The sequence below is a fragment of the Triticum urartu genome, chromosome 2A (genome assembly GCF_056163025.1).
Source record: "Triticum urartu cultivar PI428250 chromosome 2A, HENAU_Tu73, whole genome shotgun sequence".
NCBI lineage: Eukaryota > Viridiplantae > Streptophyta > Magnoliopsida > Poales > Poaceae > Triticum > Triticum urartu.
This window is the reverse complement of record NC_141874.1, coordinates 717,506,604-717,568,663: the sequence shown is the minus strand read 5'-3', so window position 1 is coordinate 717,568,663 and position 62,060 is coordinate 717,506,604. Positions and strand designations below refer to the sequence as shown.

At 42.0% G+C, this 62,060-nt stretch overlaps 3 protein-coding genes and 1 non-coding gene across 10 annotated transcripts; 3 read left to right on the top strand and 1 right to left on the bottom strand.

Annotated features, from left to right (window-relative positions):
* Window positions 1–15,973: 15,973 nt before the first annotated feature.
* Window positions 15,974–17,360, top strand: LOC147987100 (peroxidase P7-like). Its single transcript, XM_087545114.1, has 3 exons — window positions 15,974–16,279; window positions 16,361–16,543; window positions 16,630–17,360. Exons 1-3 carry the CDS (start codon window positions 16,061–16,063, stop codon window positions 17,197–17,199), a joined length of 972 nt encoding a protein of 323 aa, XP_087401240.1. The 5' UTR covers window positions 15,974–16,060; the 3' UTR covers window positions 17,200–17,360.
* A 349-nt stretch (window positions 17,361–17,709) lies between these two features.
* On the top strand, window positions 17,710–17,904 carry LOC147987099 (U2 spliceosomal RNA). Its single transcript, XR_015617827.1, has one exon. It is a non-coding gene; the product is annotated as a U2 spliceosomal RNA (small nuclear RNA).
* A 994-nt stretch (window positions 17,905–18,898) lies between these two features.
* On the bottom strand, window positions 18,899–32,760 carry LOC147987098 (wall-associated receptor kinase-like 8). The gene is made up of 3 exons (XM_087542277.1): window positions 31,821–32,760; window positions 20,536–20,643; window positions 18,899–20,100 (listed from the first exon to the last, which is right to left on the bottom strand). The coding sequence occupies exons 1-3, from the start codon at window positions 32,758–32,760 to the stop codon at window positions 18,899–18,901; spliced, it is 2,250 nt and encodes a 749-aa protein (XP_087398403.1).
* A 23,074-nt stretch (window positions 32,761–55,834) lies between these two features.
* Window positions 55,835–59,268, top strand: LOC147987097 (uncharacterized). Of its 7 annotated transcripts, none has more exons than XR_015617559.1 (5): window positions 55,835–56,307; window positions 56,461–56,678; window positions 57,431–57,495; window positions 57,678–57,759; window positions 58,422–59,268. XR_015617559.1 is itself a non-coding variant. In XM_087545116.1 (4 exons), the coding sequence occupies exons 1-3, from the start codon at window positions 56,050–56,052 to the stop codon at window positions 57,456–57,458; spliced, it is 504 nt and encodes a 167-aa protein (XP_087401242.1). In that variant the 5' UTR covers window positions 55,835–56,049; the 3' UTR covers window positions 57,459–57,495; window positions 57,678–59,268. The 7 variants fall into 7 exon arrangements, 3 of the variants coding, with proteins under 3 accessions (XP_087401242.1, XP_087401243.1, XP_087401241.1); XR_015617558.1 differs by having other exon boundaries at window positions 57,666–57,759; XR_015617557.1 differs by having other exon boundaries at window positions 57,431–57,759.
* The last annotated feature ends 2,792 nt before the right edge of the window (window positions 59,269–62,060 follow it).

The window sequence follows — 62,060 nt, the reverse complement described above, 5'->3', positions numbered from 1 at the left end:
ACTCCGCTACAGTATTATCGAGGACTATGGTGGCTGGGGGCACCGCACACGGCTAAGGAATAGATCACGTGGATCAACTTGTGTGTTCTAGGGTGCCTCTACCTCAGTATATAAAGGACCAAAGGGGGGGAGGCTGGCCGGCCACAAGGGGCGCGCCAGGAGAGTCCTACTCCCTCCGGGAGTAGGATTCCCCCCCAATCCTTGTTGGAATAGGATTCCTCGGGGGGGGGGGGGAGAGGGGGCCGGCCACCTCTCCTAGTCCTAATAGGACTAGGGGAGGGGGGAGGTGCGCAGCCCACCTTGGGCTGCCCCTTTCTCCTTTCCACTAAAGCCCACTAAGGCCCATATGGTTCCCGGGGGGTTCCGGTAACCTCCCGGTACTCCGGTAAAATCCCGATTTCACCCGAAACACTTCCGATATCCAAACATAGGCTTCCAATATATCAATCTTTATGTCTCGACCATTTCGAGACTCCTCGTCATGTCCGTGATCACATCCGGGACTCCGAACAACCTTCGGTACATCAAAATGCATAAACTCATAATATAACTGTCATCGTAACCTTAAGCGTGCGGACCCTACGGGTTCGAGAACAATGTAGACATGACCGAGACACGTCTCCGGTCAATAACCAATAGCGGGACCTGGATGCCCATATTGGCTCCTACATATTCTACGAAGATCTTTATCGGTCAGACCGCATAACAACATACGTCGTTCCCTTTGTCATCGGTATGTTACTTGCCCGAGATTCGATCGTCGGTATTCCAAATACCTAGTTCAATCTCGTTACCGGCAAGTCTCTTTACTCGTTCTGTAATACATCATCCCGCAACTAACTCATTTAGTTGCAATGCTTGCAAGGCTTAAGTGATGTGCATTACCGAGAGGGCCCAGAGATACCTCTCCGACAATCGGAGTGACAAAACCTAATCTCGAAATACGCCAACCCAACATGTACCTTTGGAGACACCTGTAGTACTCCTTTATAATCACCCAGTTACGTTGTGACGTTTGGTAGTACCCAAAGTGTTCCTCCGGTAAACGGGAGTTGCATAATCTCATAGTTATAGGACATGTATAAGTCATGAAGAAAGCAATAGCAACATACTAAACGATTGGGTGCTAAGCTAATGGAATGGGTCATGTCAATCAGATCATTCAACTAATGATGTGACCTCTTTAATCAAATAACAACTCTTTGTTCATGGTTAGGAAACATAACCATCTTTGATTAACGAGCTAGTCAAGTAGAGGCATACTAGTGACACTCTGTTTGTCTATGTATTCACACATGTTTTATGTTTCCGGTTAATACAATTCTAGCATGAATAATAAACATTTATCATGATATAAGGAAATAAATAATAACTTTATTATTGCCTCTAGGGCATATTTCCTTCATAAAGGTCCCATTTTCAAACTCTACCCCCCTCCCCCGTGGATCGCCTTTTTTGTTTTGAAAAAATCAAAAGAAAATGATAAAAACTTCAAAAAATAAAATCCTTCGAGAGGTAGTTATATTACTACATCTACTAGTTAGGAAAATTTAAAAGCTTAAATTTGGACATGTTTTGCAAAAAGTGCAGGGAAAACGTAAAACGGCTATAACTTTTGCATACGATGTCGGAAAAAAAATGTATAATATATCAAAATGTTCAGCACGAAAATCCGCATCCGATTTTGACAGCCTACGACCTGTTTGCAAATTTTTAGAATCCTAAAATTCTAAAAGGAAAAAAGTTATGCTCAAATTTCAGTTTTTTTTCTGAATTTTCATTAAATCTGGTCAAACTATGGTCAAACTACTTATTCAAGAAGTATTAATGTTACTAAATAATTATTCAAGAATATTAGTGTTACTAAATAATTATTTCAGTTTTTTTGAATTTTGGTCAAACTGTGGTCAAACAATGGTCAAACTACTTATTCGAGAAATATTTGTGTCCTAAACAGACCCTTAATATTATGATCAAATTTGGGCACGAAATACAAAAATATCAATAAACCAGGACGAATATAGTACTTGAGTGGCTGCTCTGGATGTCAAAAGTAAGCGGAAACTTAAGCAAAGTACTCCTACATCTCAAATTGTCATTAGCTCGTGTGAGCGCAACGGCGGCGAGGGATTTCGAGAGGAGACTCGCTACATCCACGTAAAGACTCATGTAGTTTACGGGCTGGTCTGATTTGGCCACGGAGGCCGGGTCATAAGTCTAGAGTAGGCGGCAGTTTGCAATTTGGATCGCTCAAGTGAAAATAACGACCCACTAGATGTTGTTGGATTATATGTCCCACTATAATTTATACCTCTTTACCGATATTGTTTCCCATAGTGGGCTAAGAGCAGTGGCGAAGCTAGCAGCGAGTTACGCCTAAGGCTGAGCAAGGTTGAACACCAAATTCTTCAAATTTTCAGTACTTTGTAGACAAAAGGGATTACAAGGAATCTTAGTACTAGGCCTAGGGCTATAGCCCTAGTTGCCCTAGGCTTGTCTCCGCCACTGGCTAAGAGAGTGAAGAAATAATATTGTTTGTGTAAAAGTCTATCTGACAGTGCTCCACTGAAGAATGAGAAAGGAAAAGAGACGAGAAAAATAATTCAGCAGCCTGTGGAGCATTCTCTAGCTTGTATAAAGTAAACATATGCAGATTCTATATATCTATAAGAAATAAGTTATTTGTGCACCCAATTTCAGTTAGCGATGGTTTTCCAGTGATTGTTTTTTTCTGAGTTTTTTTGGACTACTTTAGTTTTTCAGCTATTTTTTTCAGAAAACACGAACATATTTCATTAAATGCAAACAACTTACAGGAACATTGTTCAATAAGTGTGTGAATAAATTAAAATCACATGACCATTAATAAAGATCCATGAACATAAAAAACATTCATTGTGTATTTAACAAATGTTTATCATGGATTTATAAAAAAGTTTATATACAAATAAAAATAAAAATATTAATAATGAAAAAAAGTGCACTCTCTCCTTTCGTTTGTTCCGCACTTTGCGCCAGGGCTATTTCTCGTCTATTGTGAAACCTAGTCACCTCACCTCTGGCACTAGGCACTGGGCACCCTCGCATTTAGTGGGGCGGCCCATGTAAGAGGTTTAGGAAAGGATCAATAGACTGGTTTGGACTAGTGTTCAGAACCTTCCAATTTCCATGTAGTTTTTCCTGTTTCTGCTTCTCTGTGTTCCATCTTTGGGTTTCTTTTTTTCAAATACATGTCACAAATACACCTTGTACATTTCTATATACACGTATACTATTTCTTTTTGGTGCACAATAAAGATTTCTCGTATACATGATGATCATTTTTTAAATACAACTTTGAATTTGTTTTTCAAAATAATATCAAACATTTCCAAATGTGCATTGACCATTTTTTTTGAATGGTAGGAAATATTTCTTGAACTATGTGAACATGTTCAAAAATTGTGATAACAATTCTGATAATGTCACGATTATAATCATGAAATTCATGAACATTTCTTTAAATGTCACAAACATTTTTTGAATGGTATGAAACATTTCAAAAAAAATACATGGACATTTTAATATTTCATAAAATTGTTTTCTAAAATGTGAATAACATTTTTTTGAATCGATGAAACAATGTTTTAAAATTATGCAAATTTTCTATGACATTGTGTAAACAGTCTTTTTTAATGTCACAATTCTGAAACACGTGAACTTTTTTTTAAGTTGCATGAAAATTATTTTTACACTCCATGAATATATAGTTTTGATGTGCAACGAATGATTTTAAAATTTAAGTAAACTATTCTGAAATATATTTTTCGGAATGCAAACAAAAGTAAAAAAGGAAAAATATAAACATAAATAATGGATTAATGTTCGTAGCAACTAGCGGCCCATCCCTCTACAAACACTACTAGGAAAACGGTTTTTAACGATGGTATATGTGGTCGTTAAAGGTCGGATCGTGGTCGTTAAAGGTCATTAACAACCACAATCTGCTGGTCGTAGTAGGCTCCATCGTTAAAAGTATAACGACCACATACCTTTTGTGGTCGTTATTCTTGTAACGACGAGATGGTGTGCGGTCGTCAATCCCATGGAAATAACGACCACAATTGTGGTCGCCAATAATGTTATCATGCTGACCAAAGTATCATTAGCGACCACTCTCATCACACATTGATATCCTTCAAACCACTTGTATTTAGTATAATTTTGCGTTGAACGATCACTTTATGCAGCATCCAACATTTCAATATTAACATCCATATTAATATAAAAACAAGAGAATATGGTTTGAAAGGATCAAAGCCTCTTTTATTAATAAAAATACCAATACTCTGACATACATTAAAATATCCTTTAAGAAACTTCAAGTTGGCTTCCATGAGAACTATCACTTACTGATATACCAGATACAATACACTTAATTTCTAACACCTCTTGCACCATGCCATTGAACGTTCCTTCGAGCACTTGCCTCGCTTGCTCACAAGCTTGTAGTTTAGAAACCAATTCCGCCTTACTTAATGATGGTCCTCGCAATGTCTCTAATTCCCCACATACATATCTGGAGATAAAAAAACATTGCGAAATTACTAACCAAAAACACTATCCAGAACAACCAATATAGATGTTCATTTGTACCAAAAAAATCAAGTAACAACCAGTAAATATTTTCTCTTCACTCATGAGACACCATCACAAGTCCTTGTCATCCTTCACCAATGACTACAATGCCTCGTGATGTTACTTTTAAGGTGGACCATCCGTTATACAAAAAACATTAATGGTTTATATGTCAGTACATATAAAAGAACTAGCAAAGATGATAATATCATAAAGGAACAAGTTTCCACTTGAATTCTTCAATAGTCCTTATACTTGTGCGGCAAAAGCAAACTATTTTAAGCAAATATTAGTTGGAATGTTTCTTTTCTAATTCAAGCAAAACTGGAGTTATTTTATTTCTTAGGAAAAAAATGAAGTTTTTTTGGTTGTTGTTATATACACAACTAATTTTTTAACACATATACCCAACAAACTAAAACCAACTATTATTCTCATCTGCTTAAAAAAACTACCATTCTTCTCAAGAGTGGGTGATATACATACCTCAAAACGGCCTCCTGTCTTTTCTTTGTCACCCTGGAGGAGAAGAGGAGCTTCAAAGTGGTGAGCATATGAAAAACAGAGCACTCAAGGAGACATCAATTTTTAAGAAGTTTAAGCTTACAAGAAAAACTTACAGTTACCTTGGCCTGGAGCATGGGAACTGCACAATGGACCATGTACTGAGCGTCTACAATGGCAATCTGCTCTTCGGGATTGTAACAAATTGAATCAAAAGTGAAAAAAAGTATACATCAGGTATACACGACTATATATTGCACATGATATCTTTTTAGACGTTGTTGCTCAATAATTAGGCTATGCTTACATTGACACATCTCCGGATATAGGAGTCAATAGGCCATCGATTGACAAGGTCATTCTGAAAATCAAACTTGTTAACTCTTTTTTTCAGTTCACACAAGCCAAAATTATCAATCATGTACGTACAAGTTAAAAATAATCACCAGGCAAACACATTGTCCTCACTTTCAGATCAGGCAAGTAAAAAACGTCTTTGTTCTGAAAAGTGTATGCACGTACCTAGATCAGTGCCACACGCATCTCCAAGCATCCCTTCACAAGACTGGCGCCTTCACCTCCACAAACCTGCATCCAGGTTTACATCTTCACTTTCAAGTTGAAAAATCTCAAACAAAAATGGTCAGAGTGAAGAATTTAGCTAGTTAATTACCTGCTACACGGCAGCCTTTGCACATCCCGACAATGCTCGTCCCTAATATCTGTCCTGTTCATGCCATGCGAGAGACTAGAACCCGAATTCAACCTGTGTTTTCGCATTGAGCAGCAGCTGCACCCTTTCTCCGTCCTAGATGAGTCCTGCATCGTATCTGCCTCTGCCTTCCCCTCCCATCTAAAGACCTGAATAAGAACTGCTGGGAAACCATTAGCGATCCACTCCAAATATCCCCAGACCACTACGAGATACGGCCGATGCGGTAGCAAAACTGACCTCATCACCGAGCTAGATCCGACCAACACTTAGGAGTATTGACCTCATCACTGAACTACTAGATCCGATGGATGCGGAACTGACCTCGGCGTTGATCCTGTGGACCCCGTTGCGCTGCTCGTCAAGCACCCGACAAGGGATCCGGTCCACTCGGACGACCTCGGTAGCGAGAGTTGATCCTCTGCTCCACTCGGACGACCTCGGTAGCGAGCGCATCTGGGTCGGCGTCCTGCGACAAGGAGGCGAGGGGACGACGTGGGCATGCGGCGTTCATGGCGATGGCGGCTGCGGGGGCGAGCGGCTCAATCTGAGAGGGAAAGCGCCACCGTGGTTTACCTGGACGCGAGACTGTAGGGATAGTTAAGTGACTTTTATTTATCTTCCTTTTATCTCCCTCGTTTCACCAGATAAGGACGCTAATTACTCTAAAAAAATAAAAATATCAAATATATGGAGTATTAATCAACTACGGCCACCAAACTAACGACCGGCATATCCATCACTGTTGGGGAGGTTTCGTGGGGTTAGTTTAAACGTGGGACTAGCTCATCGTAAGAATAACAACCAAGACTTTTAGATGTTGGTCGTTATTGACTTAATTTATAGTAGTGAAAGTCGCGCAGAGGCGAGACGACGGGCGCCCTACTACAGTCAAGATATACCGAGGTTTAGAATCACAATTGGTTGATGAGGCCCTATGGTTGCATTGCGGCTGATCCACCTCGGTTCGTTTCAGAACTACTTGATCACACTACCGCCGAGTGGAATAGGGAGCGTGTTGAAGAGGTGTTCATCCCTATTGATACCAGTAATGTTGAGCATGCCATTGTGTGCAAGAAACATTGTAGAATGTTTGGCCTGGAGCTTTGAAAAGAATGGTGAATTCTCAGTCCATTCATCTTATAAAATGATGATTTCTACCAAATTCTCAAGGGAGATTTGGATTGATGGGGCAGCGGGAGCTTGAATCTCGGGGCAAGAGGAGGCTGCGTGGAAATACTTATGGAATATGCAAGTACTTGAGAAAATTAGAATGTTTTTATGGCAACTAGCAAAGCATTCGTTGACAAGAGAAGATGTCCACTGCCAACGCAACATGGCAACCTCCAGTGCATGTGGAATTTGCGGGATGCAGGAGTCGTTGAGACATTCATTTATCGAGCGCTCGATGTCCTGTCGCATCTGGGCTTTAGTTGATGAGGAAATAGCTGAGCATCTGATAGCTACCACCGAGCCTAGTGCAAAGCAGTGGTTGTTCCAAATGATGGAGTCAATGTCTCATAAATCCTTCATGAAGCTAGCAGTGACCGTACATGCGACGTGGTTGGCGCGCAGGAAGGCAATACATGAAGGGGTATTCGAAAGTCCGTTCACTACAAATCTTTGCCAAGAGTTTCATTGCTGAATTGAGGGAGGTGTCAAGGAGGACAGTAAGTACATGCCCTAGAGCCAGTACCGACGGTCTGAACCTGCATGCATGGGCGCACCAGTTTTGCAAACTTTCACATTAATGCAGGTCTAAGGAGAGATGGCAATGGTTGTTTGATTGCAGCGATTTGCAGGGACTCTGCGGGTAACTACCTAGGGTCTTCATCCCTAGTGATTCAAGGTATATGAGATGTGGCATCCCTCGAGGCCGTTGCATGCAGGGAGGCACTCGCATTAGCGGATGATCTACTTATTCATGACTTCGTGGCGGTCACAGATTCGAAACAAGCGGTGAATGACATTCAGAGAGGAATCATGGGACATATGACCAGACTATAGCCGAAATCAAACTTAGATCATTGAACTTTAATTGTTCTTTTCATTTTGAAGGCCGGGTATCGAATACCGAAGCCCATTTATTCGCCAATTTTCACTTTCTTTGAATGGGGAGTGCCATGTATGGTTAGGCCAACCCCATGATTTGAACTGTATCCCCCTAATGGCGAGCTTTGATTAATAAAGCTTGGCATTTCTAAAAAAAGGCAAGATTTATGGGCGCGACTATGTATCGCTTATAGTGATCTCGACCGCAACGTCGCCTGCATTGCTCTATAAATGGGCTGGCCCAATAAAATTAGCTGTGTGGGACACTGCTTCATTTGGCTCCTTTCAAACGTTCATTTGTTTCGATTGTTTTCCTTTTTCTTTATACATTGATTTACACTCTAAACTATCTTGAGGTATAAATATTTATATTTAAAATGTTTATGCAGTGTTTAAAACTATTTATCCAGTGTTAAAAAATCCGTGCACTTTCAAAAAAGTTAATGGCATTATAAAAATGCACATGAAAATAATGTCCATGCATATCAGAAAATGTTAACACGGTGTGAAAAATTGTTTGTGTAATTTTACGAAAATGTTGACAGAATTCAAAAAATAAATTTGTGAAATTCTAAAAATCTTCACGCATTTCAGAAAGAATATATGTGACATTTTTATAAATGTTTTTAGTTCAAAAAATATTTGTTCTATACTCCCATTCGGAAAATGTACTTTACATATTAAAAAATAGTTATGTGTTGAAAATATGTTCATGACATTTAAAAAAACAATCCTACGAAAATATCCATGAAGTAGTTTAAAAATTATTTTGTATCATTCAAAACAAAAAGTCAACATGTATTTGAAAACATTTAACACATATTCCAAAACATGTGTTTGAAAAACGTTAATCATGTCTTTGAAAATGTCAAACATGTATAAAAAAAAGTAATAGATGTATACAAAAATGTACAATGCATATAAAAATGTATATCAAAACATCTGCCTTAAAAAATGTTAATTATGTATTTGAAAATGTTAAACATGTATAGAAATGTTTTTAATGTATATGAAAAATGTAGATATGTGTTAAGAAAAACCCCGTGAAAACCTAGAAACAACAAAGGAAACCGAAAAAAGAGAATAAAAGTTGTACGTACGTAGTGGAGTGCCGTAGCCTAGCATTACGGTTGTTAATGCGCAGAATCAGAAGTGCATGCACTGCTAGCTGACCTGACCACTGCAAAGTCTAAACTCACACCAACCCACCCAATATCGCACAACCGAAAGCTCAGTTCTCTAGCTCATACTATGCCACAATTGTCCACGGATATATATCTGCGCACTGTCGTCTTTGACTTGCCGGTGCACTTGGGCTCGTTGTATCTACAACAGTGGGACGGGCCGTTATCTAGATCACTCGGTAGTGCACAACTTTGCTTCGGTAACTTCCAGCTCCTGCACTACTGGAAACTGTTTTATTTTTACCGCCCTTTGGTATTAATACAAAGTTGAGTCATCTATTTTAGAACGAAGAGAGTACTCTGTTTCACAACTTAGACACCTAGCTCTGAGCTAGATATAAGCTCCATGCACGGCTAGCCACTCTCCAAAGGAAGCCACAAAACAGCTTATTGATATCCTGATCTTCTTCTAATCTCTTATCCGAAGTTGGGCTCCAAACTCCAAAGTTTACCAGCACTGATGTGAGTGTGTGTGACCATGACGTCGTGCGCATGAGAACTGATTGAAGGGAGAAATTAGCCAGACTAATTCCCAAGTGGTTTGACTAATCCGGCAATCTGACTGGCTCCTTTTGCAACAAATACCATACGATCATCCACCACTGAAGTATAAAATAGCATAACATATACCGGAGCTTGTCGTGATCATGCACGCGCTACTAGCGTTCGCATGCACGACGACGTCCATAGCTGTGGTGGAGCTAAACCTCGTGTTGTTCAACTCTTGGAGCAGTATACTAAGGCTCTGTTCGGATTCTCTCCGCTCCCCCACTGCAGCTCCTGAAGTGGAGGGAGCGCAAAAGCAGGGAGTGGCTTGAAACCAGCTCTCGAGCGGAGCGGAGTTTAAGAGACGGGAAAGTTTTCGAACAAGCACTAAAAGGGCCAAAACGTTTGGCGAGCAAAGCATGTGTGCCACGGTAGACACCGCCGTGATCCGTGCTAGGACAGCTCTAGGTCAAGACTTTTCAACGGCCCAATCCTTCTTTGAAACTGCCCACCCAATCCAATAGTATTTTTTAAAAAAGGGTGCCTAATCCAAAATTTGATCACAAAAGCTTTACTATTCAACGTGGTGTGATTCCACCGATTGACAATGGAAATATACTTAAATCACAAGAGGTGGGGTGGAAGTGGAACAAACTAATAATATGGAAAACATACCGTTTGTATCCAAGCAACAAGATCCAACTTTTTCTGCGCATGGTGGACAAGTGAAGACTGAAGAATCGAATATAAAGAAACAACATTGACGAATGACGACGAGCAGGCCAGATAAAGCCACGAAGTTTGGGAGATCCGCAACCATGTATATGCATCCATTCACGGATTCCAAAAGCCAAATTAAGTACATGCTTTTCTTTTGCTTAGAGCGAAAGTTCAACATCACTACATAGAGTAGTAGTGCTGCTTAAGGCACACATGATGCCGGCCAATTTTTTTGACCTTGGTCAGGCTAGCTGGGTATGGACAGCTGTGGCTCTATTCACACCTGAAGTTGGGACTAAAGGGAGGTTTAGGTCCCTACAAATTGTATCATAATCTCATTGCAAAAAATATTTGTATCATAATCTACCTAGTGGCAAACACAACATGAATGTTCCATAAATAAATGTTAAATGACAAAATAAAATGTAACAGGGCGCAATTCGTAGATACACCTCCTCCCTCTCTCCCTCCGCGTTTCAAGTGCAGAATAGTGGATAAATTTGCAACTAAACTGGACACTCGGCTGGTCATAGTGGGAAGTAACTTAGACTAGTAACATGCAATTGTTGCTAGTCTATGTTACTACCATTATCGGGTAGTAACATATATGTGGTAACATGCAAGCCTTAATTTATTTAGACGCAGACTCATTTTGCCTCAAGGTGTGTTACGGTAACATATTATGTTACCACAAGTATCTCTCTCCTTATTAACTACATGCCACATAAGCAAATTTATATTGAGATGCGTTATGTTAGTGACTAAGTTACTTCCATTATGAGACTAGTCTCACGCACCTCAAAAATTAACATCGACGCATAATGGCACATACAAATATAAACTCATGCACTATAGGACATTAACTCAAGTTAGATATTCAAGGGTACTTAAAACAGTCAAAGTTGGGTGCTATATTTTGCGCTAGAGGATGTGACTTCATTTTTTGGGGCTTAAAATTCAAATTCATGGAAAAAATTAAGATATAATGACCTAGCTAGATACTAGTGCACGCTAGGTCTTTCACTAAAATATTTATCAAAAAAATAATCATGTCATAATTATACATTGCTTACATAGAATGGGAAACTGGTGATACTCTTTCTGTAGACCCTGTGAGCCTCCCCACTAAACTTGCCATAAAGGTAGGCATGTGAGGTCATGCTGTTGTCTCATCGAGATTTTTGTTTATACCTTGATTTCCACCTAACATAGGCAAAAATCAAAAATACAAAAAAGTGTGAAAATATAAACTACAAAATTGGTAATTCAAACTCTAAAATCTACAATATGTTGAAAATATAATATATGTAACATGCATCTTAATACAGATACAATTATACTAGAATTCATTAACAAATACAATTTTTTATTAGTTTTAAGATTTTCAACCTAGTGACTTAAGTATCAAGCTGCTCGACCTCAAACTTACTAAATAAATAGTAACACACACGAGACAATAGATAATCTAAAATTACTATGGATCAATCTAACAAATAATTGAAAAAGGAAAACTAAATAAAATTATTGCCTAATATTTAACACGTAGTAGTTAGTTGTGAACGATAGGAGTGAAATGGAATTTACAAACACTACATTTCGTCAGTAATTTTGGTTAAAAATATTTACTCTATTTTCTATATGATATATTAAGATGACTAAGCGACCAATTAGAACTTGCACAACATGACATGTATCATTTTACTGTCTTTCAAATAATTTAGTGAGAAATTGATTATAATATAACGAGTGAGACACACAATTAAGAAAAGAAATCAACGTTCTCTCTTTAAATAATTCATGAGTCATAAACTCAATATACATATATACAAAACTTATTTATATTGTATATGGTACATGGAATTATATTTATTATTTATTCATAAAGTTCTGAAAGTATATGTCAAGCAGTATTTCTTCCTTCCCCCCCCCCCTCTCGCAAGGCTACTAGGGAAAAGTCTTCCTTCCCTCTACATGCCGCTCCGGTGAACGGTGGCGGGGAGGGGGATCATGGTGCCTCGACTCTGACTAGTAGATAGAATAGGATTTTAGTCCTTGCAGGAGCAGCGCTGGGGCAGATGGCGGTGCTTCATCTTCGAGTCAGTCTTTCGGGCTCTGATCCTCCTCGACTTCGTCCATCAAGACAGAATAGACGGAGCTTCAGCGTAGCTTCCTTCCGGCTCCTCATGCGGTGAGGTTAGGGTTACTTGTCGTGCGTGCGCGACGGTGAGATTTTGGTTCAAGTTGTTCATATTGATTCAAGAGTTCAACAACGACGATTGCGGCTCCGGGGCGTTGCTCCTGAGGGGTGTGTGCACGAAGACTTCCCGGCTATCATTGAGAAGGTCAGATCGACTTCGGTATGGGAGCGGCGGTAACAGCGCGACGACGGCTTGTTCCAACGGCGACATTGGTCGTTCGTTAGTTCAAAGACATCAATGGGAGGAAGGGGGGGGGGTCTGCATATGTAGCTTGCTACATGGGTCCTTGTGCATCGTCTTACCATTGCACTACTGTTAGGGCCTGATGCACCCCAACCAAACAAAAGCTAAATTGTAGATATTTACCGAAACATCAAATATATTTTTGTAAATAAACATAATCAAATATATCACAAGTTGTAAATTAATCTTACATTTCCAATCTCGAGTAACTTAGTTTTCTATAATGACTAATGATAATGACCATTTCAAATTAATTTTATACTAAAATATATACTAATTTATGCAAGAGTTTTATAATAAAAATATGGACCTATTGAGTTCTTGACTCTTAGTTATTGGGTTAGGGGTATGTGGTATTTTTCTTTGGTTGCAACGCACGAACACTTTTGCTAGTTTATACTACAATATACTAATTTATGCAAGAGTTTTCACGTTGCTCAACATCCCAACTGGCATCTTGCCGCCGACTCCAAGCACGATCGGTGCTGCAGGAGGGTGGTCGCAGCTACGCCAGTGTTGCAGGTTGCCTATGGTCAGTGCTGCAACTACAGGGATCTCGCCGAGGTTGTTTTAGCATACGATCGGTGTTGCACCACAAAATCTCGTTGGCGGCTGTAACCTGTGGTGGGTGGGTGTTGCAACAACGATCATATCGCTGGAGACGCTGCAATATTGCTCGGTGAAATCGCTGGACACGCTGTACTGGAGTGCCCTAGCATTGCAGGTCGCCGGTCCAGATGTCAAAAGTGCATTGCATGCGCAGAAAAATGGATGGATGCAATGCCGACCTGACCACTCTAAACCCACACCAACCCACCTAATATTGCTCAGCCGATCAAAAACTCAGTTCTCCAGCTCGTATTATGGCACAATTGTCTAACTAGGATACCGGATCACTGGTAGTGCGCAACTTTGCCTCGGTAAGTTCAGCCTCAAGACGAAGCAGCATTAGTGCTTAGTTCTTTGGTTCTTCTCTAATGTTGAACTGCCTTTTTACCGCCCTTTATACTCCGCTTGACATCTTGATCCGGCGCCATCCGATAGCTAGCTATGAGCTAGCGAGCCGATCTGCGTTTCTTCCTAAAGTGAGTACTCCCTTCGTCCGAAAAAGCATGCTAGATATATCCATTTGAGGAACAAGCTTGGGACAAAAAATTTCGGACGGCGGGAGTATATAGCAGATTGGTATGTTAATCTTCTAGACTCTTATCCAAAGTTTACCATCACTGATCAAGAGACTTCTACACTAGAGTCCAAAGCCATGACGTTGTGTGGATGAGTGTTGAAGGGAGACGACTAATTAACTAGTAGTAATTTCCAAGTGGTTTGACTACTCCGGCAAACTGGCCTGCTCTTTACAATCATTCACTACTGGACTATAACCAAGCAGAGCTTGTCATGATCATGCGCGAGCCACTGGCGATGGCATGCGCGACAACCTTCCCTTGTGTTGTTTAACTCTTGGAGCAGTCGCAAAAACAGTAGTACAATAGAGGCAGAAGTTTGGCAAGCACTGTGTGTGTGCCACGCCAGACACCGCCGTGATCAGTGCTAGGACAGCTCTACGTCAAGACTTTTCACCCGCCTAATCCTTTCTTGGAACTGCCTAATCGAATATTTAATCACACAAGCTTTAGCATTAGTACTTGTTTTATTCCACAGATGGATGATGCAAGTTGTTAAATCACAAAAGGTAAGGAAGTGGAACAAATTAATATGAAAAACATACCCTTTATCTTCCGAGGAACAAGATGTAAATTATTGACGACGATGCTGAAAAAAGCCACATAGTTTGGGAGATACCCATCCATGCATGGATTCCAAAATCCAAATTAAGTACTTAGAGTTAAAGTTCACTATCACTAACAAAGTAGTAGTACTGCTTAAGGCAAACATGCCGCCGGCCTAATTTGTTGACCTAAGTCAGGCTAGCTAGGTATGGCCAGCTGCGGCGCTATTCACACCTGGGCTTAAGAGTAAATGAAGGTTTACATTTTATAATTTGTGGGGTTATTGCTTCTTTTATTTTTAATGTTGTCGCCAAGTTCAACGTTAACCTCCATAGTGCGAACCTGACCCACATGGCCACATGTTGATTGTGGCTTTTGAAATCGTGTCCCGAGTTGGAATGCCAATCCATTTTTTTTCAGCATAATTTTTTTTCGATATGGTAAAAGTGAAATTAGTATTATATGAGTGAAATGACTCATCTATATTGTAGACACCGGACAAAGCAATGGTTTATCAAAACTTCAAATGGCTGCTTCTCTATTGATTTTGATCTGGGACACCAATTAAGGAACAGAGTTATTAGGTTGCTCCCGATGTTTCTCGCAAAAAAAAAGGTTGCTCCCGATGTTCAATGTTGGTGTCATCTCTTAGTTCGACGAATCAGGTTGTTATCTACACCCGATGTTCAATGGTGTGGTATGTAGCAGATAATGAATGAAGAGAGATGATGAAACTGTCCCTCATCGTAGATATGGTCTCTATGTAATCAATCAATCAAACTCAAGCAATCTTAATAAAAGTGGAGACAGACATATAAGTGTCACCGTTCCTATTTTCTTTTTTTTACCAAAGAAATAGGTTATCGTGCATGCCATCGCCACTGGCTCGTGCATGGGTTTTCTATCATGCACATGATATATATCTGCGTCCGATGTTGTTTAAGGTTTATATTACGTTTCTGATTTTTTTACAATGGTTGTATCATGTATAAAATCATGTTTTTGTTGTTTTTTTTTGTTTTAAATGCATCATAGCGATTTGTTGGGTACCAGCAAATCCACACTGAAACAAGTTCACTCTTATTCGTTGGTACGCAACGAAACATTATGATGCACTTTAAAGCAAGAAGAGGTCATTGAAAAAAATAGCGCTGTAGCGTTTCGAGCAATGCCTCGCTAAACAAAATTAGTGTAAAATCATTCACTATAGCGTGATATAGCTTCGCTAAATTGAATTTTAAGGACTGCACTATTTTGTCATACCATGCTATTTTTTTCCTTAGAAAAACTAATGAAATATTAATTATGCAATACCGTAAAACAAACAAACATTGCAAAATTCCAGAAAACATAGTATGAATCCCAAAGCAACGAACCGCGAATGCATGCACGGTATGGTAGAACATCATTTGGCTGGCGGTGCCACCTCTGTTAATTTGTTTGGAAAAACAAAAGGATACAGCGAGTCAGCGACATAACCGGAAATATCCCCTATAAATACCTCGGTGCACGTAGCTAATTAGCTCTCGTAGCCGGCACACACTACACACTACACTTCATACTCAAGTCAGAAAATTCTCTTTGTGGGTAGATCTAGGCAAGTAGGCATTACCAATGACATCATCCAAGCATGCCTTCGGTTCCTACGGCATCATGGCCTTGCTCTTCTTCTCCGCGGCTATTGTTTCAGCCGAGCTTTCGGCTGAATTCTACGACGAAAGCTGCCCGGACGCTCTGGACATCATCGAGGACGCCGTGAGAGCCGCCGTCTCCAAAGAATCCCGCATGGGCGCGTCGCTGCTCCGCCTCCATTTCCACGACTGCTTCGTCAATGCAAGTGTCTTCGTACGCTCGTCACCTTCATACGATTTCTCTTTTCGGCAGGACTAACCATTGACCCGTGGACTTGTGCAGGGCTGTGACGGTTCGGTGCTGCTCGATGGCGCCACCGGCGAGAAGAATGCGGTGCCAAACAAGAACTCCCTTCGCGGCTTTGAGCTGGTCGACGACATCAAGGCGCAGCTCGAGAAAGCCTGCGCCAAGGTGGTGTCCTGCGCCGACATCCTCGCCGTCGCCGCCCGTGACTCCATTGTCGCGGTAAGCAGCACCATACAAGCTTCAGAATTCAGATCAAAAATCAAAACTACTTGCTTAATTCTGTTATGAACTCCGATCAACTGCAGTTGGGCGGGCCTACCTGGGACGTGGAGCTAGGCCGGAGGGACGGGATGACGACGAGCCAGGACGCCGCGAACAGCGACCTCCCGGCGCCGACCTCCGACCTCGGCGCCCTGACCAAGGCATTCTCGATCAAGGGCCTCACCCAGAAGGACATGGTGGCGCTCTCCGGCGCGCACACCATCGGCCAGGCCCGGTGCGTCAACTTCCGCGGCCGCCTCTACAACGAGACCGCACCCAGCCTGGACGCGACGCTCGCCACGTCGCTGAAGCCGAGGTGCCCGTCCACGGACGGCACCGGCGACGACAACACCTCGCCGCTGGACCCCTCCACGTCCTACGTGTTCGACAACTTCTACTACAAGAACCTCCTGCGGAACAAGGGCCTGCTGCACTCGGACCAGCAGCTGTTCAGCGGTGGCGGCTCGGCTGACGCGCAGACCACCGCGTACGCGTCCGGCATGGGCGCCGGCTTCTTCGACGACTTCCGCGACGCCATGGTGAAGATGGGCGGCATCGGCGTGCTCACTGGATCCAGCGGGCAGGTCAGGGTGAACTGCAGGAAGGCCAACTGAAATCGAGTCAACTGTGCCAGGATTCTCACTATGGTGATCATGTCAATTGTCATGTTGTGTGTGTGATGATGAGTTCTGCTTCCAACGGTTGCAGTACTACAACCACAATGATATCAAACAGGAATAATAAGATCACATGAAGCTGCTTGAGTGTGGATGCATGTTACTCGATTTTGTGCACCATATAAGTTTGATGATCTGATCTTTTAATTTTCTTCGAGACAAATCAGATCTTGCAATTTGTGTGCTGAAAGTTCGAAGAATTTGCAAACGAGCTGGGCCTAATTTGTGCCGTGCTACGCGTTACGCAATTGGGCGGTCTGACAAAAACTCAAAACTCAAAGTGGAAGCACGGCCCTGTCGACTTGCCTAGCACATAGGGATACGGCCAGCTCCTGGTAGTTTCTAAAATATAGTGTCTTCAGTTCTGATTAGTACCACATTGCCTGGCTACGAAAGAAGAGTCGGTGGGGAAGGATACAAAAGGAGGAGCAAGCCTTACTTCAAGTCATAACTTTCTTGGCCTTTCGACTAAGATCAAGTGTAGTATCTGTTCTTATCAGTTTAATATCTGATACGTGGATTTACATGTCAATATGATATTAAATTATTATTTTTGTGAAGGAGGATCCACATGTAGCTTGCTACATGGATCCTTGAGTATCACCCTGGTGTTGCACTACTGCTACGGTTTGTGCACCCCAACAAGATAAAACTCGAATTGTTCTGCTCTATAAAAGTTAAATTGTTCTTGAAATTATAATATTCATTTAGAGATATTTATTAAATCATCAATATTTTTTATGAACATAATTATCATAAAATTTTAAATTAACTTTTACACATCCAAACTTGAGATTACAGAAGGTTCATTTAGACACTTATTAAACCAGGGACAACATGGTGGATGAAGGCTCAGAGAACAGTAATTAACCGGCTCAATTGGTGAGATTTTAGTGCCCGCTGGTTGGCTAAATTTTCTCTTTCAAATTTTCCACACCCGGATGGAGTGGTGTTGTTGTCCATTTTTAAATACTTTTAGAATTCGATGTACTAATTTACACCCTATGCAATCTCCAACTATTTTTTTTGCGGGAAATCTCCAACTATTTTTACATGTACGCATTTGTAACCAAAATTGATGCCCTTTAAAAAATAAATCTAAAATTAGTATATATTAAATACAAATGGCATTCTCTCTTTATGATTTACATGTTTTTTGTTAGGGTTGTCAATCAAAATGCATGATATTATCTCAATGAGGCTGGTCACGTTTGATGTTGACCATGTATATTGTGTGTGCCTGGTGGATTTCTAGCCAAGTTATAATACAAGTATTTCGACAAAGCGTCAACGTAAATTTTTGCAACAAAGCATTGTCTTTTCATTTTCAGTGGTATCAGGTTAACATGCATGTTGCTAATTTGGTGCTTGAATGGGAGCTATTTACAGTGTGTACATTCATGGACCTGTCAACATATTTTTATTGCAAACTTCTAATATTCAGTGAGACAAACTACACGTCAGGTATAAATTTTAGCTGAATTAACTTTATTTACCTTCACATATTTGGTTCTACATCACCTACTAGCATTGGAAATACACATATGGTTATAGGCTTATAGCACATAACATACATTCCACATTATGGTACCAGAACTCTTAATAATAATTACAACAATTTGCCTTGCAAGTAAACTCATCTTGGAATTTCCAATGAATGGATGAACTCCTTTTCCAAGCTATATACTCTACTTCCTTCACCACCATTGTTCCCCTTCCATGGCTGGTCTTTTAGAGGACTCTGGCCCACTCTTATTGTTTGAGAATTGTGATGGATATTTGAGCTTTGGACATCTTCAAGTATTGTCTCAACTTCCCTCATTGTAGGTCTTTCTTCCCCTTTTAAGCTTAAGCATGCATGTGCAAGTCTTGCAACCACCTCAACATCTTCAACTCCTCCTTCAAGAACAATTTGTGTATCTAGAATAGCTAACAGACAATTGTCTCTCATTAGTGATACAAAGTGTGATGCTAGGCTTGTGGCTTCCGATGAATGAGAAGAAAAAACTGGTGTAACCCCCGTTAGTAGCTCTGCTAGGATCACACCAAAGCTGTAAACATCACTCTTCTCTGTCAGTCGACTAGTGTAGTAGTATTCAGGATCAAGGTAGCCATAGGTTCCTTGCACGACTGTAAGTATTCCTGTTTCGTCTATTGCAATTGACCTCGAAGCTCCAAAATCTGATACTTTTGCTGTTAAAGCATCGGTAAGTAGTATATTGGCGCATTTGATGTCTCTATGGTATACTGATATGGAAGCAGCCGAGTGTAGATATGCAATAGCCTTGGCAGTTTCCAATGCAATCCTCAATCGATCTTTCCATGACAAATGGTTCTCAAGTTGGCCATGGAGATAAGACGAGAGAGTTCCATTTGATATGAACTCATAAACTAGCAGAGGAACTTCTGTCTCGAGGCAGCAACCAAAGAGCTTCACCACATTCCTATGGTTTGTCTGTGAAAGTATAACAACCTCATTTATAAACTCGTCAATTTCCCTCTGCACAACATTTTTGGCCTTCTTGATGGCCACAACACGTTGATCAGATAAGATGCCTTTATACACCGTGCCATGCCCACCATCACCAAGGATCCGGTTATGGTCAAATTTGTTGGTTGCTTGCTCTAGCTCTTTTAAGCTGAAAATCTTCATCTTTTCGGCTATATCTTTGTTTGAAGAGATCAATTGTTGCAGAAGAAATCCATGGTTTTTCCTAAACAACTTTTGTCTAAACTTCTTGGCTCTTCGTTTCTTGAGTTTTTTTGTGACTTGGGCAACACCCAGGAGTGAAAATAGTAGGCCAAAACCAACAACAATTGCTGTTATGGTAAATGGACCTGCAGAAAACAAACATAAGATTTGAGAACAATATTTGTTGTGTTCACTTCAAGAAATCAAGTTGCTACATTAAATCTATTTCGGACTTCTCAACTATGCCATGAAAAAGTTTTCTTGTAATAAGAATATCTACTAGACCATTGATATTGGAAGTACTTTACATTCGTTCTTTTTATTTCCTTTATTATCCATGTCTAAATGATCTACAATACTACTAATGCTTTGAGTTAGCATTAGAGATAACTGTAAACTGAAGGATCAAGTAGCTAGGTCCTAGCAGTAGTAGTATTAAAAAATGTAACTTTCTAGTAACACTTATCTGTATTTTATTTCAGGGAGAAAATCTAAACTCACAATAATTGATGAACAAAACATGAAATTTTCCTTTTGCACTTATCACCAATGAAGCCTTGTATTGAGTGTATTTTCTGTACCTGCTAAGTTAATGATGTTTTTCTTTGCTGAGCAACGGTATGTCCCTTGCATATTGACACAGGTACCGTTGCAGGGATAAACTTCTGGTTGTAGGCACTCGTCGATATCTGAAGGAAAAAATACATTGTTGGAACGCAGGAGGCTTTATATATCAAATGGAAAAATAAACAAAGATAGGACACACATGTTCTCTTGTAATGATATAACTACTGCAAATATGTAAGAAACTACCTACTAACATATAACTTGGCACCCATCAGTGATGTATGCGTTGCCATCGTATCCTAGAGAACAGCTACACCATCCTTTTTCATATAGTCTCCGAAAAAGTAATAGCTATCATTGTTCAAGCTTAAACATCCAAATTTAGAAGATTTGGATCCGACAGACGATGTCAACATGTCCTCTTTGCCAATCAATCCAACCACTCTAACATTGCTGGTACACTCAGCCTGGCGAGGGAAAACATCCAAATTTAGAAGATTCAACGCAGCCGCCAAAATTTGTCTATTCCATTTAATGAAACTTGACGAGGCATGCACCATTATTTTCGCCTGTTCTAGCTCGGATGACACAAGCATTTAATTTTGTTTTCGGCAAGTGACTAGGCAAATTTCCTGTATTTTCCCTCCCAACTCCGGCGAGGCTGCACAACAGATTTTCTCTATTTCTACCCGACCAGGCAATGAATCTTTGATTGTATGGCGCCTTTGCGCCATTGGTGTTCCGAACAAAATCCTTGAAGAACTTTAGTTAATAAGGATTTCCGCCGTTGCTGCTGAGTTCTATAGCGAGGCGTTTGGCTTGGAAACGCCTTCTAATACGGGCAGGGCGTTCAGCAAAATGCCATGAAAAAGGTCTAATTCACGGTGTTTATGCTAATTCGCCTATGTATGTAGAACTAAACTATGCGGCATTTTGAAATTTCGCCGCCGATGCACCTGGGTTTCGAGGCGAATCCTCAAAACACCCAAATGCTCTGCCCTTGTGAGGCGATCCCCCAAAATGCCTCAAAACAACAAGTAATAAGGCATTTTAGAAAATGCCCCTACCATAACGCCTCGGATCAACTGACGTGTTGTAGTGGATCGACGGAAAGAAGTGACCGACCTCTGGTCTTGACGAGGACTCCCTTGAGCATTTTGTCAACAACTCATCTTCACATCAAGTCTTTAACCATTTGCTCGTGGTTCACCATTGGTTAAGCCCCCGGGAAGAAGTTAAAACAAGTGAGCTTCCCTCCGGTGCACGAGCCTCTACAGAGGTGCGCCGCCTACCGGACATTTGAGTGCCCACACCCTACCGCACCACCAGTCCCCACTCCTGAGGCGCCTTGCCACCGACAAGGCCCTAAGCGGTAAGCTGCTGGACCCGTGGTGTTTTCTGGTCGTATTACATGAGCCATCACACCTCTGCCTTTTTTAGCACACACATATACTTAGGGCATTATAATGGTGCTACCCACATAGGATAAATACTGAGATGGAGAAGAGAGAATCCATAAGAAATGGCTCGTCTTTTCTTATATCTCACCATGTTTTTAGAAATATCTAGTAATATTAAGCAAGACTAAGATATAACTCATTATAGACATGTTTTATTGTCATCTCTAAATTACATGCAACGTTTAAGATAAGACTTCTTATCAACCATTATACATGATCTTACCATTTCGGTTTGGTTAAGAGGCCACAACCCATTTACTTAATCGAGAATAGAATTCCAGATGACTCAAAAGCCTAGCCCACTTAAGTTAAAATGTTTTTAAAAAATATTAGAAATTTCTACAAAGAGGCGCGATCACCAGCGTAATCACTAATTAAGAAGTACTTATCGCAAAGGTCACTCCCACATCTCCAAGTTGCGACAAGTAGCGCACTGCATATGCACCATTTGTCACAGCTTGGAGTTTTTCCTTTTTCATAGATTCATTTATTCAAAATGTTTTATCTTAAACTACATGTCCAAATCCCAAACCATTTTCACCATTGGATTCCTCGCATCGAGATCTTCAAAACTAGATCTCATGTTGATAGGTTACAATGAACTTTTTCACGAAAAAAATGGACGAAAAAATGTTTATTTTTTTACTTTCCAAAGAGGCACAACTATATCTCTTATGGAAGCAAATCTGTGCCTCCACGAGAAGAAAATCTGGGCCTCTTGCAGAAGGAAAAAAATAAATATACATTTTTTATTTTGCGAGATGCACGACGAAGCAAATTCGTGCCTCCACGAAAAGTAAATCTACGCCTCTCACAGAAGAAAAAAAGAAAATGCATTTTTTCGCGCAAAAAATTGACTTTTTCCTAAACCTAAAAAACCCGGAGGGAAACCAAAAAGCTGAAAAAACATCTAAAAGTCGAAACCACGTACAGAAAAAAATCTAAAGAAAGCACACAAAGCACGACACGTGGCGGCGACTGAGAACACGCCAATTGATGCGTTCCCAACCCACTAAAAGTGACCCTTGCGGAGGCTCCCGAAGGAGAGAGCATTTGCTGATTAGTTGCTCCCGATCACCAGGGACCTCCTATTGCATCAAATAGGAGGGCTTCTGCACAGCGAGACCTCAATTGGGCCGACACATTTGATAGTAGCGACAAAGCTACCGTGCAACAATTTTTTCCCTATTTGTTTTGTTTTCTAGCGTGGTTTTCCTAATTGGTTGTTTTTTAATCAATTTTCTAATTCTGATCTTTAAAAACATTGATGTTTTTCAATATTTTTAGAAGTAAAGATATTTCTAAAAAACACAAAAAAATCAAAACATTTTTGAACATGTTTTGTAGAACATGAACATTTTTAATATTTTCGTACATTTTATGATTTTTTTAATGTGAGCAGTTTTTAACACAAATTTATAAAAATGTAATTTTTTTGAAAGCATGAATTTTGTGAAAACATGATTTTTTTAATTGGGAAGCATTTTGTAAAATTCCAAACATCTTTTGAAATGTTTTGAACAACTTTAAAAAAATGATTTTTTTTGTACTTTATGACATTCTTATAGAAGGAAGTTTTTAAAATGAATTCTAGAAAAGGAAGAAACCTTAAAAGAAAACAACAAAAATAGAAAAGGGAAAAATGGACCGCAAAATTCTATAAAGTTGTGTACAGTAGCTACTGCTAAATGGGTCAGACCAGTCTGCTCGTTCGCTTGATTTCCCATATGCATATTGCTCAATACAATGTTGGAGAGAGCGACAGATAGAATGCGCTATGGCCCTTCTAAAAAAAGGATACACGAGGGTGGGCGCGGGTGCAGTTTTGGGAACAAGTGCAAATTATAGTAACCTTCGGATCAATGGTTTTCAACCTGGCAAAAATACTACCATAAAAATATATTATGCCTTTCTTTTGATCAAATATAAAGTCTGCTGTTATGTTCAGCCCCAACACTTGTGATACTGTCACAAATTCTGTCATGAGTACGTTGGGAATACTTAGTGAAAATTGGAAGGAGAAATACCTGGGCCAGCCTATCCATGTGGGTCGCTCTAAAAGGACGGCTTTCAACTATATCAAACGCAACATGTGTCGCCGTGTGTATGGTTGGCAGGAGAAACTTCTTGGTAAGGAGAGTAAGGAGGTTTTGGTGAAAGCTGTGGCATAGGTCATTCCCACATTTGCTATGTCATGCTTCGACCTAACAAAAACATTTTGTGCGGAACTGAACACTCTCCTTGGTAAGTTTTTGTGGAGCCAACAAGACAAGCAAAATGCAATGCATTGGATTAGCTGGGAGAAGTTGTGGCAACACAAGGAGATGGGTGGATTGGGCTTTCGGGATATGCATAAGTTTAACCTGGACATGTTGTCGAGGCAAGGATGGAGGCTCCTTCAAAATCCAACCAGCCTGTGTGCAAGAGTTCCGAAGGCTCGATACTTTCCTAACTATAGTGTTTTTGAGGCTGAAGCTCGCGATGGAATTTCGTACTCATGGCGAAGCATTCTGAATGGGCTGGATCTTGTGAAGCAAGGTTACATGTGGAGAATTGGCGATGGCACAAGAGTGAAAATTTGGTTGGACCCATGGATGCCAAGACCCTGGTCAAGACATGTCATGAAACCAAAAGGAACCAGTTTGCTAACTCATGTTTCTGAACTGATATGCCCAATTACAGGCGGCTGGGATGAAGGTCTTGTCAAGGATACTTTATGTGCAAAAGATGCTCGCCATGTACTAAGCATGTCGCCGAGGGAGGGGGTGGATGACTTCATAGCGTGGCATTTTGATAGCAAGGGTAACCACTCGGTGAAGAGTGCATACATACTTCAGGTCGAGTTAACTAAACATGAATAGAATGGAGCACTGGTTTCAAGCTCTTCGCGAGCCGGCCAACTAGAAAGAACTAAAGATCATACTTAGAAGCGCATATGGAAGCTACCATGCCCGCCGAAATTCCAGATGTTTGTATGGAGAATCTGGCATGAGTCCCTGGTCCTATGTGCTAACCTAGTGAGAAGGGGTATACCACAGGAGAAATCAAGTTGTTTCCTAGGCGGCAGAGGAGAGGAGGATGGCGGGCACCACTTTATAAAATGCAAGTGGGTTAAAGAAGTGTGGCGGCAGCTGGGCTTGGAGCTGGAACGTAGCCAACTCGAATGCATCAAGGGCGTGCATGCAATGCTGGACACTTTGTGGGGATTAGATGAGAAGAAATGGGTGCTCATTATTACCCTCTGGTGGCAGTGGTGGAACCCGAGAAAAAAAAGTATGTGAAGGTGAGCTGCCAGTGCAAGTGGCAGAACTAGTCAGATGCATCCGATGCAATGCACTGGAGTACAAGGAAGACTTTAGAGGAATCTACCCTCTAGGGCATGGAAGCCGCCCGACATAGAGATGCTCAAGTTCAGCCTCGATCGACGGAGCTTTCGTCCCTGGCAGTTCGATTGGTGGATGGGGTGTGATAGCTCGTGATAACACTGGAGAAGTAATAGTTGCTCGAGATGGACGCTAGGATCACAGCCAGGATGTCTTCGTGTGGAGATCAATGTGATGGCAGCAACAGTGACAACAGCGGCTGAGCTTGGAGCCACCCGGGTTGCTTTTGAAACAAATTCACAGTTGCTTGCGGATGCTATGAATATCCGCACAGTTGACTCCTCACCATACGCAGCGATTATTGAAGACCTCAAATATCAGCTCAAGATGTGATTTTCAAAACATAGTGTGAGCGCATGTAGGCGCACAATGAACTCAGCAGCACATGAACTAGGACAAGATAGGTCTAGTCGAATGTGTACATTGTATGGAGTGGAACTCTAGTGTACCGCCCACTGTGGTTGTTTTGTGTCTCGGGCGGGTGATATGCCCGAGTACCGTTAATAACTTCAAATTCAAATATCCAAGGCATTATGTTATGATGATACGTCTCCAACGTATCTATAATTTTTGATTGTTCCATGCTACATTATATCCTGTTTTGGACATTATTGGGCTTTATTATACACTTTTATATTATTTTTGGGACTAACCTATTAACCGGAGGCCCAGCCCAGAATTGCTGTTTTTTTGCCTATTTCAGAGTTTCGCAGAAAAAGAATATCAAACGGAGTCCAAATGGAATGAAACCTTCGGGAACGTGATTTTCGGAACGAACATGATCCAGAGGATTTGGACCCTACGTCAAGCAATCAACCAGGAAGGCACGAGGTAGGGGGCGCGCCTACCCCCCAGGCGCGCCCTCCACCCTTGTGGGGCCCACGTTGCTCCACCGACATACTCCTTCCTCCTATATATACCTATGTACCCCCAAACTACCAGATACGGAGCCATAACCCTAATTCCACCACCGTAACTTTCTGTATCCACAAGATCCCATCTTGGGGCCTTTTCCGGAGCTCCGCCGGAGGGGGTATCAATCACGGAGGGCTTCTACATCAACACCATAGCCTCTCCGATGAAGTGTGAGTAGTTTGCTTCAGACCTACGGGTCCATAGTTATTAGCTAGATGGATTCTTCTCTCTTTTTGGATCTCAATACAAAGTTCTGCCCCTCTCTTGCGGAGATCTATTCGATGTAATCTTCTTTTGCGGTGTGTTTTTTGAGACCGATGAATTGTGGGTTTATGATCAAGTTTATCTATGAACAATATTTGAATCTTCTCCGAATTCTTTTATGTATGATTGGTTATCTTTGCAAGTCTCTTCGAATTATCAGTTTGATTTGGCATACTAGATTGATCTTTCTTGCAATGGGAGAAGTGCTTAGCTTTGGGTTCAATCTTGCGGTGTCCTTTCCCAGTGACGGTAGGGGCAGCAAGGGACGTATTGTATTGTTGCCATCGAGGATAACAAGATGGAGTTTATATCATATTGCATCAGTTTATCCCTCTACATCATGTCATCTTGCTTAAAGCGTTACTCTGTTCTCTTGAACTTAATACTCTAGACGCATGCTGGATAGTGGTCGATGTGTGGAGTAATAGTAGTAGATGCATGCAGGAGTCGGTCTACTTGTCTTGGACGTGATGCCTATATACATGATCATACCTAGATATTCTCATAACTATGCTCAATTCTGTCAATTGCTCAACAATAATTTGTTCACCCACCGTAATACTTATGCTCTCGAGAGAAGCCTCTAGTGAAACCTATGGCCCCCGGGTCTATTTTCCATCATATTAATCTTCCAATACTTAGTTATTTCCTTTGCCATTTATTTTACTTGCATCTTTATTTCTCTTTATCATAAAAATACCAAAAATATTATCTTATCATATCTATCAGATCTCACTCTCATAGGTGATCGTGAAGGGATTGAAAACCCCTTTATCGCGTTGGTTGCGAGGAGTTTATTTGTTTGTGTAGGTGCGAGGGACTCGTGTGTCGCCTCCTACTGGATTGATACCTTGGTTCTCAAAAACCGAGGGAAATACTTACGCTGCTCTGCTGCATCACCCTTTCCTCTTCAAGTGAAAACAAACGCAGTGCTCAAGAGGTAGCATATGACCATGATTCAGTTAAGCAACGCCCCTTAACCATAATTACATGATATCATATGATGGTTTCATGTGCCTAGCGTCTAAAGAAACCGTAGCCATTCGAGGACAACTTGGGAGGTCAGGAAACCACTGGTCAACATTGGAGTATAGTTATATTTCTTCCATGTTAGATTTCTGTGTGGTTCGCAGGAATATGTCAGCAATGGAGGTGAAGTCTTCCCTGGAAAAAATTGAGAGTGAACTTCATTTTTACCCCCTAATTTCCTGTTTGTGACAGATTTACCCCATCTAGCAGAAATTCTTAAGTTTTACTCATTTTAAGCGAACTTGCACAAATTTTTACCCCTCTTAATTATTTTTATGATCAGATCAATTGGACCTACATTTCAGCGCTGTCCATCAAGGTTCATGTGCGGGGAGGAGGACCAAACTTCTTTGAGTTCCACCGAGCTTTGTGAAGTTCCTTGCGTGAATCCTTGAAGGGATTGATCTCGGTCCATGTTCTTGTCTCCCATTCTCATTGCTTCTCGCTTTCATTTTTCCTTGCATGTGAGATATGGCAGCTCTCTCTATGGATGGCTCCTTCTCGGTGACGGACGGCACGTCATCAGCCGGTATGATCCTTAGATGGCATGACAAAAGAGTTAACTATATTGCCTACAGGTACTAGTTTCACCGCAATGATGTATTCGAAACGGAAATCCATGCGATGATGCAAGGTATGGCTTTGGTTATACAACATCCAGAAGTTCCAGTATTGGTGCAATCAAATTCGTCAATGGCGTTATCAATCTTTCTAGACATTCGTTGGATTAATCTGCATATGGTCAGCTAGCTTGGAAGAATAAGGCCTTGATGGGTGAGTGGGACTTTAAAACACATAAGCTTCATTCTGAACAAAAAAAAGAGTAGGAGATTGTTTAGCAAGTTATAGCCATACCGAATGTTGCACTACAGTGTTTGACTACAAAGAGGGCCCCAGTGTATCGATAATCTCTTGCCTCTTGATTGTAAGTCCATAATTATGGGGGGGAAATCCTTTTACCCCCGCAAACAAAAAAATAGGGATCAATCTTGATCTGTGTTGTTCTGTATCCAATTGATTTTCTTTTCTTTTTCTACCATGTCGAACAGCAGGAGAATCAAGCCTCTTGATTGGAAATGTGCTCTCGTTTGTATTAGGAATGATTATGTGTTATGCATATTGTGAACATTTACAAGGTATAGAGGAAGAGCCCTCGATCTTCCCTCGATATGGAAGCTCCTGAGAGGGAGGAGAGGAAGAGGCCGGTGAGGCCGAGCTAGTGGAGCACATCCGACGGACTGCTATTTGGTGCGGTTTGTGCTACAAAAAAGTAAACTAAGCGGGAAACACCGAAGTAATTAACCCTTTTACACGGCAAGCCAAATTGGCGCTAAAACATGGGGATGACTTGTCAAATCAAGAAAAATAGATGGGGTAAAAAATTGCACAAGTTTGCTTAGATTGAGTAAAAATTAAGAATTTCGGTTGCATGGGGTAAAAGTTGTCACAAACGTGAAACTAGGGAGTAAAAATGGAATTAACAGAAAATTTAAGGTGAAATCATGTAGAATAAAAGTCTAGTGTGTTTATTCTTACTACTGCCTCTGTTCCTAAATATAAGGAGACATTTTACTGTACATCAGATCTATTTGGGCCGTCCATTTATGTGGTTGAAGGGTCCAGATGAGCCAATACTACAACAGATTTTCGGTAGTATATATTGTTAGTTAGGGGCATTATAGGCAGTTCACTGTTATCTATCTGTTTATATCAATCTCGTGGATTCAGGCATGCAGGTCTGCTTCCCGCCATCGTCAAGCACCCATCTCATCCAAGTGCCCTCCCGTAACGAGCAGTAGTATTACTCCCCGTGAATCTTATCGGGAGGAACTAAACACCGCTGCTTGCCGCGTTCTTGTATGGTGTGGCCTGAGGTGAGCCGTAGTCGAAGTCGATTCGAGCATATCGCCGTGACATCACGGACTCCTGGTTTAAGGCCACACACTAGCATGGCATCGATCTCTAGCTTGACTCACCCTGTCGTCTATTCGTCCATCAGCTCGATGAGGCCCAACGCCTTCATATAAAACGATTCCTCCTCGTTACCGTCGTCCATGTCCGGCCGGCCAAGAAGCGTCTCCATGTCAACAGAGAACACCATGAGTCATCCGGGCTGAAGCTTAGTACGTTGCCGGGGAAGAACTGAGTGTTAGCGCAGGCCCCGGCTCACATCACAGGTCTCGTTGAGGAAATTTATGTCTGCCAAAGAACGCACGAACGAAGCGCGACACGAATACACAAGGACAAGCTGGTTGATTGAGATCTTCGAGAAACTAGCACGCATGCACATAGAAAGCTAACCTCTCCAGCGAGCTGGCTGCTGGATGGATTCTTTCGAAGGACAAGCAGGTAAACACTACACGTACGAATCGATTCCGCCCGCCGGAGATGCAAGAGAAACGTACGCGAACCCGCTGATCTGATCTGAACATACGCACACAGCGTCGGGTCTGATGGGATTAATTTAGTTAATTAGATTATCATCATTAAAAAACAAATCTCCCTCTAATAAGTAATTACTAATATATCCTAAAGAAAAAATTTAACCGATCAATACTGACCATTGGATCCACTAAATACTACCCACTATTTTGGGTAGTATGATGCACCGTAAAAAATCTTAATATAAGACCTTTTAGAAATTCCACTATGGATACATACGGAGTAAAATGAGTAAATCTACATACAGAGTAAAATGAGTGAATCTACACTCTAAAATATGTCTATATACATTTTGTATGTAATCCATAGTGGAATCTCTAAAATGTCTTATATTTAGGAACGGAGAGAGTAGTATAAATACGTACGTGCAATACTTGTTGATATTACAAAAATAGGAAGGACATTAATTACTGATTGATATTAGGCAGAATATCAATTATAAATAATTATATGATTAGTACAACCATTGATAATTGGTATGATATTAATTGCACGCTAAACATGTTGAGCGCTCACCATTGAAGCAATATAAATCATCGGATTAACATGGCTTGATGGCTGAGATCAATAGGATCTGGCTCTTTGGGTCTTTTTAAATCCGTAGGGTATAGATATAGATTCTATTGTGGTCATCATGGGTGATCATAGATGGAGTCGGGAGTCTATGGTGTTTTGGTCTCCTGGGATTGTCGGTTCTTCATACGGCAAATTGCCGCCCCGTGTTCTAGATTTTCTTGCCAACGGTTGTGTCTAAGGGCCTCTTTGGTTTGAAAGATTTTTTTATAAATATTGGATGATTTGTATCCTAAGAACCTGTTCCTATGGAAGCCCTTTGGACCATTGGATTGGGGCCTCCAAATTCCCATGTAATCCACTCATATGCCTCTCATTTCCTGGGAATTTAATTTCAACCATTGGGTGTCCAATGAACCGCAATGAACGGTTTGATTGTCTGCTTCGTTTAACAAGATCTTAGTTCACATATAGGGATGGCTAGATTATGTGGAATTAAAGAAAGTAGAGTTAGCCCAGCTTGTGCACATTTGGCTGATAGCTTAAAAATATACATTTTTCCTATATATATATATATATATATATATATATATATATATATATATGAGAGATGCTCCCACATTTATTTCATATTTTTTGATAACTTTTAAATCGTTAAAAGTTTAGTGACCCTTAACTAATTCTGTGGCAAGCTATGATAGACATAGTGTATTTTGATATTATATAGGTAAAATATATGTCATGATGAATCTAATGGTGTTGTTATGGTATTCTGGATGTTAATAAGTTCTCCACAAATTTGGTCAAAGTTCAGAAGGTTTGATTTGAAAATCTAATACGCACTATATTTCAGACATATATGGAGTATTCAATTATACAAGAACCTTGTTCTTTTCCTGAATCTATCAAAGAGTGGCGGACCTAGGCTTGACCAAGGGGGTGCCAACCTCATCTCTCACAATAGAAATGCCATGCATATAACCCTAAAACATTGTCAGTGCCATTCTAACCCTATAATACACACGTGATTAGACTAACTACTACGAGATAAAAAAAATAGTGTTGCATTTTTTGAGAGGGCACGGCACACTGGATTCACCCATAATGTTGGCGTAAATTTTAGTTTTATAACCGACCATTATTGTTTCAGTTTTTTTATCCGATGTTAATTTCTAACTAGTCAATTAAGTATGATATTTTTGTCTTCACTTTTTTATTTATGGGGAAAAGGTACCATGATTTTTTTCTTCAATTTTTAGCATTTACTGTAATATTGGTAGAAAAACAGGGCACCTTGGCATCCATCGGCGATGTAGGGGTTCCCCTCGTAACCTCTTGAGCAGTTGCACCGTGCTCTGTCGAAAACATTTCCATTGACGGCATCAACAATGACGCTGTTAACGCTGATGCATCTCTTCCACTGGGAGACACCGGGATCATACAGGAACATATCCTGATCGGCGTCCACGTGGAGCGACCATTCCAACACCGTCAGAACCACCGTCGAATCGACCAGCTTCCGCGGATCGTCGAGGAACTTCTTCTTCAGCGCGTCCTGCTGGCCCCTGAACCACCTCTGGTCAGCGATGAACGCTGCCGCGTGCACTAGTAGTGGAGAGGCAGCGGCAGCGGCAGGTCGCTGGGCTAGGTCGTTGAGCTGGATGGTGTAGGACGAGAGGCCCCGCGCGACGGGCGTCTGGCAGCAGCCGACGCCGGAGCAGGAGGCGGAGGAGGCGTCCCTCGGCGGCGGCAGCGCGGAGCGGGACACGCAGAGCGCCGCGCAGACGTCGATGCGGTCGCTGGCGGAGTATAACGTGTCGTGCGCCACGAGGTTGGCGAGGAGGTTGCATCCCATGGCGACGAAGCGGTTGTGCCTGGCCGACAGCGCCAGGGGCCCGCCGGGCCGCAGGCCGGCGGACCATGTGCCGTTGAGCTGCTGGAGGGAGCTCGTGTCGAGAATCCTGGTGCGGATCCGCACCGTGCCGTCCGGCAACGAGATGCCGACCACCTCCGCGCCATGGTCACCGCCCAGGGACAGCTTTGGTGGATGGCGCGTCCCGTCGCAGGTGAGGTCGAAGCCCTGGCGGAAGCAGCCCTTGCGGGTGCCGAATGGGTAGGGCACGGTGACGTCGCCGCAGGTCTCCGGGCAGCCAGGCAAGGCGATCGGAGCGGCCAGTGCTGTCACTAGGAGCTGAAGAAACATGAGCGACACGATCACGACAGTGGTGTCCATTGGATTGGTGGCCAGGTACAAGCCAGGGCTAGGCGCATAGCAACTCATCTGAGACCTTGTGAGCATATATACAAGCTGTCCATTTTATGCAATGATTGTAAGCAATCATGGACGAGGTTAATTACAAGGTGACATTTGGAATCTCGTGGAAGTCATGAGTTGACGTCGTGTTTAGATTAGACTCGCAGCTCATTTGGATGCCTTTTTTGTTTTCTTTGGAGATGGATGGATGGCACGATCGACGAGATGCTCTTCATAGGATACATTAGCTTGTTTCGAGAGGATATATACACTAATTAATCGTGTCAACCGTCGAATATGTGAACGAAATAAATTGCTCTGCAAAGAGTTGACTTGATGTGGTATTGCCACGTACTAGCATTGTATTTACAAACTAGGGAGATATTGCGAATTGAGCATAACTCAGTTGGTTAGTTTTTTTTGTTCGAACCAATCCATTAGAATTCAAGTTCTAGACTTGACACAGGTGTTTACATTTTTGTTCAAAACAAAGAACCAAAGAGATATTATTATAGTTTATTGAGAAAAGTTTATTTTTGATCCCTCAGCTATTCGACCTCCCTAACAAGACATCTTGCAGCCTCAACCATTCACACAAGACATCTTTCTTCCCTCGACGAATATGACGTGGTTCCGCATGGGTAAGCATGGTTTTGACTAGTCGTTGCTCTCCCCCCCCTCCCCCCCCCCCTCTCTCTCTTTCTCTCTTTGTGTGTGTGTGTAGCCGCTCGAGGGAACATGGTTTCCCCACCGTCGCCACCACAGCTCTACCCGCCTCCCCTCGCCGTCATTGTTGACGCCTGACTCGTGGTTCCAAGGCACTCCTTGCTCTTCCTTCCTCCATCTTTCCTCGTTCATCCGGCTCCTCTTCCCGCGCCTTTACATTTTTGTTCAAAACAAAGAACCAAAGAGATATTATTATAGCTTGTTGAGAAGAGTTTATTTTTGATCCCTTGGCTATTCGAGCTCCCTAACAAGACATCTTGCAGCCTCAACCATTCACACAAGACATCTTTCTTCCCTCGACGAATATGACGTGGTTCTGCATGGCTAAGCACGGGTTTGACCAGTCGTTGCTCTCTCTCTCTCTCTCTCTCTCTCTCTCTCCGTGTGTGTGTGTAGCCGCTCGAGGGAACATGGTTTCCCCACCGCCGCCACCACAGCTCTACCCGCCTCCCCTCACCGTCATTGTCGACGCCTGACTCGTGGTTGCAAGGCACTCCTTCCTCTTCCTTCCTCCATCTTTCCTCGTTCATCCGCTCCTCTTCCCGCGCCTTTACATAAGTGCAAGATGTTGCTGCGGTCGGTCTGACTCTGAGGGCTGCCATGGAGGGCTGACTCGGTGTGGGGGTGACATACTGCATGTCAGCAGTACACCTTCCGGTAGGAAGCAGGTAAGGGTGGTTTCGAACGTCAGGTTGGTGGCCCTGGACATCAGGTTGCATGACCGGCTCTCCTGCGAGCATCGTGGCGGCGGATGTGGCTATTTTCCTTAGTTGTGCAGGTGGCGGGGTAGTGGCGGCGAGTGGTCCTGTCCAGGTCACTGCTGACGATAGTGGTGTAGCTAAGAACTGGATTTGGAGGTCTTGACTTTGCCATTGCAGGCCTTCCCTCGGGGTGGACTCGGTGGCCTAGGTGCCTCGTTGTGGTGCGTGCGAGTTAGCGAGAGAAAGCTCCGCGCTTTGATGTCGATCATGGTGATTCTCGCAGGTGTCGCGTCCCTCTTTGAGGTCCTCCTCCTCGTCCTAGGGCTCTGAGATACTGTTGTAAGCAAGCTCAACCTATGTTGGGCCAACCAGGGGCCTAGGCCCCAGTGAATTTCTACATTTCTAGCTTAATAGCGCAATGTTTTACTAGATAGGTCCTAGTTAGCCCGACAATTGTGCCCCCACTTACTTTTTTAGCTGAGTTTTCCCCTATGCAAGAGCCTTATATTCTACCCCTATACTAGATCTTTGATAGTGTTGCATGTTTCCTAGCACTCTAGGATATTAAGTTAGCTTCAAAATAAAAGAAAAATGATTTTTTTTTTGAAGTGGAACGCAGCGGCCGCACACGCAGTTGGTCGGTCGTTCATTTCCCTCACGATTCGAAAAGGTGGCTAGTCTCCTACATGTGTTTTAGGCATTGATTACTTTCACGGTGGGGGCGGGGGGCATATTGCATGCTTTTGCTACAATTTGCATGCTCAGCCACCCCAGCTACTATGCTTTTTCCTCTGGCTTCGATTTTAGATCTAGTATATTTTTTGAACTGAAAGTTTAATATTATGTTTCGTTTGCATATTCGTGTTTGTTGCTACGACCATTCTTGTGGCAGTGTTCTTCTACTTTTAAAAAACTGTTTGGCTAGTTTTAAAAGTGTTCACACCTGTTCGTGTAATTTTCAAAAGAATTCACCTATTTAACGAAATTTGACAATTAAAAAGTGCTCACCTACTTAAAATAAAGTTCACTTTTTTAAAAATGTTTGGCCTAGCTTAAAAAGTGTTCACTCCTTTAAAAAACCATGCAATTTCAAAAAAAAAATTGTTCTCGCATTGTAAAAAATGTCATGTAATTTTAAAACGTGTTCATGTCTTTTAAAAATGGTCATGTAGTTTTTTAATATTTTCATGCATTTTTATAAATGTTCACGAGTTTATGCAGAAATGTTTTAACATGAAAATTGGAGAAAAGGGAAAAAATGAAACCGAAAAAAGCTGAATGGCAAAAAGTTGGCAAATTATAAAGTAGAAAACGAAAAAAGAAATAAAAGAAAAAAAGGAAAAAATAGAAGCTTGAACATGAACATGAAAGGGAAAGGCAATTGGGACCAGCCCATATGGAGTGCTGATGACCAATTAATCGGCTATATCTCCCAATAACCTGATTATGGTATTTTAGTAGGATCACCGAACGGGCCCTTAGTCTCTTTAAACAATGTACTTGTATATAAAATCATGTGCTCCCTCCGTTTTTAAATATAATACCTTTTAGAGATTTCAATATGAACTACATATGAAGCAAAATTAATGAATAGACACTTTAAAATACGTCTATATAGATCAGTATGTTGAAAACTCTAAAAATTCTTTTAGCATGGTCTGCCGGCTCCTGACTGGTCCTAGGGGAAGCAACAACAGGCAACCCCACGGCGCGGCGACTATATCTCACTACACGCGAGTGTTTGTTCGGGCTTGCTGAAGGATTCCCTCCCATATGTAGCTATTGGTCCAGCCCATATGCAATGTTTTTCCTGTTCGCTAGATTTCGTTGTGTTCGTTCGCTGGGATTGTCTTCCCAATATTTTTTTCTTCCTTTCTTTTTTCTTTTCTTTTGTTTCCTTTACAGCTTTCTTTGGTTCTCTGTTTTTCTTTGGTTTTCATCGTTTTTTTTACATTTTCATGGTTCTTGCCGATTCTCTTTGTTTCATCACAGTTTTTCTTTGGGTTACTTTTTGTTTATTTTTTGGTTTTCTTCGCTTTTCTTAGTTTTTCTGCTTTCTTTCCTTTTTCCTTTGTTTTAATTTGGTTTTGTTTGTTTCTTTCTTGGTTTTATTAGTTTTTTTGTTTTCTCTCATCTTTCACTGTTTTTATACACATTTTTGGTATATATATCTAGTATATTTTTCTAACAAATATTAACACTTTTTAAATACATGATCAACATTTTCTGAATACATGGCCAAAAAAATTGTATACACATTTAACATTCCCTAAATGCTTGATTACATTTTCTGGACGCTGATACGCATCGGTCGGCAGATCTTTATAAAAGATACGCCGCCTTGCAAGCCATCGGATCTGGTTGATTGAGCCGCCGATCGGCACCTTCTATCATTGCAACACAGGGCGTGTTGCAAGTAGACTCCACAACAGAAGTCATGTTGCAGAAAATTTTACAAGAGAGGTCAAGTTGTAGATTTTTTTTTTCAACAGAGGTCTTGTTACAATTTTTTTTGCAACAGAGGTCTTATTACAATTTTTTTTGCAACAGATGTATTGTTGCAATCTATTATTATTTTTACAATAGAGATCTGGTTGCAATTTATTTGTAACAAAGGTCTTGTTACACCTCTTTTTGCAACAAAGACATTCCTGCAGAAACTCGCTATAGCGGATCGGTGACACGCGTCACATGGAAGAGACGTCGGATGCTTGCATACGATTCACCGGTTGAAGCCAAGCATTTTCCTGGGAAACGATTACAACCTGCCGTCCGATCACGCCTTGAGTTCCGCCGCACGCGCAACCGCCAAATACGAATTTGATCTGACAATACATAACCTCTAATCAGCTGGCCAAGATTGCCACTTGGACAATTTTCCTGCAACATCATCCGTGTTACAAAAGCCTTTCTACAACAATATTCATGTTGCAAAAAAAGCTAAGATGAAAAAATTTCTGCAACATCATCTGTGTTGCAGAAGTCCTTACGCAAGAACACTCATGTTCCAAAAAAGTTAAGACGAAAAGCTTTGCAGTAGAACCTCTATTGCAATGTTTCTGGAACAAAAGGTCAGTTGTAAAGTGTTCCACAACATTGCCTTTGTTGCATTAGTGGGGAAAAGGGACACAACAATGTCTACACACCGGTCGGCAGATCCTTTTTAAAGATCCATCGCCTTGACAGTTGTTAGATCTAGTGTCCAACACTGTCCTCGTCATTGCAACAATGATTGTGTTGCATAATTCTTTGCAACAAAGCTTATGTTGCAAAAGCCTTTTACAACATAGGTGACGTTGCCGATTTTTTTCACTATTTTTGCAACATGGGTATTGTTGTGAAAAAAGTTGCAACATAAATGATTGAAAGATCGTGGATGTCGCCTAGAGGGGGGGGGGGGTGAATAGGCATTTTAAAATAATTACGATTTAGGCTTGAACAAATGCGGAATAAACCTAGCGGTTAATTTGTCAAGCACAAAACCTAAAACAACTAGGCTCACCCATGTGCACCAACAACTTATGCTAAGCAAGATAAGCAACTATGTGATAGCAAGATATATGACAAGAAACAATATGGCTATCACAAAGTAAAGTGCATAAGTAAAGAGCTCGGGTAAGAGATAACCGAGGTACGCGGAGACGATGATGTATCCCGAAGTTCACACCCTTGCGGATGCTAATCTCCGTTTGAAGCGGTGTGGAGGCACAATGCTCCCCAAGAAGCCACTAGGGCCACCATAATCTCCTCACGCCCTCGCACAATGCAAGATGCCGTGATTCCACTAAGGGACCCTTGAGGGCGGTCACCGAACCCGTACAAATGGCAACCCTTGGGGGCGGTCACCGAACCCGTACACTTTGGCAACCCTTGGGGGCGGTCACCGGTACCCGTCAAATTGCTCGGGGCGATCTCCACAACCTAATTGGAGACCCCGACGCTTGCCCGGAGCTTTACACCACAATGATTGAGCTCCGAACAACACCAACCGTCTAGGGCGCCAAGGCACCCAAGAGGAACAAGCTCTAGGGTGCCCAAACACCCAAGAGTAATAAGCTTCTCAAACTTCACTTCCACGTATCACCGTGGAGAACTCAAACCGATGCACCAAATGCAATGGCAAGGGCACACGGAGTGCCCAAGTCCTTCCCTCTCAAATCCCACCGGAGCAACTAATGCTAGGGAGGAAAATGAGAGGAAGAACAAGAAGGAGAACACCAAGAACTCCAAGATCTAGATCCAAGGGGTTCCCCTCACATAGAGGAGAAAGTGATTGGTGGAAATGTGGATCTAGATCTCCTCTCTCTTTTCCCTCAAAAACTAGTAAGAATTCATGGAGGGATTGAGAGTTAGCAAGCTCAAAGAAGGTCAACAATGGGGGCAAAAACGAGCTCAAGAGATGGGGAACCATTGGGGAAGAAGACCCCCTTAAATAGGTCCCCACGAATCTGCCTGTTATGTACAGAAAAACATAGGAGCGGTACAACCTCTATGAGCACCGGTACAACCGGTAACAGGCAATAAGCGGTACAACCGGCCCACAACCGCCCAACAACCGCACCACAACAGAGACCAGTCCGGTGGTAGAGCGGTACATGACCGGTACAACCTCCGGACCAATTCTGGAATGGTACAACCGCTCCAAACACCGGTTGTACCGGTCAAGCGGTACAACCTCTCCATGGAGCGGTACAACCTCTCTGTGAAAACAGGCAATATCAAAACAGCCACAACTTTCGCATACGAGCTCCGAATTCAATGAAACCAAGTTTGTTGGAAAGCTAATGACAAGGGCTAACACAATCTTGAGAGAAATATCAATAAGAAGCAAATGAGAAAAGGACCATAATAAAATGGTGAGAACCCTTCCTCGGATAAGACCGGTAAAACCTCCAACACCGAAAACATCATAGAAGATGCATGCGAACTCCGTTTTCGATGAACTCAAGCTTGTCATCAAGATGACCATAAGCTCTAAGACTCATAAATGGAACCAAACAAGAACCAAGAAAGATGATGCAAGGATGCAATGGTTTGAGCTCTCGACTAATGATACGATCAAGCTACTCCCTAGAGAGCCCCCCTTGATAGTACGGCAATCGATCCTACAACCTGGTCTCCCAACTACCACTATGAGACCGGTAAAATAGAAAACCTATCAAGGGCAAACCTTTGCCTTGCACATAGTCCACTTGAGCTAGATGATGACGATCTTGACTTCCTCAAGTCGGACCACCTTTCTTGATTGTGTTGGCTCGATGAAGACTAGTTGATTGCTCCCCCATACTCCACTATGGGTGAGCCACTCTTTGGCACATCTTCAAAATTCCATTGACACCATAATGGACGGCAAGCTTCAAGCTTGATTGCTCCCCCATACTCCATTATGGGTGAGCCACTCTTCGAGTTGCTCCACTTGAACTTGCACACTGCAAACTTGATGACGATCACCACTTGATGTCATCCTCCATGGGTTGTATAAGATCTTCCTCTTGACGCAAGACCATGGAAACATACCTAACCCCACAAAGAACTCTCACGTAGACCATGGGTTAGTACACAAAGCGTAATGGACAATGCTTACCATACCATGGGATCACTTCATCCCTCTCGGTACTTCTTCTACGCTTTGTGAGTTGATCAATTTGATTCACTCTTGACTTAGTCTTGATCAACATTGAATCTTTCCAACTCTCTTCATTTGGATGATGTCTTGAAGGTAAACATGAATGATCACACAATCTTCTTCTTCAAGACATGCTTGCAATAAGCTCAACTCACACATGACCAATCTTTGGATAATTCCTTGAAAAGCACTTTGGCCATCTCAACTCACACATGACCAATCTTTGGATAATTCCTTGAAAAGCACTTTGGCCATCTCAACTCACACATGGCCAATCTTTGGATAATTCCTTGAAAAGCACTTTGGCCATCTCATAAACTCCTTGAAACCAACACATGGACTTCAAGACAATCCTATGGACAAATGCTTCAAATATAACTCAAGGCAACCGTTAGTCCATAGAGATTGTCATCAATTACCAAAACCACACATGGGGGCACCGCATGTCCTTTCAATAATGTTGTAGAAAATATTTACAATTTTTCCCGTCTTCAGTTTTTTGCAACATGGGTGTTGTTGCGAAAAACAATTTGCAGCACACATGATGTTGTAGGAAAAAATACAAAAGAGGAAACACAAAGGACACGCGTCATACAGAGGAGGCGGCGGATCGCTCGCGTTTGATCCACCGGCTGAAGGTATGCTTTTCCCCATTTTTTTCAATTACAAGTTTAACATTTTTTTAATACATGGTCAACATTTTTATATAAATACATTTAACATTTCTCAAATGCTGGATTAACATTTTTCAGGTACAAGTTTAACATTTTTATATAAATACATTTAACATTTCTCAAATGCTGGATTAACATTTTTCAGGTACAAGTTTAACATTTTTTGAATGCATGGTCAACAATTTTTCTATATACATTTAACATTTTTCAAATACTTTTTTTGATTTTTTTTGGATCGCTTACCACATGTGTCATGTGGTAATTTTTCAAATACTGGATTAACGCTTTTTAAAGTACTTGATTAAGATATTTTTCAATATGGTCCTTTTGATTCGCACAACCCTCGGAATGAGCGGTACCTGCGCAACTTTTTTCACACATAATGTATATTTTTTGTATACATCAGAAGTATTTTCTATATACATTTAACATGTAAAGTGTTTTTTGTAATATATTTATGTATAACATTTGAAAGTATAAGAAAGTAAAAAAGGGACAAAAACAAAAAAAACATGAAAAAAGAGAGGTTGTGGCCTCCTGCGCCTCACCAATCACCCGGGACTGACTAGTATAGAATCTGAGCTTCCAGTGCAAAAATAGAAATACCTGCAGCAGTGGTGTAATGCTTAAAAAGTATTTATAATACAAATTTCTAGGCTTGAACAACAGTTCATGTCCTAATCATGTGTGTGTTCCACAATTAAGAATGGATGCTAAGTTCTTTTGCTAACTCGTAGATGAGGAAAAAGTAGCATCTCACCATAAATGATAGGAGCCTGGTTAGAGTGCTGCATCACAAAAACGTATGGCAAACTAGTGAAGAGAAAAGCACAAGAATACCATATGGCAAAATATATTCGCAGCTCATACATCGCAATAAGACTAATTGTTTGTCAGAATTAGAACATCAACGACAGTTTTCACCAGAGTAATAACATTAATTGTACTTGACCAAGATCAAGACTTGACTAATAAAAGTGGATGAGTATCTATTATGTGAAGTATTGGTAGTTGATACATATTAGCTTTCTGCATAGAAAATCAAGAGTTTGAGAATTATTTAAGATGGTTATGATGGTCAATTTTACTTTGTGTAATCTTCAGACCGGTGTGTTTTTTGATACAATATCACAGCTTCTTTTTGAAGAAAAAGAGAGCTCCCCTCTCTGATTTCCTTTGTATGAAACCAATGTCTTGCTACGGAGAAGGGAAAAAACACCAAAAGAACTCTATAAGTGTCTCAGTTTATTTAGCCCCTAGACTGGGCAAGTTCGCCAAGCTTGTCAACAGCCAGTAGCAATATACATTACCACAACTAAGTCATGCACTAATCAACGTGCTATTGCTGGATCCGGAGCGTATAGATCAAGCATAGACACCCAGATAGCAAGTTAACAATTAAAACTCCAAAAATGTTGATAAAATAGGAATCCAACGAACATAAGCTTCGTCTCAGAACGAATCTCTCACCGTCGGGGTTGAGGAAGAAGACCTGGCACGTGCGGCCGTCGAGCCGTCGAGCTGAGTCATCTCGAACACGTCCGTGCTGCGGGTCTCCGCCCAGTCACCAACCCGCCGTAGTCCAGCACGGTGAAGGTCGGGTAGTGCTCCAGTGGAGGACTAGGAGACCATGGCGGAGGTGGCTAGGCCCTGGACGATGATGTGGAGCGTGACGTCGGGTGCCTAGGATGTGGATCCAGATGGCTAGGTGGCGGAGTAGTTGGGGGAGGGGCCACGCACGTCGGCGGCCTCCCGCCGGATCTGGATCACCGCCGCAGTCGGCAAATAGAAGGGAGATGTGCGAGAGGGTTCAGATGTTTGCACAGAATTAATCAGAATCGTGGGACCTTTTTGAACAAAATTTTATGACCGTGAGTACAGATCCCACACCCAGAATATGTGCCATCGATTTCTGATCCGATGGCCCATGTTACTTTTTTCTATTTTTGCAATGGAAGCTCAGATTCTATACTAGTCCCTCCCGGTTTAGGTAGACATCTTGGAGAAGGGGGCTGGGTATCCGTGATCAGAGCACCAAACTGAACCTGGAGTACCCTAGCAAGGGCCAACCTGAGCCTTCCTCTTTCTCCTTCGACTTGCTCCCATAACCAGGTCCATATCCTATGTCACAATTATCTTCTTTTTAGGAGTATGTCACAATTATCTAATCTAAACTAGAATACCAGACATATCTGTCATTGTCATGTGGACTCTTTTTTATCTACATATTACATCGCTGGGCCTCTACATTCTGAGCACTAGTCAGTCTAGTGCGCGATGAAATGGTAAGCACTTCACACAACGCAGCCTGCAGTGCAATGCAGCGCAGCAATGCTTACGTTCCCTCCGTGTTTTTTTTTCCTACGGCTTTTTTCTTCTTCTGAGAAGTCCTACGGCCTTTAATTCTTTGAAATTACTAATTGAAAAGTACTTATTGCAAAGATCACTCCAACCTTCTCAGGTTGCGACAAGTGGCGCGCTGGAAGTTTTCCCTTTTTTCGTACATCTGTTTATTCAAAACGTTTTATCTCTTTAACCGTGCGTCCAAATTTCGAACCGCTTTCACCGTTGTATTCCCCATGCCGTGTTCTTTAAAACTAGATCCTATGTTGATAGATTTTGACGAACTGTTTTCACGAAAAAACCAGACAAAAAAACTGAATCGGGAGTACGGATTTTTTTCCCTTTTCGAAAGAGGCACGTCTGTGCCTCTCACGAAATCACAACCGTGCCTCTCGCTGAAGCAAAACCGTGACTCTCGCGAAAGAAAAAAAAAGAAAACACTTTTTTCCGTTTCCGAGTGGCACGACCGTGACTCTCGCGAAAGTACAACCGTGCCTCTCGCGGAAGCAAACCCGTGACTCATGAAAAGAAAAAAAAAAGAAAATGTGTGTTTTTCCGTTTCCGAGAGGCACGGCCATGACTCCCGCGAAAGCACAACCATGCCTCTCCCGAAAGGAAAAAACAGAAAACACATTTTTTTTTCTGTTTCCGAGAGGCACGGCCGTGACTCTCGCGAATGCAAAACCGTGCCTCTCACGGAAGCAAAACCGTGACTCTCGCGAAAGAAAAAAAGAACAGAAAACGTGTTTTCTTTTTCATTTCCGAGAGGCATGGCCGTGACTCTCACGAAAGCAAAACTATGCCCTCGCGAAAGCAAAGCCGTGACTCTCGCAAAAGAAAAGGGAAAGAAAATGCGTTTCATCACGTAAAAAAATCAAATATTTTTTTATCCAAAAGCTAAGGAAGACCGCTGGAAAACCGAAATGTCAAAGAACCCGGAAAAAACTGTTTAAAAAGTTGAAAACGCGTGCAAAAAAAAATCCAGAGGGAACGTCCAGAGCGCGACACGTGATGAACGGCTGAGAACACGCCAAGTGACGTTGATCGTTGTGAGGCTTCCGAAGGAGCGCTCGTCAACTAGTTGCTCTCCTGATTCTCCGTTAATTAAGTTGGGCCGTGCTGAGAGCTGGTCGAACAACAAGCCCATTAAGTTGGGCCGTGCTGAGAGCTTGCCGAGTGCGTAACGTTCCTTCTAAACTGAAGAACTTTTTGTGAAGATTAGCGCAGCATTCTATACCGACGACGGCCCTCTTTAATCGGCGTAATATGTCCACGACCAGCTCATGCTGCTTGTGTGGGGCTGAAGATACTTGGAGACATGCGCTTCTGAGCTGTTCTATGTCAAAGAGTACATGGGCTCTATCTTTTGAGGAAGTTTTAGATCAGCTGAGCCTAAATGTCAATGACAATGCAAAGTCATGGCTTTTTTCTATGCACAAGTCTCTGCCACAAGAGGAATTTACCAGGTTTGTGGTCACCCTATGGACTCTGTGGGGGGCACGAAAGAAAGGCTATCCATGGACAGATTTTTTTTTAAAGGAAAAGGGCTCGAAGCCCCGGCTCCATTTGTATTGAACAAACGAAACCACACAGGTCCACCATCAAGTTACAAGTACGCGAGGGGATATACAGCACACACGCTGCCCCAGCAAAGAACAGCCTGAGCCTCAAATGAAACTACGGCAGCTACTTTAAAGAGAAATAAACTAGACCCGAAGATACTACAGCCAGCAAAGAAGAGATCGGAGATGAAGTGAGGATACATCATGTATAGCTCAAGGACATCTGATCTCAATCAGTGCCACCTTTCGCCATTTCACCAAGTGAACAGATTTACGAGAGCCCTTTCGCCATTCAGGTTTTTGTTCAGTCCTACATACGAGACCTCAATGCTATCCGACCACAAACATCCCATTGGGCGAGTTCACCTGCTATCCGGCCTACGCACTGGATTGCGCCTCCACCAGATACAGCGAAGATTAATGTTGACGCTGCGGCCGGAAGAGGAGGAAACTACGGAGCCGTGGGAGCTATTTGCCGAGATCGAGCAGGCCTTTTTCTTGGAGCCTCGGTGGTTGTTTATCAAAAGGTTTCTGATCCAACGACACTTGAGTGTATGGCGATCAGAGAAGTATTAGCACTTGCTGATGACCTTTATGAGAGGAAGATACAAATCTCTTCTGTGGTGGTCCAGGACATCCAAGACAGGAGTGCCACAACATATGGAGCAATAATACATAAAATCACGGACCATAGGTCTGCTTTTCAGTCTTGTAATATTAGTCACGAGTTTAGAAGCTTGAATGTCGAAGCTCACAAGCTCGCGAATCATGCTTTATCCCTACCAGCTGACCGAAATGTATGGCTAGGCCAGCCGGATGGATTTTCTTTCGTTTGTGTAAACATTGTGACGACACAATAAAAAGCTTCGGAGTTTGTCTAAAAAAACCCACACAATTACCATTTAGTACCCGGTCCGTATTATTAGTACCACATTGCCTGACGACGGCATACGAACCGGTAGAGGAGGATACAAAAGGAGGGGCAGGCTTCAAAATAAATCATATTTTTCTTGACCTTTTGGCTAAAATCAAGTGTAGTATTTATTTTTATCAGTGTAATATTTTTTTTGAACAAGTACAGAACCAAACACTCATACATACGCGCATACACTCACCCCTATCCCTATGAACGCACACACTTACACCTTACCTCTATGAGCAGAGAGACTGAGCCGACATATTATCTTGAGATTTACGAAGTCGCAGTAGGCGCCTCATCATCGACGAAAATCAGTTTAATATTTAATATGTGAATTCTCATGTCCACACAATGTTGAATTATTTTTTGTGGGGGAGGACTGCACATGTAGCTTTCTACATGGCTCCTCGTGTATCGCCCTAGCGTTGCCCTAGGGCCTGGTGCACCCCAACCAATTCAAAACGAATATCTGTTGAATAATCATGAATAAAAAATATTGTGCACATTTTTCATATCATTAAAATATGTTCAGAACTTGATCAAATTTATCACTAAAATACTTCATTTTTTAAAATACAACTTGTAAGACTTTTTGAAAATCAAACTGTGTAACAGTACCATGTATATATTCATTTCATATTATACAATAAGTATGATATTTTCCTTCAGGACTTGCACATATTGTGTGAAGGCCCTCATGCAAACTTTACAAATAAATGTGCTTAATCTGGTGCAAAGTAATGGAAAACTCGTGCGAAAATTTATACACAATGTTTTTACAATTCGTCGTTGCTTCTATCCATATAGTTGTGATGGCCGGTGGCCGTACCAACTACGACCATAAACATCGGCGAACGAATCGCGTAAGATACATACTGGGAGCACCCCAGCCTCCTCAGCGATTTGGAGCTCCTGGCCGTTGGATCTCTTGCTTGATTGGATTTCGGCCGTCGGATCTCGCTTCGGGATGACAGCGGCCGTTGGATAAAAGCGCGACACTGTGGATCGAAACAGTGTCCAAACCACGCTGCCACCGCCTGTAAAATCGGTGCCCCCACAAGGGCATTTTCGTCATTTCACGTCCTATGGTATAAAAGGGGGCCGCTCTTGTGGAGAGGAGACCTAGCCGTCGCTCCTCCCGCACAGCCGCACTCGCGCCGCCCCCTTCCTCTTCCTCCCGCCTCACCTCTCTCTCTCCTTCCAAACCCTAGGCCCGAGCCCGCTCCCGCTGCTTCCTCCTTCCCTGTTGGCGCCCGGCCTCCTCCCCTCACGTCCTCCTCCTTCTGCCCCCCTCCGACCTGGTGCCGCCCAAACCCTAACCCCCCCTCCCCCCCGCCCCGTCCCCGGCTCACGCGGGAGGGAAGCAGGAATGGCGAGGCGAGGCAAAGGCGATGGCGTATGGGACGCGGCGCGGGCGGCGTGGCCCAGGGGGTCGGCGCGGCCGCGGCTTCTCGTCGTCTCCGCCGTCGCCTGGGCGCTGGTCCTCCTCGCCTTCCACCTCTGGTCCTGCGACGCGTGGTTGCTCGATGCCACCATGGCGGTGTTCTTCGGCAGTCGGGGTCAACAGAGTAGGTATAAAATCGCCCTCTCTTGCACTACCGAATTCCCCTCTCCATCATTCCTTGATTTTTTCTGTTGGACAATTAACCAGGGTCGTTTTCTTGGCTTTCTCGGCTGCACATTGTGGTGGCTAGGGTTTCATGCCAGGGTCATTTCTTGGTACGTGGATGTTGTTCCTCGGATGTGGAAAAAGAATGGAACAGGAGGAAAAGAGGAAGGAGAAGCTCTGCCACCTCCATGCCCGTGCACTGCTTCTTGTTCGCCTGCAGTAGGTATGAATCAAGTTCCTAATTAATTCTACAAGCCATGGGGCAAGTAGCAGCTTGATGTTATTGTTTTTGGTAAAAAAATCCCCTATTGTTTCACTGCTGGCCTATGTTGAAGTTTGTTATAACTTGTTGTTGATTTGATCCATGTGCTGAAAGCAGTTGATCTTATCTTTCATATGTAGATGCAATATTTCTTTTCGTGTATGGGAAAAAGCAATAACTAGAACTGACATATCTCTCTCATGAGGTGTGCTTGTGTTATGTCCAAGCAGCATCATCCCCTTTTAGATGTTCAGTTTACTGTACGAGTCAATATGGCTTTGATTTTTAAATCAGCTTCAAAGGTTGCTTTCACAATCCTTTGATGTTCAGTTTACTGCACGAGTCACTGAGGGATTGCTGTTAATTTGCCCCACGGTTCTGTTGCTAGGTACAGTTCAATTTTCTTGAATTTTGCTGTCATGTATGTGTTACTTGGAAATTTAGCCCTAGAGCATGTGCTTGGGCATTGTTCAGCATTGCAGAATAATTGTTTGATGTATGTGACGTTCTCTATTTTGTGGACAGAAGGGAAGAGTAATATGCATATGGGCAGTTGTTGAATCGAGATCCAATCCAACGACAAGGAGAGTTGACACAGCAGCGAAGCCCAACCCCCGAGAAAATAAGATGTGAGCAAGAACAGAAGAGAGATGTAGTGCTTTTGTACTAATATTGGTTTGCATCTGTACTGACTAGAAAATGAGAGAGAGAGAGAGCTTTGGTACTGATATTGGGTGAGAGAGTATAGAATTCAGGTCTGGGTTATTAACTAGAGTGAACAGAATAACAACAGAAGTTTGGTATACAACTACAGTACATTATAACAGACAAGTTTTTGAATCTATCAAGCATCAAGGTAAGCTTTCATGATCACAGAAATGTAGGTGTTTGTATTAGCGCAATGCTTTAATCAGTAGGGTCTTTCCCATCTATGATCAAGGTTGATTGCGTCAGCTCTGTTGTGGCGTTCATGTATATGACAATGGAATGATGTGAAATTATGGTATCGAGGCTTATTTTTGAAGCATGCCTAGGGTTTTGTTCCTGTTTGTGTTGATCTGAACATGTGCTCTGTTCATGTAGAAGAACTCATATGAATCTGCCTTAGGGCAATAATTGAGAACATGTGATCAGTATGTTAGCCAAAACTGAACATTTGATCTCTATTGAACTGAAAGGATTGTATATTTGATCTCTGTTTAACTGAAAAGATTGAACCTTTACTTTTGATCTCTGTTTAAGTTTAAAAATTCAGCTGTTTCACAAACTTTCTATAGTTCAGAAACTGAATCTTTAGATGTACTCTGTTTTAGTGCAGAAAATGAATTTTAGTGCACAAACTGAATTAGTACAGAAACTGAAAAGACTGAACCTTTACTTTTGATCTCAGTTTAAGTTTAAAAATTCAGCTGTTCCACATGTTGGATAATTCTATATTTTCTAGAAAGAATAAAAAGATTTTATGGATCTCTACATTGTAATGGATTTTATTGTGCTGCTATTCTTCAGTTGCATTGCACCCCCGCATCCAGAATTCCAAGTTGGTTCAGTTTAGACTTTGCAGATCATCAAAAATAGGTTTCTTTTGCTGATAATTTTTCTTTACTGAGAACCAAAAACTACACCTGGACCATCATTTACTAAGACTGGATCTCATCATGGCTATATTACAACTCGGTAGTGTCTCATTCTAACTGGCATGTTATTATTTTACCATGCTAATGCAGGCGATCTGAAGCAAGGAAATGCTCATGCCTATAGACCCAAGTGGCACTATTATCATGGTGAGCCTGAAATCCCATCACTTAATATGTTCTTTGTTTCTTTTGGGGTGGTCTTGTGATGCTGCTCTGTAGTAGGTGGAGGTGTTCCTCTGCTCGCCAACTGCAGGAGGCGAGCGAAGCTACAACGGAGCGGCAGATTAGGGACTTGGGTCGCTAACCAACAAATCAACTCAATGGCATTCTTCTCACTTACCGGTCAAATCCTGAACCTGGATTCTGCTATTCTACTTCATATTCTATTGATTTGGTAGGCTACATCTACGTGGATGCACCAGCTCTGCTCCATAGATATGGATACAAAGTGTTTCGTGGTAATGTTCTTTGATAATTTTGTGTTGCCATTGTTCCCGGTCAGAATATTTTAGAATTTATTAATGGTCAATACTTATCCATCAAACTACAAATTCTTTCTCAAGTGTTGCAGTTTATATGCTGAAACTAACTGACATCTACCTGGATTTGGATATCTGTAATCTTAAATGATACAGATTCCAATAATAAATTATTTATCTACAGACTCCCCAACTGGAATTAGCATTTGTTGTTGCATAAATTTAACTCTACAGGAAGCACATGAATTATACCAATGAAGAACTTAGGATAGAGGAAATTATAATTTACTAAAGTTTTAAGGAATTGCATGTTGATTTCTTCCTTCTTTTCCCTAGCGACCTCTCCTCCATGGTGCTCGGCAGAGGCAGAACGGTCAGCCGCCGCACTACGCGAAAGAGTGTCCTCCTAGGCCGCATCTGAGAGGAACCAGGACCTCGTGGTGAGGTGAGCCACAGCGGAAGTGCCCATGCACATGTGCCGGCGACCGCGGCTGCCCCGCCCCCAAGCATCACCCCACCCCCTCCGCGAGGGAGAGGCGTGGTGGCGTTAAGGAGAGCTCTACCACCGTGGTGTCGCCCGTTCCTCCGGTGCCACCGCTGCCCTCCGGACCGTCGTCCTCGTGTTCGCGTATTCTCTCTCTCTATATATATAATCCTCATCATAATTTTCTCACTCCTGATTCGGTTTTATGTAGTCTGCCCGGCAAATTAGCCATCAAATATAATACATTACATAGATTTAAAACATATATTTAGAAATATGTGCAGGTTTGGATTTGATATGAACTGAAATAACTATATTTGTCATGGACTCCTGCCATTAGTACAAATGTCCTATAACTAGCTCTGCTTTCATTGCCATGTAGTTTTACTAGCGTAAATACTTGCTTTTGTTTATGCTCTCCCCCCTTTCGGAACAAGCCATCACCACTACATCATGATTATGGTGTATATATATATATGGAAAATGTGTTTCTGTTTTTACATTGATAAAACATGCGTTTAGTTGGACCGGCCGAGAATAGTTCTCTGATTAATGCTATAGTTTACTGTCAACTACTTCTACTGGTGGCTTACATTTTTATAGATTGTGAGCCATATGGGAGGCCATTCACTGGATAAATATAATGGACTGGAGTGGTGGATTGAGTACCTTCCGAAACGGGTCTTACTCTCTGGTTTCTCCTTCCACAACATGGTGTAGGATGCAGCATGTTGCTGTGTAAGGTACTGATGATCTCTGAGGTGAGCTCTTTATGTGATTCTAGTGGCGCTCTGTCTCCCTTTGCATCTATGGTGACATTTTAGTGTATATGAATTTGTGTTGATTGACTGGAAGAAAAGGTTCTGTACGATGATTTATATATGTCTCTGAATTTCATTATATTTCCGGTGTGCTCATTTGTCCTGGAAGTTACCGTAGATGCACCTCCACTCATAGCATGGCCACTATGTGAATTAGTTGATTAGGATTTTATACATTTCCTTTTACCCTTTCTGTGGTAGCTTTAGTACCGCGTAGCTTATCTATTCAATCGATTATCGAGCTGTAGGTTATCCTTTTGCATCGCATGCCTAAAAGTGAATATCACCACATAGCTGATTTCCTGATGTTATGAGTTTTTTTTGCATGCTGAAACTTGTTTTGTACCAATATATCCCAGTGGGAGCACTTTGTGTCTATGGTGGTGAATGTTTTGTCGTGATCAAAACTTCTTTTCTTGTTCCCAGTTTGAGAAATATTTTATTCAGACATTTTGGATCATGCTAAGATACTTGAGACAGTTTTTTCTTAACTAAGAGCTCATTACAATTTTTTTGTCTCTGCAGCTGATATTTCAGTTAATGCTTAGTTGAGCCTAGAGAATAACATATTAACATGGAGATGTCTTTTACGTGGTGATCCTCTAAACTTCCTAATAGTTCAGTGGAGTAGGAAGGCTTGCATGAGTTTGCAAATCTTGAACACTTCTCAAACTAGACTGACCATTATAATTTGCAGGACAAGGTAATGCCACCTCGGAAAATTAGGTGTCTCTTTGTGCTTCATTTTCAGTTACATAGGTTGTAGTGCACATATCTGGTCAAGGTGCCTGAAATTGATACTAGCTCTGGTTAATATGGCCAGGATTATGTGTAAAAAGGTGTTTGATCCTTGTGCAGAAAAAAAAACTTATTGCTCAATAGTTTCACACTATCCTATTCAACAAGCTGTACAAAAAATTTCCCGGGGAAACAAAATTCGACTTTAAGATGCAGATTGAAATCTATCAGGCGCTTTGACTTCTAGGGAGCGTTCATGTGTTGCACTTATGCCCATGGTCTGTTAAACATCATGATAGTCCTGTCTAATGGAATAAACAGGATAGCATTCTTGAACAAATGCTATAGACAGACTCGTTGTATGTCTCATATGCTTCGCCTTTACTGCTTAATCTCTCACAAGTGACCTCCACTGCTCATACTTTCGCCTACTTAATGCATGTATAAGACTACAATTCTTTGTGTATATAGTGAAATGGGTGTACGACAGGTTCTTTGTTTTCAATTTTGTAGTTTAGGCACTGGGATCTTCTTTGAAGTCATTGAAGCTATCCTAATTGACAGACTAAATTCAGTGGGTTATACTGAAAATCGATACTCTGCTCAGTTGTATTTTCACTGAAACATGGCATGTTGTTTTTGTTACTTGTACCAAGGTTCAGGACCTTGATGAGTTGGCTGATGATCCATGTAGTTTTGACTTACCATGATCTGAATATGTATGTTAGTATACATTATTAAGTAATGGCTAAATGACTAGGATGTGTATGTCATCTTTAACTGAATTTAGATGTTTATTCAATCTGAATTTAAATGTTTTATCAGTCGCCAGGTCTTTGCTTGTGATTTCTTGTGTTGTAAACTGCAATTAATCATCTTTATCTATTGTCTATTATTCTACAGTTGGGCTCATGCTCATGCACAATTGAATGTTTCTTCTCCACTGTATTGTTAACATGTATGAATACATATGCTAAACCTGGATTACTATTGACTTCACATTATCTGCTTGGTCAAAATGTTGGGACCGGCACCCTCGCGCCAAGGCGCGTTCCCGATCTAGTGACTATCATGCAAGGTAGGGAGCAGGGGCGTTCAGAACAGAGCGACGAATGGACGACGACGCGCACTGGGTCCATATAAATGTCGCGTAGGTGGCATCAACATGGCGTCCCATCAGGGGCGGGCCCACATCAGTTCATGAGTTAACTTGGTTTCATATATTAGTGTATTGAAAATAGTAATTCTTTGTAGTGGATTCATCAATTGATCATACATGAGAATTGTTTAGAGTTGTTGAGTAGTCTAATAAATTAATAATGTTTGCAATTCGTGAATGCTTGTGAATTTGAAAGTGAGAATGTTATTAATTTGTGACAATGTGATAGTGAGGATTACCAATAAAAATATTATTTTAAAAATCAGATGTTGCACTTTGATTTGTTGAATGGATGGTGATTACAAATGTTGAACAACTTCAATATGAATTTTTTTACGAATCTATAATATTATGATCAATGTTGTGTCATATCCTTTATTTATATATTATACATTTAGTACAATCTGGTGCTACAATCAATTATATATGCCAAAAACAAGTCTTTAGGTTGTCAAAGAAATGTCTTTTTATTGCTTAAAATTTTGAATACACACTTTTAAAATCAAGAGCCCGCCCTTTCTCCCATGCGTTGGCACATAGGTGGTGAGCGCCGACCCATGCAAATGAGGGCGTGCTCCTGCTGGCACGGGAAGCCACCCTCCGCCGCTAGTGCCATGCAGCCACATGTTAGAGCATCTACAACCGGACTTCTCAAATTGACCGGGCGATCGCAGGGACCACTGATCGGACATGAGAGAGTAGCAAAAAAGTTGACCCAACCGAACCCCTCAAAGTCTTCTTAAATGCCTGGGCTGTCTGGCAGTCCTCGTATTCATCTCATATATGGGATGAGTGTGAGGAGTGCCTGGGCGTGTCCGGTCAGTGGTACTGTCTCCGCCACATAGGATTGGGCCCACCACGGAGCATCTTTTTTTCTTTATTTATTATTACTTTTTTCTCTCTCTCTCTCTCTCCTTCTCCACCAATCACATGTATATGATCGAACATATAGAAAAAAAGTGAAGGACATGGCTGCGTGGAAGAAAAAAAATAAGGAGTCAAAGCGGACATGCCCGGACGCTGACCGGGTGCGTCCGCGGACGTTTGAGGGGGCAAATTTGCTCAGTCCGGCTGTAGATGCCCTTAGGGCAACCCAACGAAGTTCACTAAAACAGACATCAACAAATGTCCGAGGATACATCCGGACGTGTCTGCGGGAGGGAACCACCCAATGCTCGTCAACAAATGTCCGTCTCTATTTCTCAGGCATTTCATCGAAGACTTACCGTGCGGTGTCGAGCGAGGTGATACACGATAACTCCGGCAGGACATCGGCAACGAGCGCCACCACCATTACCCCGAGCGCCTCCACGTTGGGCAGCCATGCGGCCTCGCTGGCCGCAAATGCTGTCATGCGTTTGTGGGCGACCACAACGCAACGGTGCGACGTGTGCGCCAGTAAGTCCAAGGCGTGGAAGCGGAAGGTGCGGCCTATCATCTGTGTCTCTGTGACCGCCGATGGTGCAGACCAGCTATTGGCACGATGTAGCGGAGGGCTCCAGCGAGAGGGGTGTGGGCCATGGAAAGCTTGCTTGAGAAGGCAGAGCGGCCATGCCGCCATGCGAGGTGAGAGAGAAGGAGTGGAAAGATAGGGGGGGGGGTGCGGTGTGGCTGCATGGTGGCTTATTTTTTTGAACGCGTCCATGGTGGCTTTTGTTGAGGTGTTGTGGGTCAGATGGATGTCCGGACACTCCAAAACCTTTCCTATATTTGGTTCAATGTCTGGACAGCTCCTCAGACATTTGATATGGCTATCCGTACAATCCAATCCGGCATTTAGATGTGATTTGGCTATCCACGTTGGAGTTGCACTTAGCACACTCAAAGCCACCATCGCCCCATCGGCATTGGCATGGGCATCATGACTTCGTGAGGAGACCCAATATCCGGCACTATGGACTTTTAGGCATTACGTACTTCTTTTTTGCTGGGAGCTTGTTTTTCTTTTATTAACAAAGCCACCCATTTATCAAGAAAAACGATGCAATCATCATCCATCCACAAGCATCTTCTTCTCTCCCACTAAAAAAAGAATCATTCATTAGCTCCTTCTCTCCCGCGTTAACCACATTTCCCAAGCCTGTACGTAACACGGAACCGACGACCCGGGCCAATACGTACATGTGCGACTGTCTAATCAACCGAACTCTGGAAAATTATATTTCGCCAAGTTGGAACCATTGATCCCAAACATCATTGCGACTTGAGCGCGTATCAGAATCAATGGAACGAGGTGTCAACTATCGACGTAGCAACCGGGCCAATGATCGTGTAGTCCCATAGAAGTGGGTGGAACATTCACCCTTTAAAAATTAATTGCAAAACACACACACACACACACACACACACACACACACACACAAGAAAATTCATGACATAGACGTAACATATATGATACATCTTGCCACACTCTTTTAAATCTAAGTTCGATCCACAACTTGACAAACTAAAATGACAGATCCAGCTATGGATTACCCCATTTGAATATGGAGAACAATATCCTTCTCATTCCAGTCATGACCGAAAACAAAAAAAACTCAATCAAACAAAACTGGCACCCTAACTCGACGCCCTAAGGATGGCATTTAAGGAGGGACAAGTGGGAGATTCGGCCAGCCCAAGGAGGACGGGTTGAACCCAACTGTAAGTCTCTTCTCTGTAAAAACGTGTTATAAAAACTGAATGTAGTATTGTGCTCCGAAAATACATAAGATGGTCCAAAACTAAGATGGTGCAATACCCTACTACTGGAAAACTGTTTTTTAGGGGTGGAAAACTGTTTTTTTAGGGGTGGAAAACTGTTTATAGGTGCGACATCACCAGTGCAAGCTTGCAATTGGACCCACCACTATTAATCTAGCCAATTACCAGTTGCGGCCGCAAAATCCTGAAAGCCACTGGTAATACCAGTGGCGGGCGACAAAACACACCCGTCACTCGTAACTTCCCACCAATTTAAGCGTCACCCATACTTAGAAGTGTTGTGGCTGCAAATTCCTGCCTGACACCGTACATCGCATGCCAATGGCAGGCTAGATTTTCTGTCCACCGCTGGTAATCAAGGCCCAGATTTGGCACCAGATTAGTCGTGGGCCCAAACTACATACGGCGGGTCAGTTCATCTACTATCCAAAGGAAGAGAGGGGCAGATCCAAACAATCACACCGATCCATCATCAAGATTTAATGGTCCATAATCCTTGTATGTTTAACACTGCAAACCACGGATCAATCCGTTGCAATCCATCGATCGCTAATTTGCCCCGCCGTTCCAAAATAAAACTACATACGGCAGCCGTCTTACTCGTGCTCAACGCATCGCTCCTCCCCAACCTGCCGCGCTCCCGCTCCCTGCCCCAACGCAATCCTTCAACGGCAAAATCTCTAGCGCACGAGAGGAGTACGTGAGGCAATGGAGGTGGCGGCGGCGGGCTTATGACGAACATGAGCCTGCTGCGGCTGTAGTACTACTGCGTGGTGCGTGCTAGGTGCGGTGGCCGGGGTCATCTTGTTCGCCACGCTCCGCTACATGCCGGCCGTCGGCAGCGGCGCGGCCCTCTCCACCACCTCCGCCCTCGCCACCGCGGCGGCGCCTGCCGGAGTCGTGGCGGGCGAGCACAAGAAGAGCAAGGGCATGGAGCCGGCGAAGGTGGTGACGAAGCCGATGGAGGTGGTGGTGTTCAACTTCGGCGACTCAAACTCGAGCACTGGCGGGGTGGCGGCGATAAGGGGGCTCTACATCACGCCGCCGGCGGGGCGCGCGCCTTCTTCCACCACGACTTCATCTGTGAGTGCCTTCCCGTTCCCCTGCCCTCTCCTTCCGCCACCAATTAAGCAGAAATTAGTTTTGAGAAAATTTAGTGATGAAAAGTTTAGTCAATTGGTTTTGTTATTCATGTGATAATTAGCTATAGTTGGTCACATTTGGAATAGTTTGCAGAATCGGAAGCGTGTTGACGGTTTGCAGAACTGGAAGCGTGTTGAAGTTTGCAGTAGTTGCCGGCTGGTGGCTACTTATGTGTTTTTTGAGAAACGCGTGACAGATCGGTGGAAGACAAGTTCACGCAGGCCATGCAGAAGTCTTCCTCGGTTACATCATGTGCTCCACGCAAGATGCCAACTGCTCCCTCGGCTACAAGTTTCTTGCTTTGTACCTTGGTAAGTAGTCTGCTGTCATGATGCAACAACAGGAAACAGTTGCTCCTTGTTCAGTCATAAATTATATTCTAAAAGGATTACCAGCGTATTAGTGATTCAAGTTTAATCTTTGGCAATTTAGTCTGAAGTGTTTGGAATTAAATGTTCAGTTTTTTGTTACAATATCATTCACGTAATTCATTGAATTTTGAGCTCCTACCAACTACCGCTACATCCAATTCTCAGCTAGAATGAACACTTGCTAATACAAACTAAAGTTAGTAACTTATTAGCATACATACGGGAGATATACTTGCTGACAACGTTTTTGCGTGCTGCTCTTGGGCGACCTGGCCATTATATGCATCCACAGTTCCACACAATTCAAGTTTATATTCTGGATGGATGTTGATCCACCAACCTGGTAGTAATGGTATAGATAAATTTGGTGTTTTACTTCTGTCCAAACAGCATATTCCTACCATTCATTAGTTGTTATCTTTGTGTGGTTTGACAAAAAAAGTAGAGATAGGCAGATAAGTGAAAGACCGTGCTTGTTGATGACTCGATGTTTGTTCGTGCTTTATTACATTAACATATGCAAGTTGATTCTTGTGTACCTGTCTAAGTCTTGCCTGTTGCAAAAATCTTCCTTTGCTGCAAATATTGTCATTGTCCTCCCCATTCTCCAGGTAAATATCTAGGACGAGAATACCAAGGTTTGACGTGCATGCTTCAAGGCTGATAGCAGCACCTTGCTTCTTATTTTCTAGGGTCAGGCCGGGTCAATGCTATTTGTGATCCATATGCCGGGTTTCAGCTTATCAACTTGACAGATGTATGCAGTCACATCCCCATTTCCTCATTCTCTAATTATTTGGACCAGTTTCTAAACTTCTGATCGATTAATTTATTGCATTACATAGTGTCGAGGATGCTCAAGGATTAGAAGTTAAACTTTTTATTATTGCAAGTGCATCTTATCTATGAAGCTAATATACCTTTTAGTTTCTTACATAGTGTTGCAGCCAATCCCGTTGGCAACCGCTAGCACCCTCCCTGACACCCACACAACAAGGTAAATCGCGGCCTCCTCTGCCAGGTATGACCCCTCCTCTCTCTTTATCTTGATGTTGTTAGATTGATTCATCATGATATGACATTTTAACTAAGGATTAGACAACAATTATTCTTCTATATGGATTTTTTTGGTGTAACTACAATATTTTACAAGATGAATCATTCTTGCATAGTAATCTCAGGGCATAGTTGTATTTAGATAAGTGTGTAATGTCCAGTTAATATTGTAAAATTTGGTGTTTTTCTGTTCCTCTTTCTCCGGTTTTCTTGCTGCATTGGTCATGATTTCAGTTGCTTTCTGACATTTCAATTTACAAAACTATTACACAAGTATGTATATGCGCCATGGACATACATGGAACTTCCCATCTATAGCAAAGTCTGTGCGTTTATATCATTTTCAATCTTGACATAAAGAATGCTCAAGACATGATCAAAATATTTTTTATAAATTAGTGAATTAATAAGCTAGACTATAAGGTGCTCAACTGCTCATCTGAATTGCTTGATCGTTTTTTGTAAACTTCAAAATAAGAGTTGACAACTAATTATGTCCATGTGTCGTAGAACACTCATTTTGCATGGATAATTTTTAGTTTATCATGAATTCTAATGATAGTGCCAACTCCATTTCTTCTATTTTTTTCAGCCAATCAGGAAGTAATTATATATAACTGTGGTTAGGCATTAGGTTGCAGTGATCATTGAGTTGTCGAGGATGAAGTGGGAGGCGTCATCTGCCCAAGCCATCAGGTAGTCCTATGCTTAGGTTTTTTGTTCCTTGGCGTTGGTACTAATTATGATGATCTCAGTGCCGACAAGCAGTTATTGGGCTCTTCCCTCTATTCGAATGATAATTTCTTGATTTGGAGTTTAGTAGTGCCACTGGCTGCTGGATGTGTAATAATGTTACACAAACTGTCACCATATTAAAAGCTTAGTTTCACTCTTTAACGTAAATCCTAAATTGCCTTTTCCTTATATTGAAAAACTCCTGGATGATTTTTGTTTAAGAGCAGAACTTCGTGAATGGAAGAGGTTATGAAGTTTTCTCATATATTCTGGTTTCGGAAACAAAATAAGTAAGTCCAATCTGCGTGACCTTCATGTCCATAACGGGGGTGATATAGTCAATGGCTCTTTTCACTTGTTCATTTCATAATAGCTATGGAGTAATGTGGTGCACACTATACTCAATTAAATTGGAAATTATTTGTAATCTACATTAACATATTGCTTCAGTGATTATCAATGTGTGCTTTGCCATGCCAGATAAGTGAGAAAGACCGCCGCTTGGTGTAGTGTAGGCCAAGGTGGAAGCGACTACTCACACATCTCTCTACGCTTATTTCATATGAAATGTTATTAACAGTTGATTTTCCTATTGCCATCTATTATTTGCTGTTTGTTTGTAGTTGATTTTCCTATTGCCGTCTATTATTTGTTGTTTGTTTGTAGATACGAATACGATGCGCCAATTGTAGTTGTTGACAGTGAGTACAATACCAATATATTGTGATGTTGAAGAGGATATGTATCTAAAATGTTTACAAGATAAGTGAAAACCATTATTTTTCAAGTGATGTTGATGTATGGGGGCAGGCACAAATCGAAACTTTGCTAAATCTGATTTTTTTTAGACGATTTAATCTGATTTCTAAAACTGTTCTTGAGCCAAATAAAGTAAATGGTCTTTTTACATAGCTTCAGTTCTACTTGATGAATTTATGATAGTCGAGAAGCACATTGAATAGGATATATGACATTAGCATGTTGCTACAAAGTTTTGCTCTAAAGTTATCATATTAGATATGATGAAGTAATCGATGTGCATACAAATATCGATCCACATTTATGATTCATTATCCTTGTGTGAAAATTCATTCATCTATACTTCTCTTTAAAAGGGGAAACAAATGTTGTGATACATTTGGTTGCATTGAAATGCTAAAATTCGTGAGCTCATATATTCGCATGAGACAGTAGTGGGTAAGATGCCTAAAATGCTGATGTGATACATGTAAGAGAGAAATCTTATGATTTAGGCAAGTTTGTGAAGTGGTACATCTCATCAAGATTAAACTTGCAAGTCCATGGATATATTTCAAATCATTGCACATGTAGAATTACAAGTAGCTATGTGTAGATTGAAATTATAATCTCCATGTATTAAAACTTATTCTAAAGAGACGTGCATTGCACGTGCAATCGTACTAGTGGAAAGAAAATCTTATATGACCAGGTCTCATGCTTCCAAACGAACAACCCAATCTATCGTGTGACACGTGTATTCGTGAATCTTCAAGCGACCAGCGTATCCGTGATTCATCGTTATCATTAATTCCTTTCCAACAGAAATTAATCCGGCCCCTTCCAAATTGGATTGCCCAGCCCGCCGCTTGTGGCTGGCTTAGGGCCTGTTTGGTTTCAAATAAGTCACCAACTTATAAGTCGAAAAGTGAAAAAAATAACTTATTTTGCCAAACAGACCCAACTTATAAGTCACCCCAACTTATAAGTCATAAGTTGCTCCACCCCAACTTAAAACTTATAAGTCACCCTCTTTTGCATGGGTCCCACCACCTTTACATAAAAAAGCAAGGTGGGAAGATATGCTCAGATGACTTATAAGTCAGGTGACAACCAAACATGCATGACTTATAAGTCACTGGTTTTAAGTCACCTGACTTATAAGTCAGGTGACTTATTGGAACCAAACAGGCCCTTAGTCGCTGCTCCATCATGCTGCCCAAGTCTGGTGAGCTCGCAGGTGAACGACCCTCACACCCCTAGTACCGCGAGGGGCAGATGAGGAGTAGGAGGTGTTAAGATTATCATATCCCATAGAATCTGCTGTAGTCAATGCTTGATCTGTAGTTAATAGTCTCCATGTATAGATGATCTTATGTGCTGTTATATCAATGTAACACCCCAGATGTAACTTTCCCAATTTGTACTCCAACTCTTGCCGTTTCCGGCGTTAAGTTATTTTATTTTCTCGGGTTCGGGTTTTTGTCTCCGTGTGTTGTTGCCGTTGTCATGCATATCATAGCATGTCATCATGTGCATTGCATTTGCATACGTGTTCGTCTCATGCATTCGAGCATTTTCCCCGTTGTCCGTTTTGCATTCCGGCGCTTCGTTCTTCTCCGGTGATCATTTCTACCTTTCTTTCGTGTGTGGGGATTAAACATTTCCGGATTGGACCGAGACTTGCCAAGCGGCCTTGGTTTACTACCGGTAGACCGCCTATCAAGTTTCGTATCATTTGGACTTCGTTTGATACTCCAACGGTTAACCGAGGGACCGAAAAGGCCTCGTGTGTGTTGCAGCCCAACACCCCTCCAATTTGGCCCAAAACCCACCTAACCCTTCTCCATCATCTAGAGCGTTCGATCACGATCGCGTGGCCGAAAACCGCACCTCATTTGGACTCTTGTTTGGCCCAAAGTCTGAGATCTGTTTGCCATATGCATTTTTGCCATGCTTGTTTGAACCTGTTAATGGATGATTTGGCCGTAGCTCAGTGCTAGACTTTTGTTAAGCATCTTGAATGCATCCCTGCCATGTATTTTGTTGTCATGTTTGGGTGCTGTAGCATGTTCATCTCATTGCATTTAGATGGCTACTTGCTATAAATCGCAGACCGGTGTCATATTTGTTTTGCTTGCCATTTCCAAACCGTAACTCCGATTCCGACGTTCTTTATATCGTTTTCAAGCGATTTCATCTCATCTTTCCAGTGGAACACTTGGATTTCCAAGTTGAGGCCAGGATCTTGCATTTCCTGTCACATCTTGCATATGCATCCCGCATCGCATCCCGCATAGCATACCATCCTTGCATCATATTGTTTGACCCTTGCACGTGGTTGATTGTATCCTTGTTGCTTGTTTGTCTTGTTTGGTTAGAGCCGGGAGATGAGTTCGCTAACAAGGAGCCCGTTGAGTTTGCTTTCGAGGATCCAGTCAACTCTGACAACTTTGCAGGCAAGATGATCATACCCTCGAAATCACTACTATCTTTGCTATGCTAGATTTGCTCGCTCTTTTGCTATGCCATTGCTACGATGCCTACCACTTTATTTCAAGCCTCCAAAATTGCCATGTCAAACCTCTAACCCACCATGTCCTAGCAAACCGTTGATTGGCTATGTTACCGCTTTGCTCAGCCCCTCTTATAGCGTTGCTAGTTGCAGGTGAAGATTGGAGGCCGTTCCTTGTTGGAACATTTATTTACTTGTTGGGATATCATTATATTATCTTGTTATCTTAATGCATCTATATACTTGGTAAAGGGTGGAAGGCTCGGCCTCTCGCCTAG

Bases quoted from the DNA above. Each gene is read 5' to 3' on its own strand.
- LOC147987100 (XM_087545114.1), top strand. From the start codon at position 16,061: ATGACATCATCCAAGCATGCCTTCGGTTCCTACGGCATCATGGCCTTG. The intron at 16,280-16,360 runs GCAAGTGTCTTC...GGACTTGTGCAG, and splicing joins TCCACGACTGCTTCGTCAAT to GGCTGTGACGGTTCGGTGCT. The intron at 16,544-16,629 runs GTAAGCAGCACC...GATCAACTGCAG, and splicing joins CCCGTGACTCCATTGTCGCG to TTGGGCGGGCCTACCTGGGA.
- LOC147987098 (XM_087542277.1), bottom strand. From the start codon at position 32,760: ATGGACACCACTGTCGTGATCGTGTCGCTCATGTTTCTTCAGCTCCTA. The intron at 20,644-31,820 runs GTGCCCTGTTTT...TTTTTCCTTCAG, and splicing joins CATCGCCGATGGATGCCAAG to ATATCGACGAGTGCCTACAA. The intron at 20,101-20,535 runs GTACAGAAAATA...TGTTTTCTGCAG, and splicing joins AAACATCATTAACTTAGCAG to GTCCATTTACCATAACAGCA.
- LOC147987097 (XM_087545116.1), top strand. From the start codon at position 56,050: ATGCCGGCCGTCGGCAGCGGCGCGGCCCTCTCCACCACCTCCGCCCTC. The intron at 56,308-56,460 runs GTGAGTGCCTTC...AATAGTTTGCAG, and splicing joins CTTCCACCACGACTTCATCT to AATCGGAAGCGTGTTGACGG. The intron at 56,679-57,430 runs GTAAGTAGTCTG...CTTATTTTCTAG, and splicing joins GTTTCTTGCTTTGTACCTTG to GGTCAGGCCGGGTCAATGCT.